General features: G+C 34.5%; 6 protein-coding genes and 1 long non-coding RNA gene across 12 annotated transcripts; 3 read left to right on the top strand and 4 right to left on the bottom strand.

Annotated features, from left to right (window-relative positions):
* Window positions 1-1,771: 1,771 nt before the first annotated feature.
* Window positions 1,772-6,744, bottom strand: LOC105803751 (uncharacterized). The gene is made up of 13 exons (XM_012636142.2): window positions 6,557-6,744; window positions 6,292-6,450; window positions 5,938-6,189; window positions 5,724-5,843; window positions 5,382-5,462; window positions 5,160-5,255; window positions 4,866-4,961; window positions 4,413-4,466; window positions 4,110-4,313; window positions 3,491-3,616; window positions 3,131-3,196; window positions 2,668-2,967; window positions 1,772-2,525 (listed from the first exon to the last, which is right to left on the bottom strand). The coding sequence occupies exons 1-13, from the start codon at window positions 6,617-6,619 to the stop codon at window positions 2,058-2,060; spliced, it is 2,085 nt and encodes a 694-aa protein (XP_012491596.1). The 5' UTR covers window positions 6,620-6,744; the 3' UTR covers window positions 1,772-2,057.
* A 621-nt stretch (window positions 6,745-7,365) lies between these two features.
* On the bottom strand, window positions 7,366-13,411 carry LOC105803752 (protein MICRORCHIDIA 2). The gene is made up of 17 exons (XM_012636144.2): window positions 13,141-13,411; window positions 12,959-13,033; window positions 12,826-12,860; window positions 12,645-12,729; window positions 12,463-12,552; window positions 12,190-12,265; window positions 11,607-11,685; window positions 11,352-11,480; window positions 10,936-11,034; window positions 10,552-10,659; window positions 10,316-10,465; window positions 9,980-10,069; window positions 9,500-9,551; window positions 9,308-9,419; window positions 8,065-8,295; window positions 7,830-7,872; window positions 7,366-7,733 (listed from the first exon to the last, which is right to left on the bottom strand). Exons 1-17 carry the CDS (start codon window positions 13,409-13,411, stop codon window positions 7,638-7,640), a joined length of 1,821 nt encoding a protein of 606 aa, XP_012491598.1. The 3' UTR covers window positions 7,366-7,637.
* On the top strand, window positions 13,303-16,577 carry LOC105801525 (serine/threonine-protein phosphatase 7 long form homolog). 2 transcript variants are annotated; one of them, XM_012632792.2, is made up of 5 exons: window positions 13,303-13,446; window positions 14,338-14,399; window positions 14,492-15,178; window positions 15,256-15,340; window positions 15,478-16,577. In XM_012632792.2, exons 3-5 carry the CDS (start codon window positions 15,045-15,047, stop codon window positions 16,072-16,074), a joined length of 816 nt encoding a protein of 271 aa, XP_012488246.1. In that variant the 5' UTR covers window positions 13,303-13,446; window positions 14,338-14,399; window positions 14,492-15,044; the 3' UTR covers window positions 16,075-16,577. The 2 variants fall into 2 exon arrangements, with proteins under 2 accessions (XP_012488246.1, XP_052479474.1); XM_052623514.1 differs by lacking the exon at window positions 15,256-15,340.
* A 14,787-nt stretch (window positions 16,578-31,364) lies between these two features.
* Window positions 31,365-34,646, bottom strand: LOC105803755 (uncharacterized). 4 transcript variants are annotated; one of them, XR_008190762.1, is made up of 5 exons: window positions 34,393-34,646; window positions 33,348-34,296; window positions 32,004-33,264; window positions 31,841-31,878; window positions 31,365-31,757 (listed from the first exon to the last, which is right to left on the bottom strand). It is a non-coding gene; the product is annotated as an uncharacterized LOC105803755 (long non-coding RNA). The 4 variants fall into 4 exon arrangements; XR_008190763.1 differs by having other exon boundaries at window positions 31,841-33,264; window positions 33,348-33,773; window positions 34,164-34,296; XR_001136597.2 differs by having other exon boundaries at window positions 31,841-33,264; window positions 33,348-34,299.
* Window positions 34,647-57,222: 22,576 nt separating this feature from the next.
* On the top strand, window positions 57,223-58,899 carry LOC105803756 (protein RTE1-HOMOLOG). 2 transcript variants are annotated; one of them, XM_012636151.2, is made up of 3 exons: window positions 57,223-57,385; window positions 57,550-57,863; window positions 58,385-58,899. In XM_012636151.2, the coding sequence occupies exons 2-3, from the start codon at window positions 57,603-57,605 to the stop codon at window positions 58,805-58,807; spliced, it is 684 nt and encodes a 227-aa protein (XP_012491605.1). In that variant the 5' UTR covers window positions 57,223-57,385; window positions 57,550-57,602; the 3' UTR covers window positions 58,808-58,899. The 2 variants fall into 2 exon arrangements, with proteins under 2 accessions (XP_012491605.1, XP_012491606.1); XM_012636152.2 differs by having other exon boundaries at window positions 57,227-57,385; window positions 57,580-57,863.
* Window positions 58,421-61,106, top strand: LOC105803762 (thioredoxin H-type). The gene is made up of 4 exons (XM_012636157.2): window positions 58,421-58,566; window positions 59,811-59,931; window positions 60,557-60,679; window positions 60,766-61,106. Exons 2-4 carry the CDS (start codon window positions 59,842-59,844, stop codon window positions 60,919-60,921), a joined length of 369 nt encoding a protein of 122 aa, XP_012491611.1. The 5' UTR covers window positions 58,421-58,566; window positions 59,811-59,841; the 3' UTR covers window positions 60,922-61,106.
* A 451-nt stretch (window positions 61,107-61,557) lies between these two features.
* On the bottom strand, window positions 61,558-66,782 carry LOC105803758 (beta-galactosidase 3). Its single transcript, XM_012636153.2, has 19 exons — window positions 66,310-66,782; window positions 66,125-66,220; window positions 65,898-66,010; window positions 65,745-65,811; window positions 65,558-65,650; window positions 65,313-65,456; window positions 65,053-65,141; window positions 64,858-64,963; window positions 64,687-64,774; window positions 64,451-64,569; window positions 64,194-64,358; window positions 63,936-64,114; window positions 63,642-63,751; window positions 63,450-63,559; window positions 63,253-63,363; window positions 63,054-63,167; window positions 62,764-62,966; window positions 62,318-62,654; window positions 61,558-62,232 (listed from the first exon to the last, which is right to left on the bottom strand). Exons 1-19 carry the CDS (start codon window positions 66,478-66,480, stop codon window positions 62,083-62,085), a joined length of 2,565 nt encoding a protein of 854 aa, XP_012491607.1. The 5' UTR covers window positions 66,481-66,782; the 3' UTR covers window positions 61,558-62,082.
* Between the last annotated feature and the right edge of the window lie 3,497 nt (window positions 66,783-70,279).

Genomic DNA, 70,279 nt, shown 5'->3' with positions numbered 1-70,279 from the left:
AAAACCGAGCATAAACACCTCGAGAACAATACCGCCACTATTCAAGAGTCCAATCAATTGCTTAAAGGATGACACTTCAAAGACTTCTCCCAATAAGAGAGTTGGCCCCCTCAACCATATATTAATTAAATTTATATACTGAATATAACTAGATTGTTTAATAAATATAAATTTTATTTTTTAAACTTTTAACTTATTCTAAGCAAAATCAAATTTTAAACGTGTAAAATGTTTATAAGATAATATAAGGTTAAAATAAATAAAATAGAATAAAATTAAGGGTAAACTACCAAAATAGTCATTTATTTTTGCTCAAGTTATATTTTAGTCACTTATGTTTGAAATGTTACGTTTTAGTCACTTATGTTATCATGTTGTAACATTTTAGTCATTGAGTAGTTAGTTTACATTAGCATAACGAGAATGTGATGTGTACGTTAAATCATCATTTCAAACAAAAATTCTAGGTTAATTTATACAATCGGTCCCCATATTTTTTCTCTTGGAGTAATTTAATTTTTTTTCTTTTATGTTTTTTTAACTTTCTTTCTTTTCCATTCTCTTATGTTTCTCCTTTTGTTTTCCTCCCTTCTCCATTTCTTTCAATGTAGTTTTTCTATGTTTTAATTTTTTGAACAATTTAATTTTTTCGAGTGAGGCGAGCTTGTGGACTAGTTACAAATGGAAAGCATAGAAAAATTATGTTAAAAGAAATGAAGAAGGGAGGAAAATAGAGGAGAAGCATAAGAGAAAGGAAAAAAAAAGTTAGAAGAACATAAAAGAAAATTTTTAAATTGTTGAAAATGAAAAAATATAGGGACCAATTATAGAATTTAACCTAAAATTTTCGTTTGAAATGATGATTTAACGTGCCACATCAACTTACCGTTACACCATTGTCAACAATTAACGACTCAGTGATTAAAATGTTACAACACGATAACAGAAATGACTAAAGCGTAATATTTCAAACATAAGTGACTAAAATGTAACCTAAGGCAAACAAAAGTGACTATTTTGATAATTTACCCTAAAATTAATTGAAAATATTCTTCATAAATAGCTCTTATTTACTTTATCATTTTCCAAACTTTTTCATAGAAAATTTCTATCAAACTGTTTTTATTTTTTATTTTTAATTGAATTAATGTTTTCAATGATTTATCGAGAAGACTTAAGTGTAATTGAGTAATATTATAATTATTCGATAAATAGGAGAAATTGGGCTTAAATCATTGTTTTAATCGTAAAATATTCTTTTAAAACGTGTACGATGAAATTTAGCAGGAGATTTCTTAAATCTGACCTGCTATTAGTAAAATTACGTGTGCGGTTTAAAATTTTCATTCTTCCTGTGGTTGAGTGTTAATATACCATTCGGTTTACCCACATGAATTTAGACTTCTCTTTTTCCCTAACAGTTGATGCTGATTTCTATGGTTTTGCGAATTTCATGGTCTAAACCATGATTGGTTCTGTGGTGGGTTTGTTTGGTTTTGTAAAACTAATGTTGCTATTTTGATCAGTCTAAAGGCAGTAGGATCAGAACATTATAGTAAAATCAATTTCTTTAAAGTGGAAGTTATGATGTTCGATTTGATTCCTAGATTTGACTAAAGAATATGGAAATGTTTGGCCTTGAATGAAAAAAAAGAAAAAGAAAAAACCCACTACCTTTAGCTGAACGAAGATTATGAATCATATAACCGTACGATGAAGAGGCTTTGTCAGATTTCTGTGTATACTGGTAGCCAGAGGGGGAGGATGAAAATGAAATGACAACTATAACTTGAGCTTTTATATTACATATTTTCAACATGAAAACATTCATTTATTGAAATGTAATTTCAACACAAATTTTATCAATTAAGCTTTCGAATTTGAAGATTCCAAATTTTCTGTAAAGATATTTACACTTCATCGAAAATTAAGTGATAGAAGCATTAATTAATTTCTTTCTTTCTTTTTCCTTTTTATTTGGTCGGGTGTGAGTGTCAATGTTATGCTTTCCGACGCAGAACAACTGGTTTTATTTCACAGTTTCATGGCAGAGGAGCTTAAGAGGAAGTACGAGGTTTACCTTTGATTGAATTCAAGTGCTGACTGATGAAGATTACTCCCATCACAACTAAAAGGCAACCGACCAGAGTGCTGAAGAACAGGGCACCCGGGTGTCTCGTCTGGACAAAACCATATACTCCGGTAGTTGTCATGAGAATGAGGTCGGTTAGCCCGTCGTTGGAAAAGTCCTCTGTGATCAGGGCATGAGTAGGTTTAGTAGGAAGATCTACTGATGCTAAAATATTTCCCGCAGGAGAAATAATTACGGCTGTTTGTTCTCCTCCCGCAAGGATCATTTGTTGATGGTCATGCACTCGCAATGAGATCGGTTTCAGTGTTGGAACGATCATACCGCCTTCCATCATACCAGAAAGTGAAGGTAGGTTCGACCATTTAGCATCCGTTACGAGCTGCCATTGCCAAACGGCACCATGCCCGTCCAAGCCTGGAGAGTATGCGGTTACCTAAAAAGGGGATCATTACCACATTCTAAGCATAGATTAAATAGGAGTAGAAACTTTACATGCTTGACCAAAAGTGATTAATGCCATCGCTCTTTCCTTATTCACATGGTGCAAAGTGATTATTAGCACAATCGAAGCGTACCTCTCCTCGACTAGTCAAGAAAATAATGTAGCCATGACTCTTCTTGCGATGCATATGCCCGTCACTTCTAGGGATGAGAATGGGCGTTGCCACTTCTAAAGCACCACCATTTGTGCTTCGACCATAACTTCTATAGTACTCTCCATGTTGAAATAAATTGAAAGGGGAATGACGACATATTGAAGCATTAAACAGTTGTTCTCTAACAGGCACTCCGGAGGTCGCCACAGCCCAACAAGGTCGCAGCACCTCCATTGATCCGCTAACAGCAGTTCGCTCACCACTATTGGCTCCAACAGCCTGAGGAGAACAGATAAATGGCCAAATCTTAAATAGGTGGCACTTTGGAATAAACACAGGTTTTGTTCTTACTTAAATAGGTGGCACTTTGGAATGAACACAGGTTTTGTTCTTACATATGCATTACACACAAAAAAAAAAAAAATTCGGTACAAGGCCACACCTGAACATGATCCAGGACTCCATCTCCATTAATATCAGCATGGAGACCGCCTTCTTGAAGATGAAGCTGATGAAAACAATAAACATAACACATCAAATTTTGTAAAGCAATATAGAGTGACATATACCACGAATTGATTGTATTTAAAAGCTAAGCATGGCAATTACGTTGCATGTGTTTTGAGGGAAGAAAACAACTGAAACAAAAGCTGAAGGTAAGATCAAGAGAAAGCCCATCTTTTTTTCAGGTTGAAAGGTAGCACTCATATTAACACATAGTAAAATGTATTTAGATAAACAAATGGTATACTAGTTACCTCCCAGGTTTCCTATCTAAAAGCGGAGTGTGGTTTAAGCTCACCTTGCATATAGTTCGACCAGTTGCCAAATGAACAGCTTCTATCCCTTCCTTTTGATGGGCTACAACAACATTAGGAACCCACCAGAGTCGAGTGTTATTTGTTATGGTTGGAATATAAGGCAAATGCTGCATAAAAAACATAATTTAGAAAAATCAGAAGGCTCCTATAAGATAAATTTCCATGAACGGACATGTTCTTATTTTTAGACATGCAGCAGAAGATAGTAGATCAAGGTGAAAGAGATAAAAATGTACTTGAAAAAAGTATCTTACATTAAACCGTTTTCAGTATAATGTGAGCAAAACCACAGTAAAATTTATCATTAGTTGGGTATACCAGTGCACAAGACTACCCAAGTGTAGCTACAAAAGATTGCATTTTTTATGCACTGCAGCAATTAAAAAAAAGGGTCTAAGCAACAAAGAAAAACAGATATAAAAGATACGAGGTGCATAAGACAAATATAGGTGCCGTTCCCCGCGAACTTGTTGCACAGCATCATAGCTAAAATAAACCTACCAAATTTCCTAAAAATATATATCTACAATTCTACACTCTTTTCTGAACTTCAAAGGGAAGGTTTTCACAGAAGAATGCTTATTCTATAGTCAAACATACCTTCTTTGATTTTGATGAACCAGCATATTTTGCAGCTTTTCCAATCAATTTAGAAATTTTTTTGGTTTCATCCTTCCCTGGAAGATGGTGTTCATCCGGCTTGTGAAAAGGATAGGTTCTTGCCTTTCCAGGTACTCTTTTCAATGATTTCCTTTTATGCTGCTTGAAATGTGACAACTTTAACAATGTATCTTCTCTCCTATCCTAGTTCAAAAGATAGATGTAACATGAATCCCCAACATTCTTGAGAATACAAAGAAGAGAGCAAATATTCATGATTAGTATGTCCTAATGCACGCTTACCCAATGATGCGGAGAAACTCGAAGGATTGATTCTCTGAATTGCCTGCACTCGAACTACAGTTTGACATGTCTAAGAGATTTTATATGTCGGAAAGACTCAACTAGACTGGAAAAGAACAATTTTCAAAAGAATGCCATGAACCATATAGAGAAGCAGAAGTGCTCTAAAAGAAACAAATGTACCAACACAATTATACAAATAGCCACAACCAAGATCAGTATGAATTAAACAAAACGTAGAAATCTGTGAGCAAAACTATGGTTTTTGTGGCAGGTGAAGCGAGATTTGCGTTTGACTGAAAATTTGAATCTCAGAAAAATGGATGAATGTAACCAGGAAAACAGACACCAAGTTGGAAAAGTTCAACTACTAGTACATTTTTCCTCAAAAGTAGTTAAAGGTTATCACCACCTTCAGAGAAATATAATTATCCAAATGGCTTTAACGCATACCTCACCAGGATGACGACTGTTTAGAGCTTGAGCATCAAGCTTGTAGTTATGTTGTGGAATTAACTGTGAAGGATCTGAAGAATGTTCTTCAACATTCTGAGCCAACAAAATGATCATATTATCATGTAATGAAAGAGATTATAGCTGATAAAAGCACCAGACATGCAAATCAGGTGACAACAATTAAAAATGCACATATACATTTCCTCAAAACCTTAAAATATAGTGAAAGATATTGCCAAATTGCAAGAAATTGTGGAAACTAAAAACAACTTTTCCAAAAAAGAAAGGTACCTCATTCTTTCTAGACCATCGAACTACACCTTTACGTCCATCAAATGCATAAAAAGCAAAATGACGTAAATTCACAGTTCCAGAGTTTTCAGAAGCCTATATAACGGATACAATGTATCAGTACGAAATCCTGAAACTAGAAGTGACACCAACTCATTCTTAATGCAGCAGTCTTTGTGCATCAAGAAGTGCAGACGTGTAACAACATCAAGGGACAACTACCTCCTTCTCATTTGCACTCCTTCTATGCTGCTCAGCATTTCGTTCAGCCATCCCCATTTGTTCAAAAGGATCTAGGTATATCTAAAAATGTTTGTTAAACTAGTTAATTAGTCAAAAAAGAGTGACACAAACAAACACACTTTACTCATCACATATCCAGGTTCTGATAATATCAAACACTGGATGTTAAAAATTTGAAAAAAAAAAATTCGGTTCCCATGTAAATGAATATAGTTTTTGGGGACTCAAACTCAATGAACTGAAATGTACTACTAGATTTCAGTAGGGTATACACGAAGAGGGAACAAAAGCTACTATACTATAAGAACTTAGCAAACTTACATGGGGCTGCATTTCCATCCTCCCACCAACAATAACTAAACCAGAATCACCATGCCTCAAGGTGTAATTGCTTATAGAAACCGCTATCTCTCTATGGTGAGCGTTATGCGGAAAATCATCCTGTCCAACACCACCAGAACACAAGGCTATTGCAAACAACACTGTTTGAAGACAAGTTACATAGAGATTTTATACAAACACAAAGTGTACAGACCTGCAAATTGTTCTCCCATAACTTTTTGAGGTTATGGTCGAAACACATAACAGACCAACCCGAAGTAACAACAACCAGAACCCGCTTCTGAGGTCCCGAACTTTTAAAAGTTCGATCGATAACACCGGTGGCCATTGCCACCGGACGTCTACCAGAAGCAACCCTGACCTTATCAGGCAACAGAGACACCTCTGCCAGTAAACGCGCTTCACTGAATCCTTCATCGACCCGTCGTGCGTGTGGTTCCAATAGCTAGTAAGTTTCAAATGCAATCGAATATAAACTTTCCAGTATACTTCCTTTATTTATTTTTTTTTTTTAAAAAGAACTTTATTTTATAGAAAAATGAATAACCTGAATTTTAGCATCGTGAGTGGCAACGAGGATTTCTATCTTTCCGTCGCCATTAAGATCGGCGACGAGAGGTGGAGGGAGACGCTCAGCTTCGTATTTGATTGGATATTCATCGGACAAATGAAACCATGCTTCTTTAAACGAGAAATCTCCCTCGTGCTTTACAAACAACAGGAGAAAATAAAATTAGCACGGAATTGAAGAACAGAGGTGAACTGTGGTTCATTGTTCGTGCAGTGAAATAAATGAAGAGACATAAAAGGACCTGAAGAGAGAAGAATATGGCAAAAGCGGAGAGCATAAGAATACATAAATCTCTTTTCCTCATGATAGCTTGGAGTTTAAGGATCAATGGCGGAACGGGGACATCACAGTAGAGTTAAACTGAAAAAACGATTTTGAGGCAATCAACTGAAGAGAGCTTAGGAAAACAAAAGCATTGACTGAATTTTCGGAGACCATCAAAACAAATGGCCCAAATCATACACCTCGACAACAATTTCCGGTCCAAGTGAATTTTTTCTGTTTGCTTTAAGCCTGCATTTTCATTTTTTTCTCTCGGCCATTCTTGTTTGTTCTTAATCTCTTTTTATCGTCCATTCGAAATTTTCGCTCATTTGAATCGCCCGCTATATCAACTCCAAAAGAGATCAATTCAACCGATTTAAAATATTAAAAATAATAAAATCCAGTTTAATTCAATGGATCCATAGAGAATAGAGAATCAACTGATTTTTCCTCTCTCTAGAATAATAACTCAACCAATTCTTGATCCGATTCGAACAACATTTGATGAAATCATCTCACCGGCTACCAACCACATAACCATTTTCATCCGACCACAGCCGACTCTCTCCAAGTTCATCTTCTGTATAATACCTTCTCTATTCTCATCCCTTGAAACAGTTAATTCTCTTCCCCATTTAGATAACTAACGACCTCTCTTTTAGTTTACCCCGTTTACAACTCGGCACTACACTGTCAACTACCTTTAACCACCAACTGCCAAACCCAATTTCAACATACAACTTTTTTCAACTGTTGAATAAATACAATCTTTTTCAAGAAATATAGTGGCAACAAAATTCAATATTGAACGATGATATTGCTAAATTTAACCTTGATACAAAAAGTATACACAACTAAAATTCAAAGTAATAAATAGGTCGTTTCATCCACCATACAATGCTCTGCTCCTCAGGATATAAACTTTAACAGGATTAAAGGAACAAAAATGAGATTTACATCAAGTGTAACTTGTAGTTACGTGTCCCAAACGGTTCCTCTGTAGAAACGACGAGCTTTAGGTTAATTAAATGAACTGTACAGTAAACAGTATTTTTTTTTTATGTAACCTTCTGTTTACGTTTGGACTCTAGGAGTGAAGAAAGGTGGGCACACTTCTTTCTCATATCTTCCAACCCCTTCTCTAGTTCCTCAATCTATGCAATTCCAAATAGAAACAACTTCTTAATACTGAACAAAATATCAATTTATAACCACAACCGGAAATTGATTCTTGGCAAAGTAATACGCACCGTTTGTTTCAAGTCAGCTTCCTTCTGTGCTTTTTCTTCACACCTGCACCAAAGGATAGACTTAAATTCCATGGAACCCTACATTATAAACCCTAAACATAGTCTAAGAATGGTTCAGCCTGTGAAACTCAAGCTGAACTTAAGATATGAACCAAGTCTCACTGGAATGAGACATGCAAAATATGACACATCCAACCAGCCAGATGTGTTTAAAAGATTAAAATGGAATTTTTACCTCATGAAAAGTTGTATGTTCTCTTCACATAACTGATCAACTGATATGGATGCCAGGTCACCTTCAGGCATGACTACATCAGGGACATCAAGACCTGGTTGTTCATCTCTTGAATCCTGCTTGCCACCGGCTGGCAAATTAGAACTATTGTTATGCTGATTAGCTAACAATTTCTTCTGCTTTGCAGCAAAACCTGGAGGCTGATAGCCCATCAAGTAACAATGGCCTTTCCTGTCTTGCAAGAAGAAACCTCATCTAATCAAAAGAGTAATGAACACTAGTAATAAACTAATAATAAGCCTCAGTCCATTGAACCAAGAAGCGTCATTCTTAAATAAATAAAGTCATCAACAAAACTTGATCCACCTTTATTATTAAATTTCAACAACAATTTTATGGGTATGAGCTTGCACAGGCAAGGAAGCGGGGGACAAACATATTAGAAGACCGTCTACAGGCATTATAACTATAAGCTTGTAAATCTCTCTTCAACGACCATGCTCCCAGCCTCCTCTTATGTTCGAGTTCAATGTTTGTAGTCAAGTCTAAGACAGTTGATTTGGTATCTAAGACAACACCATTCCTCAATCACTAGCATCAGTTTAAACTAAAATGAAATCTGTATGTTTAGCCAAGAAAGAAAATCCAAAATTGCAGAGAACTATAAGAGACTCAGTTCTAGATATTTAAGTACTTGAAGGCTGCTCATAAATCAACTAAGGCCGTTCAAACAACAACTATCCTACTTATGCAAGCTCTTGTCTCATCAATTGGATTAATCACAACAACTAAGACCCTACTCTTGCAACAACAAAAAAAAAAAAAACATTTTCCTCAGTTCTGCCAACTGTTCTAGAAAAAAGGATTTAAAAGGTCAATCTCTGCAGAAATATTCTCCTCAGTTCAGCAAATCAAGAACATAAACAATAAAAATAAGTGCCTGTGAAGATAATGCCATATAGCTTCATCAAACTGAGACACCCAGTTTGTAAAAGGAATTAACATTAAAGAAAAGGTGAGAGAAAGTGCATGTTCATTCTTTAAAATAGCATATAAACAAAAATTAGCTATCAGTGGACTTCAAGACTCAAAAAGAGCTCCTCATTTTGTAAGAAAGTTTATCAGGGAGATTTCAAGACTGACCTCTCACCCCCTTTTCCCCCTTATAGAAAACCCAGAACTACAATTTTGCACTGTGAAAATTGAATGGCAATCTAAAAGCAAGTTATGATAAGGAACCGACCAGTACTCATGAACCATCTGCTTTAGCCTATTTTCCAGCCGGACAAACAGCGAAGACCTCTCAAAATCCTGCTTGTCATGTGCTGGTTCTATAAAGTCAGCTTCAAGAACACCTGCAATATAAGCAATGCAACCATAAATAACATAAATTGAGAGAATACCTAACAAGAAATTTAGAGAAAAAGTATATTACCAACAACACCATTCCCTATCACAGAGCCATCACTTTTCACTTTCCAGAAGGGCTGCATCAATGTGAACAAACTTGTCAGATCAGTACCATAATCAAGTATGTCAAAAGTTTTCAAAACATGCAGAACACCATGTCATACAATTGGCGGTAAGTCCTTGAAATAGCTTTAAATTCCAAGTTATCAGACTTTCAAGCAAACTTGAACTCACTGAAATTAGATGCACTAGTGTCAGCACTCACCACTATCTTCCATGCTTACGCAAAGTTTAGAACCTTAAGTTTCATAAACATTCAAATTTAAAACCTTTTATTCATAGAGGATTAAATATACTGATCCAGTCTGATGTAAGATCATCATAAATCACAAATGAAAAGATCAAATGATGAAAAGATAAAAAGTCTATCAAATAAAAAAAGATAAGATAAAAAGAAATATAATTAACCAAAAAAAGAGATCAAATGAGCAGTATAAAAACATACCCTGATAAGGCGATTTTTATGGTATACATTAAATCCCGAAACATTTGTAGGGGTCTCCTTTATAAATCCAATGGTAGTTTCCACTGAACACTACATTAGAAGAAGAATTCCATAAGTTTCCCAAGTAAAAATCACCTCTAAAGGACCACTAATGGAATTAAATTTGAAGGTCAAAACCTTGAATATAATGATAGCAGAGAATAGAAGCAATACAAAGTAATAGGGAGACTACAACACAAATCTCAGCACAATTATAACATGTAATGCAGAACAAAGAAGTGGGAAAAGGAATTTATTTCACACAGAACAGAAGATATCTTAGCAACTTATACTTACCTCTTTTGATCCAGCAGCTACTTGGGGTTTGTATGTTACAACCTTTGGATATTGTAACTCGTCAGCGATATTGAACTGTTGGACAGGTTTCCCCCTTAATATGATCTGGAAGTTATTGAATTTTCTGAGGTATAGCATTGAAGCATATGCCTAGGCAGAGAAAAGAGTTATAAGTTCAAGCATGTGGTAGCTAGCAGTTGAAACTAAACAAAAAATGTCCAAAGTTAACAGGTTACCCTCAGTGAATACCGGAGGCGGTAAGAAATATGGGATTGAAGTTCAACTGTCTTTTTGAGTACTTTAGTTGTAGCTTCACGAAGAGCTTCATCTCTCAGTCGAATGTCCTTTTTAAAAATAACATAGAAAAATAGTAAAAGCCTTGAGGTTAAACTTCTTATGTCTATAAAATATAAACAAATGTACATCAACCTATTAGAAACAGTGAGGACAGGATGATCAAAAGATTTCTTTCATAAGTAAAGGCATTGAAGATCCAATAACTAGGTCTGAGCAGAAACACACAAATGCTGGAAAATTTTGCTTCTCACAGTATATTACTAAAATTATACTACAAGAAAAATCTCAGACAGATCTCATAGCTTACAGCACCATGCACATACCTCATCATCATCATCAAAAGCCAGTTCATATATGCCTTCATCATTCAGCCATAAGTTGTATATTATTATTTTTGTTCCATGTGGTCCAATATCATCAAACTGGAATACAGGGAGAAAAAATTCTAGTTAGAAAAAAAAATTGCTCACACAGTGCTAGACTACTGCAACTTAGCTGCTCTTCTAGTACTTTACGCAACTTTATTTGCAGTTTGAAAGGCAATCAAAAAAATTTCCAAGGAAGTAATTGCATCAGTACCAGAATGACCTTTGTATTTCTAATTCCTTTCCATGTAAGAATACAACCATAGTGCCAAACAATATTGAAATTTGAACATGTTATGCATGTAGTTTAGAATTCAACTGGGCAAATCATCATGAAGCTCCTGAACAGGCCTAACAAAACTTAGTTGCCAAACCTGTAGCAGCAGATCCTCCTTTAATGAAAAGGGAGACCATTCCAAGATAGTTTTCAAGTTAGAAGACCAATCATCGTGTGTGCTGTAAATTATTGGCTCTGCCCAATGACCAGAAATATCAAAATCAATCTGCAAACAGAAGTGAAACAAAAAGCAATTGAGTTGTGGACATTAGGAGTTAATCCAAATCCTCAAACCTAACTCCTTCAAGGGACAAGGAAAAGAATCCAAAATACTAAGGATACAATGAATTACCATAGGAACAATGACATCATCCTGTCCAGTTCGGCGTAGAAAAGTATAAGATAGAAGTCCCACGCTCTGTGTTGCTTTGCTAAGGACATATTTGGAGAAAAAGAAAAGAAAAGAAAGGTCAAACAACATCTACTAGTATTAAGTTAGAACCAGAAGTAGAAGAAGCATACGAAATGGAGCAGGCAGAGAAGCTTAAACAAAATACATTCAGAAGAGAAACAGCACATTTTGCCCCACCCAACCCCGCTCCCCCTTTTTTCCTGTTTCTAACCTTCTAAGGTTTGTTCAAAAATCAGCAACCTGTCTGCCTAAGTACCATTCTGAACAGTAAAACAGAAATAAGGAGAAATGAAAAGGGCAACATGACATATTTGTCACCAACCAAAAGCCTAAAGTCTCTAGGAAAAAAATAAATGGAAACGAATAACGCTTTCAAATTCCATGCATTCAGAAGTACCAAGGAGATCTAGACAACTTATCCTATATAACAAATAAAATGAAAGACAATATCATTTAGAGAATGTCTAAACATCTTCATGGAATTTTGTAAAATCAATGCGTATTACTGCAGTGAGCATTATACCCTGCCCTAGTTGACCGACTAAAAACAATAACATCAGCACCTAGTCGCATGGTACTTGTCTTGAATCCATTTCCATCTGCAAAAACAGGCGCACACCAACATCAACATAAAGTCATAAAAGAATATTTGGAGTCGTGTTGAACATAAATGCAGGTCTTTCTAACAATAGTTTCAGGACTGCAACCACAGTAAGTAATAAGCATAGAGATAAGGGCAACAAAATTGTTGAGTCAAGGAGTAAACGGATAAAACAAGATAAGTAGTAAGACTTACACTGTCCAATTGTTGTATTTGATTTCTTAGAAGAATAACCCAAGCTCATACATTTCCGTAGCAATACAGGATCCATTCCTCCACCATCATCTGCAAAAGTAAGCAAGAAGTTAAAGATTTTATATCATAAACCACCATCATTCTAGAAGTGAAATAAGCAGACCAAAGTCATATTATTATACCTAGAAAAAGTAAAGCTGGACCTGGAGAATTATCCATCTTTATATCAATTTTATCAACCTTTATAAAAGTTGCACCATGTTGAATCTGTAGAAACAGTCAGGTAGACAATGGCAGTTAAAAACAGATTCAACAGAGTGATTATTAAGGATCCATTGACAAATAAATTAGATTTTTGCTTACTTCATCCACAGCATTGTCCATTAGCTCTGCAATTGCTGCAATTTTAAAGGAAGGGGGGGGGGGGGAAGATATAAATCCCACTAATACAAACAAAAGGCAAATCCAGAACTCAGCTAGCGGGAACTCCAGTTACCTCCAAACGCCCACTTATGCGACGTCGCATTTGAGTGAAGAAACTTGGGGTGTACACGCGCATGCTCCAATGCACCTTAGAATAAAAAAAATGAGAGAAAAAGCTCAATTGGATTAAAAAAACAAAAACAAGAAACCTTAGGCATAAAAATTTAGTGAAAAGAAAAAAATGAAAAGGCGAACCTTCAAGCAGAGCTGGTTTGGAAGTGGGGCCAATGACATAATTCCCCGCCTTCCAGAAACTTCGAGAGTCTAGGGTTTCATCGGAGGGTAGTGCCGGCGGCGTGATGGGTCCTGAGCTCTGTGGTATTTCAGGACTGGATATATTCCGTCGAAGTTGTCGTTCTCCGAGAGAGGAAGCTTTCTTTCTGGCGACAGTTTGAGCGTCGCCGTCATCGTCGCTGCTGGCTATGTCTACAACATTGAGATGCTCTTTTTCAACCTTCGGAGGCATTCTTTTAATTTATGTTCGCTGAGTCTAGAAATCAGGTTTTCTCAGAGCTTTTTCTTTATTTATTTATTGAAATTTAAAGCATTTTGTTTCTAAGCCAAGAGCTCCGATACGATCTCTGGATGTCTTAAGCTTAGGTTGGAAATCAGTTATTGGCCTGAACCTAACTCTTATATATATATTTATATATATAAATAATAATAATAAATTAATTAAAAACCTACCCTTTACAATCTTATCTCCCATTCCCCATTAATTTTTTCATTATCAAGTCTATCTCTAGTTATGGTCCTTACTGAGTTGACATTGCCAAACTTCCACGAAACTTTTTGTTCCTTCCCTGCCAAATCAGATCTGAAGACACACTTCCCTTTTCCTACTTGCATGTCTAAGCAGTAACTTTTTGCCAAGAATGTACTTTCTACAAACTAAAAGGGGCAAAATACCAATAAAAATCTTTTTTTTTTAAATTACTGAAATTGGCTTGATAAAAAATTAATTATCGAAATGGTCTAATTCCCCGAAAGTGCGTTCACGTCAGCTCGATGTCAGGGGACGTGGCAGGAAAACGCTTCCTCAAGGAAGCGCTTTGCCTACATGGCAATAAAGCGCGCCCTCAAGGACGCGTTTTCCTACCACGTAAGCACTCCCCTGGGGACGCGTTTTGGCCGCGCGTGAATAGTAGCAATGGCTAATTTTTGGACTATTGGTGACCCCCCAACGGTCAAAAAAAACTATAAAACCTCCCACCCTTTCTTTTTTTTCACAAATAAATCCTTTCTCTAATTTCCTCTCAATTTCCACTCAATTTGCTCTCAATTTCCTCTCAAATCCCTATTTAAAATAGCTTTAATTTTTTAATTATTTGAAAAAAAATTTAAATTTTTATTTTATTTTTTTTTAAATCGTAAAAATTTGTACGAATTTAGCAATGGCTGGAGAATTGATTCGTCTTGATGACAAGCACATATCCGTCGAACAAATGAAAATGGTAAGTGTTAAATTTAATTTTTAAATATTATTTAAGATTTTTTTTATTTATGTAATTTTAAATAATTATTAATTTATTATTTGTTATAAAAGTCTGTAGATCGGATATTGCAATGCTATATCCGTAATATGCATGGTCCTCCATCACCGTTGGTAGAGAATTACCTGCAGGAAGCGGGTTTTTGGCACGTGGTGACGGTAGGCCGGGGATGCAAGTTAGACCCAAAACTTATCAGTGCGTTGATTGAGAGGTGAAGACCCGAGACGCAGACATTCCATCTTCCATGTGGAGAGTGCACTATCACTTTGGAAGATGTGAATCTGCAATTGGGATTGCCGGTGGACGGGTACCCAGTCATCGGGTCTGTTTAATCTGGCGATTAGGGAGCCGTATGCTACGAGCTTTTGGGCGCTATTCCGGAGAATATTAACGGAGGTCGGATCGAGATGGGCTGGTTACGAGACACATTCTTGGATCCGGATAATGATTCAACCAAACTAGGGCATACATTCTTCAGATAATTGGAGGTTATCTGATACTGGACTTGTCACGGAAAATCTAAGATGACTGCTGAAACTCATTGATTTTACAGTAGCCGGTGAATTGAGTTGGGGGTCGGCCGTGTTGGCAACACTATACCAGGAGATGTGTTGGGCAACGCGACCCAATAAAGCGAAAATTAGAGGTTGTCTGTCACTACTGCAGTCATGGGCACGGTTTCGCTTTCCATTTTTACGTCCTCGAGTGGACCACCCATATACATTTCCATTCATAACGAGGTAAATTTTATCTACCGATTTTACAATTATTACGTAGATTTAAAATATAATAGTATGCTAAAAATTTATTTAATTAGGTGGAACCATCCGACAAGTTATGCTGGATTACCTAGCTGTCTTAAAGATATACGGCTTCTATTAGACCAAAAGTTAGAAGCAGAAGTAAGTATTAAATAAAATTGATATTTCAATCATGAGCTAGTCGATTGGTATTTAGTATTTAGGATTATGTATTATGTATTATGTATTATGTATTATGTATTATGTATATAACTAATATTTCCATCATGTTCATATAGTTTAAATGGACACAATACGAGGATCCGGCAATTCGGATAGTAATTCCGGATGAGTACTTGCAAAATCCAAATACTTGGCACGTGAAAGTCGTATTGGTCAACTATGCGTCCGTGGAGATACTCCAGACGGACAGAGTATTACGGCAATTTGGATTCCGACAACTGATCCCCATGGCACCTGAGGTGTTGGATGACCATCACAAAATCGACCTACGGCAATTGCATACGGATTGGCCGAGATTCTGGTCACACTACATCCAAAAGTGGAAAGATCAGTATGATTATATACCTACTCAGGAACCGATCATCGTTCCTGAGTTAGTGTGCGTACCGGAATACATGCCATGGTTTAGGATCCATGCCAAGTCGTATTTACTGTCGACAGAGGAGAGGCAACGGCAATTACGTATCCAAAGGGAACGACGTGGCCCTTTAAATCCAAGACGAAGAGATGACGACACAAGCCCATCAACGAGGCCCAGACAATCACCCAACCCATCATCAGCGGCCATTCAATCACCAGGCCCAGCGAGAGTACCGACACAGTCACCTGACCCAGCAGTTCAACCGACGATACTCACGGCACAACCTTTTTAGATGATGCCAGGTGCGTATCCTAGTCCTTTTATGTATCCTAATTCTTATATGTTTCCTTTTTCTAGTCCTATGGCAGGTTGGAGTCAATGGCACGGTTTATCTCCATTTTTCGTTACGCCAAGTAGATCGCCGATGTATATGCCAGCGTCGCACGAGGGATCGCAAGAGGGGCCATCGAGGAGCTCTTCTTTTTACCAATCGCCATCACCGTATGGGTTTCAAACAGCTTCGCCGTTGGTCATGCAAACACCTTCACAATCACTATTCTATCAAGGTGGCTCATCGTCCCAACACCGACAACAAGATACCCTACCGAAGGAAGGAGGAATCCAGCGCATAACCGTCGACGACCACCATGTGGCACTGAATCCAGCGGGCACGAAGATTGATTTTTATTTTAATATATTTGTACAAACATTTTGAATAATTTGATACTATTTGATGTAATAAAATAGAAATTCTTCTGTAATGACCCAAAATTCACGGGCATCTAAAAAGTATAATATCGGGCCTCCGTCTTAGTAAACTGAGTTTGAAAATAATTATTAGAAATATTTACGAGACTAGTTGTGTGTTTAATTAGGTTTTAGATAGGTGAATTTAGCTTAATTGAGAGTAAATAGGAAAAAGGATTAAATGAATAAAGGGTAAAAGTCTAATTATAGATTAAAAGAAAATAAAAGGAACTAAATAGGTAAATAAGCCAATGGCTTAAGATTAGGCGACAATACATGGAAAAATGTTAGATTTTTCTTGATTTATATTATAAAATATTATTTAATTAAAATATTATAAATTATATTAATTAAAGTTAAGATATTATATTATTAAATAAATCAAAATATGCCAATTGTATGGATATGATAAAATACATGTGTAATATATGTATTTGTACATTTGTAATATAATTATATATTTTCTTAAATTTTAAGTAAAAGATATTTATTAATTAAATTATTATATTAAAAGATTTTTTTGATGAAGTAGTTAAATTAAGACAAATATAAAGCTATATATGGTACAAATGTATTAATTACATTTTTATTAAAATAGATATTTTATAATTATTAATTAACTTAAATATAAAATAAAACAAAAGAAAAAGAAAGAGAAAGAAACAGAATAGGCAAGGGACGAAACAGAGGAGAAACAGGGGAGAAAGAAAGAAAGAAAAAGAAAAAGAAAAAGAAAAAAGAGAAAGAAAGGGAAAATTAGGGTTTTAAAGCTTGAAATTTATTTGGTAAGCTTAATCAAGTCCTTTTCTTATAAATTTGATGATTTTGGAATCCTAGGGTGAAATACTCTTGGATTTAAGTTAAAATTTTGAAAGTTAATAGATTTTTTAGTAGGCTTTATGTTGAATAAATGATGGAAATGAGGGTTTATTTGATAGAAATTTTGATTGGAATTGAATAAAGGATTGAATTGTAAACTAAGCTATAAATTTTGAATTTTAGGGATTAAATTGAAATAAATTCGAAATTATGAAAATATGATAAAAATTAGATAGTTAAATGTGAGTTTGGCAAGAAATTGAGTAGTAAAAGGTATGAATTGAGAAAGAAAAATATATAGGTTTAGTTAGGATTAAATTGGAATTAAAGTAAAAGTTAGATAAAAATTTCAGCAATTAAATTGTGTTGTGCTCATGATTGCGAAATTATTTTAATAGTTCGTAGCTAATATCGAGCCTAAAGCATCGGCCCAAAAAGGAAAAGAAAAGATCGTCGAGGATTAAATCCGAAGAGAATTTCGGTTTGTATTACTATAATTTCAAGTTATTTATTATTAAATGTTAAATTTTAATTTATGTGTTTGGTAAATGAAATATTAGGTAAGTATTATTATTATTATTATTATTATTATTATTATTATTATTATTATTATTATTAAGATGAGTGTGAATTAAATTGAATAGTTGATATGAATTAATATTTGAATTGTTTGTTGATTGAAAGCGGGAAGTGAATTTGAATCGAATTGTGACTGATATTAAATTGAATGGAAATGTATTGAGTTGTGAAAATATGTGAATTTGTGGATTAATTATTGATCGAAAAGTGGAAAAAATGATTGAATTGAAAATGTGAGAAATTGTGAGTGAATTGGGGTTATATGTGATTTAAATACCCTATTAATTAGTAAGGCTGAGTCGAATATAGTTGGCATGCCATAAGATTGGAAGAGTTTAGGGATACTTCGACCTCGAGTCGATGAGACACTGGGTGTCACTATATTTCTTCGGATAGATTCGATGAGGTACTGGGTACTAACTTTCTTCGGCTTTCCCGATGAGACACTGGGTGTCAACTATTGCTTCAAACTATCCGATGAGGCACTGGGTGCCAATCTGGGGTGTTTGGTTGGATCCGTGTATCCGCCAAAGTCCGAGTTTTGTTAATAGGGGTAAATAATGAAATGATAAACCGAATGAGTTTGATCAATCGAGCTACTGAAATAAGATGAAAAAGTTGGATTGTGAATTGAAATGTTATATGAGATTGAGGAATAAACCTAAAATTTATGATATGTTCAAGTTTAAATTGTGGATATGTGATATTAATCGATGAATTGCTATTGTTGAAATATGAAAATTGAGCTTAAACTTGTATGTTTGATGCTTATGCTCTATTGTTATTATTATAATTTGAATTATGGTAATACCACTAAGTTGAACGGTTGTTTCCTTGTGCAGGTCGATAAAAGTCAAAGGTTTTAGTTCAGCATCCAGATCAATCCCGACTTCAGCATAACTTCGGTGATGTATATTTTCTTTTGGCAATGTGGCATGTACATAGGATGTATATAAATATTATTATGTTTTAATATAAATGGTTAAAAAATTTTAGTATTATAAGGGTCCGTTTGATTGCCAGTAAAATGCTTTCGGTAAAATGATTTCTGGAAAATGTTTTACATTTCTGTAAAATGATTTACTGGAAAATATTTTCTGGTGTTTGATTGAATCTGTGTAAAATATTTTCTCATTGCTTTGGCGATTTCACGAAAATATTTTCCAAAAAGTTATTTTACATATATTAATATATATTAATAAATTTTATATTTTAAATTGTTTTTACATATATTACAATGATTTATTTATAAATAAATAAATCTAATTAAATTTATAATAATACTCAATTATTAAGCTACAATATTAACGGTCATAAATTAAAAACAACCAAAGTCAAATAAATTATTTGTAATTGTGTTAAAAAATCAAGAACAAGGGTTGAATAATTATAAATTTAGCTTCCAAACCACAAATAAAAAATACTAATCTATGCATTTATTTAAAACATATAAGATGTATTTACTTACCAATATGAAACTTTGGATCTTTTAAACAGATTCAGCAAGACCAAAATGTTAAACAAAAGACGAGACATATACCAAATCCTTAGTAAATTGTTATAGATTGTGTTTGGTGTAACTGCTTAAGTGCATCTGCTATCAAATTGCTAGCCACTTACAACTAAAAAAATGGCAATGTATACTGCCAAGAAGCTTGCTGGGTTCTAATCAAAACACACAAAAACCAAAACTTAGCCTAAATAATCTAATAATAAAACACTACTCCGACTGTTAGCGTTGCATTAACTGATTCACCATCTGCTATCAAATTGCTAGCCACTTGCACCTTTCTTTAATAAGACTTTGATTACTTCTAGATGGGACCCTTGAACAACATAGTGAAGTGGAGTGAATCTCTTGCGATTAGTGGCTCTCACTGAAACTCCTGATGAAAGCAGAGTTCAGACAACCTTGATGAACTGCAGAACCTCTCCTTCTAGATATTGACTCAATTCTGGATCAATAATGTCTAGAAGCTTGTCTTCTTCTTTCAGTTTCCATGTCTGCAATAGGTACACTTTGCATGAATTATGATATCACATATGTGAGATGTCATGTGAAGACCATCTAATTTTATCAAATTTGGAGTCCAGTTGATGTATAAAAAGATAAGTAACATGATGTAACAAGTGGAAAAAGGTTGAAAGTACCCATTCAAGCAGAAGCATGAATTCCACTCCAAATGCTACCTTACTACTACTTTTACCACTTATTATTTCAAGCAGAAGCACCCCAAAGCTGTACACATCTGCCTTCTTGGTTAGTTGTCCTAAAAGCGCATACTCTGGTGCCAAATATCCACTGGACAAAATACAATATCATAACTGAGATGCAAACAGAAACACAAGGATTAAGCAAAGGCAAAGAACAAAACACAATCGCCATTGGATGATTCCTTCAAAAGTCCTTAAAAAACATCAATGAAATATTGAAATAGTTAAACAGCCTAGGCAGCTGACTAAGGATGAGATGCAATGAAAATGATGCTTACAATGTTCCTGCTACTCAAGTACTGACATGGGTGACATTGTCCAGGAAAAGCTTAGCTAGCCCGAAATCCTTAATTTTAGGATGAAAATTTCCATCCAGGAGTATATTACTAGCTTTAATATCCCTGTGGACGATATGCGGTACAACTTCATAGTGAAGAAACGCAATGCAATGGTTGTACCTAAGCAAATAGCGACTCTTGTTGGCTAATCCAAAGCAATATGTTTACTTCTTGAACCTGAAATTAGGATTTCTGGACATCAGTATTCCTCAATTAGAATTAGGAGTTCAATGAGCTTGGACTGATGTATTTACCAAGTAAAACACTGGCAAGGTTGTTATTCTCCAGATATTCGTAGACCAAGGCCCGATGGCTGTCTTCAACACACCAAATATGGAATCGAATGAGATCACAAAATTATAAGAGAAATAGTTGACAATACCATGTGTCCGAAACAGAAACAAAAACAAGGAACCGTTTAAGATAAATACTTAGGAATGGTTACATTACTGAAAAGTGAAAAAAAAAGAACCTATTGTAGGCTACGCTCAAAACACAGCCAGCCATGTAGAGCAATGGTCATAGTTTATGCATAACTATAAGAAGACAAGGCAGGGTATTTTATGAAACAAAGCGACCAAAGAAGAGAGCTTTAAATGCAGCCTACGACTTTACAAGGAACAACAAAATAAATGCAATCTGAACCTTGAGCTTGTGTGCAGTCGGGCTATACCTTCCTTTGAACCAATCAAAAATCCAAAGCACTTACAACTCATTACAAACACGACACCATTAAAGATCTTGTAGTGCACGACTTATCCTATATAATTAAATCGGATCTCTTATCCAATTCAAAATCACCAAAAGTCAAACTCTTTTTAATTGCTCATAAACCAAAAACAAGCAATATGGAAGTTACCTACGAAGTAGTTACAAAAGCGAACAAGAGAATACTATCAAATTACATGCATTGGTAATTCACCAACTTACCAAAGCCCGAAAGTCAAATTTAGTATATCTTCGGGATTTTACAATCCTAATCGAGTTGCAAGCAAAAGTATGCCAAAAAAAAGGGTGTGGGTTGGAGAAGATTCAGAAAGAAGCAGAACCACGGTTTAAATGTAGCTTTTGAGAAAGCCTAGAAAGGAAATCAAGGGAGACGGAAGGAGGGTTATTGGTGGGATTTGCGAGGATAAGATCTTGTATTGCAATGACTTTGAGAAGGTTTTTGTATTTGTCCATCAGTTTCTCAAACGTAGGGTCCCTAAATCTTGAAGCTACATACTGGACAGAAGATGTTTTGAATCGACTACCAATGACCCGACACGAATTTTGGTGTTTTAATATGGTTTTGAGGGTGAGAATTGGCATTTTGAAGTAGCTTTTTATAGTGTCCTAGTTGAGAACTTATGACAAACACATAACAGGAAAGAATAGCGAAAGCCGAAATCAAAGGAATTTGATTTCAGAGACTGGTACTCCTTGCCAAGACTAGCAAAAAATCAAGTAATTCGTAAGAATCAAACAAAAAGAATATTTTCATCCTTAATTGAGATTGAGATATAAAGATTGCTGGAGGAGTATGTAGCGATACAAATATAGTGCTAACATCCGAAATGATGAAACAGAAGAGTAAGAAAATTAGGTAAGGTTTACCGATTTCACTTACAAACTGCAGGAAATTATGAAACAAAAAGGATTGAAGAAAGGTAAGAAAATAGAGAGGAAGTGCTGGAAATCAGTGGAATGGGAGGAATTAGAAAGATTTTTCATTGTTAAAATACAGAGAAAATTCAAAATCTTTCCAACTCCTCCATTCCAAAAATTTCCAGAAACAATCTCTCTTTTTCCTCCTTCACAACAGTCTAAAAAATTACAAGCCACAGAAAATGATTAGAAATGAAAGTGGAAATAGAAAACATACCTTTCTAAAGAAATTCTGCAAAGGAATTTTTGAAGCTGAGACGATGAGAGTGTAGAGAAGGGAATGGAAAATGTCTTACGGAAGGAAAATTGGTAAGACGCTTTCCAAAACTAAGGAAGTGATTTTACCCGTGTTTGTAAAAGGTTTTACTTGTGGAATTCATTTTCCAGCAAACAAACGCCGGAAAATTCGGAAAACAATTTCCGAAAAACCAAATCCCACAATCAAACAGACCCTAAGTTTAAGAATTATAATGAAGGAAGTTTATCTATTTTGATTGGATTAGTACATTGTTAAATTTAATTGATATTATGTTGATTGAGTTTGAATAGAAGATATTTAGAATAGAAAATGAGAATGTGAAATGAATTGGTTGATTTGATTATAATTGAAAATTTTATGGTTTTTAATTGCAGGGGGTTTTATGTAAAAATAAGCGTAATGTCAAAATTTTTTTAAAGAAAAAAATGAATGAAGTCAATGAGTAAAATATTATATGAATTTAGGATTTTATTTTAATATGTTTGTTATTTATTTAAGAATTATTTGTAAATTATCTGATATGTCCGGTAATGCCTCGTAACCTTGTTCAGGCGACGATTTAGGGTTAGAGGGTGTTACATCTTCTATATTATTTCATGTACTAAAATAGAAATTTACTTTTGCATTTTTAATATAATATAAATTCTTTTAAATAAGGCAATATGTTGAATAAAGTAATTGTAATTTACTTTAATATTTTTAATATAATCGAAATTCTTTACAATAACGTTCAACTATTGTGATTTGGGCATGATCGACTTGTATGGCCTGGGTTCCTACACCATCCACACAACTTATGTTGACTGGCTGTTTCTCGGATATCCTTATTGTTACGTATTCTAGTCGAGTAAGGTCGACCCTTTGGCTTGCGATGTAAATCTCTATCCGGTAACAGCTTAAAGGGAGCAAGCGATACAGACAGCCACTTACGTTCATCTAGGACTGGTGGGAATACGTGTCTCCAGACGTTGTACATGTTTTCTAATTTGTAGACTTCGTCGACATAGCTCATCGGATCCAGACGGAGATTCTGACAAGCTGCAATTACATAAGCGCATGGATAACGAAGTGCGTCAAACATCCCACAGTCGCAAGTCCTATTTCGCAAGTGTACCCGATATTGCCGGCCAATAACACCTTGGTGCGGTTTGTCAAACTCTGTCACGTGAAACCATAAGTTGTCTCGGTCGTGACAGACTGTGTGCATGGTGTTCGCCCGCGCCTTGGCCTTGTTAATATCTTGCACTACCTTACTGCACCACACATGGCCTCCCTGCATCTGGCCTGTATAACTCCCTGCTCGCTTTGGAAATAGCGCCGCTAAACGAAAATATGTCTCTCGCACAACCGATGTTATCGATAGATGGCGCGTTCCTTTTAGAACAAAATTTATGCATTTAGCCAGGTTTGAGGTCATATGACCATATCGTAGGCCGACGTCGTATACTTTTGCCCACTGTTCGAAAGGTATGTTGCAAAGGTAGTCCACGCCTTCGCCATTAATTGAACGCAAAACTGCAAACATCTCATGAAAACAATCTTTATTTATTTCATACCCTGCTAATATAAGTTCATAGCGAATATTACATACCACTCTTTCAATTAGAATAAATTAAAAATGACAAACGAAATTATATTAATTGAGACTAAATACCCATGTTGGTCACTTGTCGTCGTTCACTCTTAGATGGATATTGCCTATAGTAGTTGGAAGCAACGTGCCTTAGGTAATACCGATGGTGTGTGCGCTGCCATAAGCTTCCCTGTCGATCAATTGCAGCTAGTATGCTGGTGCCCCGATCTGAAATAACAGAGATGTCAGGTTGGGGGTACACATGCCTCCTTAACCTAGATAGAAAGAAATTCCAGTCATCAGCTGACTCCCCTGGTGTTATTGCAAACACAAGTGGAAGAATTCTCCTACTGCCATCCTGTGCCACTGCTACCAATAGTCGATGGGTATATCTACCGAACATAAAGGTACCGTCAATTTGTACCAATGGTTTGCAGTATGGAAATGCGTCTCGGTATTGCTTAAAGGTCCAAAACAGGCGTTTGAACACTTGGCATCCACGTAGCAATTAGTCGTTGTAGTATGCATGTTCGGTTTGAAGGTCCGTTATGCAACCTGGGACGTATCTCTTTAGCACTTGACACCACTGCCATATTTCATTATATGAAGCATCCCACCCACTATGCATATTCTCCAACACCTTTTGCTTAGCTATCCAAGCCTTGCGGTAAGAGGGCGTATACCCTATTTGGCTTCGAATATTGGCAATTAACACCGCAGATCAAGTCCAGGATCTCGCCTTTACGAAGGCGATATCAAGCTAGCTAACATAGCTGAATCCATCTTGGGATGATCTTGTGAAATACCTATAAACGGAGTACATTAAATAATGCAACATTACATAATAGCAGTATTATTCAGAAACCTTAAATACTGTACCTGCAGTACATGTATGTGGACCTTTGTACTTTTTAGTCTTCCACAACCCTGTCCTTTTCCTTAATGAGGCGTAGATTTTCCATAAACATGTACCATCTTGCACTGCACACTTCGCCTTAAACTTATCAATTTTAGACTTAACGACGTGGTAGTTAACGCCGTTATTGATGCTATGTTGTTTCAAAGCACCAATAAAACTATCTTTGTTGGAAAACTGATTACCAACTTCAAATTCACCCAGATCCAGTACCGAACTTGTACGATCACGCAACCGGTGTGGTAGGTCTGGAAACTCCAACTCATTATCTGCAGACAGATCGGCATTATGCATATGGGCTAGAGGTGAGTATGCCCTGAATTGTGGATCTTCTTTTTCATCTGAACTCCCTTTAACATCTTCAGGTTCGGTTGGAATAGGCTCCGGTTCAGAAAATAATCCAACTTCTGCAACATCGGGCCCGGGCTCTCGAGGTGGATCCACATCAGAGTCATCTTCTAACCCACCATCATCTATAACGTACGAGGTCCCCTCACCGGTGAACGTCGTAGGGAGTACATCATCCTTTCTTCTGGGCGTTTCATAACGTCCCCAATTGGATGTAGATTGCCAACTAGTAGAAGCTGATGTTGTTCCCCAGTACATATTTCCAGCATCAAACATCGACCTACCGAGGTGCATGTCTCATCCACCGACAGAGTGTCGTGCAAGGGTTGTGTATTCCACACTGCTACCAAACATGGTTTGCTCCGTGTTTTGTAACCAACTAACCGAGTGTCGGGTAGGGGTCGCGTATACTTCTCGAACACCACTTGCAAGTGCATCATTTGGCTATGTAAATTGTACATATAACTTAATATACGGTGCTCCACTAGCGAGATGAGTCTGCACCATTGCTTCTAAGCTACAAGCACCTTTTATGTCGAACGAGTCATATGTCACCGGATCAACAGAAGAACAAAACCGATACGTAATAGATGAAACTTTCATTGGCGTCGTTTCGAATATGTTACGCCTAATTCTTTTACAAAGTTCTATAAAATCTATGTTCTGGTTAAAAACCAGTCGCACTGTATTCTCCGAAAAAAAAAAACACCGTTCTCGGTGTGGCAAACCTCACCATCATAGTAAATAACAGCACTAATACGTTCACTCATCTTCAATTTCTATCCTTCTTAGCCTCTCTAAATTTTTTTGCTGTAAGTAACTTATGCAATCTGAGGGAAAATTTTGCCTTATTTATAGCCTCAGGCCATGCGCCATTGTAGCAAAAGCGCGTCCACGTGGGAGCTTCTTTCAGTACTTCTGCTGACAAAGCATTCTGCTTAAAGCGTTTTTGACATCGTTTGCTCAGAAACGTCTACTCGAAATTATTTTTCAGGAGCTACTGTAGCAAAAGCGCATCCACGTGGAAGCTTTTTTCAGTACTTCTGCTAACAAAGCATCCTACTTAAAGCGTCTTAAAGCGTTTTTGACACTGTTTGCTCAGAAACGTCTACTCGAAATTATTTTCTCAGAAGCCATTGTAGCAAAAGCGCGTCCACGTGGGAGCTTCTTTAAATTAACAAATAATTTAATTATGTAACCGTAAACCTCAAACCCTAATTTATTTGAGTTTTTACTTAAAAACCCTAAACACTAAACCCTAAACTAATTTATTATAAATTTATAATTAATTTACTCAAGTAACCGGGCAAAACACTAAAAAAAGCCCAATTCTTTAAAAATTTACCGAAATGGGCCCGGTAATAAAAAAACCCTAAACCCTAATTTATTTAATTTTTATTTAAAACCCTTAACTCTAAATCCTAATCTGATTTTTAAAAGTTTTAATTATATTACTCAAGTAACCCTAAACCTTAATTTAATTAATTTTTTCTTAAAAAATAATAAACACGAAAACTAATCCAAATTTGAAAAATTTTTAATTAATTTAATTGACAGACCCTAAACCCTAATCCCTTATTTATTTAATTTTTTCTCTAAAATCCTAAACTTAAAAATACCAAAACCTTAACCCTAACCCTAACCCTAAACCAATAACCCAAAACCCTACCAGGAGACATAGGCAAAATGCGTCCCTGAGGAAGCGTTTTGCCTACTTGGACATAAAGCGCGTCCTTGAGGGAGCGATTTTTGTCCATGTAGGAAAAATGCTTCCTCAGGGATGCGTTTTCCTGCCATGTCCCCTGACATCGCGCTGATGTGGACGCGCTTTCGGGGAAATAGGGCCATTCCGGTAAATAATTATTTACCGGGCCCATTTCGATAAATATTTTAAAAATTGGGCTTTTATATGTAATTTGCCCAACTAAAAGCCTATTGTGCATATCTCCATGCTCCCTTTATGTATGAACAACACACAATAGTATGCTCCATTGTCAACGGTTCCTAATTACACAATATACATTCAGGATTAACTTGAAGTCCCCCATAAAAGCATCTTATCTTGCAAAGATCCCCTGCCTTTAGATTAGATATCCTTGATGCAATTTTACAAGAAGCAACTTCAATTCACATTGCTTTGACAATAGGAACCCATTTCAGAGTGGCATCCAAATAATTCTCCATCCGTGAGTTCAACCATAGTACTAGCAGTAGCATCCCACTCAACACAATCCAATCGCTGCCTCAAAGTTGTAGCTCATTCAGTATAGAGGGTTTTCCCAAGGCACTAATACTACACCCAAGTCTCTTTTGAAAATATAACTCAACTGCTAATTGTTCTAATCAAAACGAAATAGTTGCCTTACTCAAATATAGATTCAACATGTTTTTTTTACCCATCTTAAAATTTTGATACAATATTTATGCAGAGATTGATTATATATTAATTAAAATATATTAAAATAGTAAAAGAATTTTATTTTATTTTTTAATAATTACATTTTATTAAATTAGTTCATATATAGTTTTTATTTTGTTTTAGATTTCAGAAATAATATGCTTATGATATTAAAATATAATAATTAATAAAATAAAATTTAAAAAATATTAATTGATATTACAACCATTTTAAAAAATAATATTTGATAAATAAAATATCCTTAAACTAATTAGTAATATTAATCTCACAAATTAAAGTTTATTGTTCAAAGAATGAACGTCTGTATATGTGATATCTTTACGTTTTGCATGTAAGTTCTTTTAAATATTAATATTAGTAACTTGACTTTCAAAGTTAGGAGATAGCTGAAAAGAGTCTGCTGCGATACCACGTTTACCTAGTCTGTTGCGATGGCACGTCTTGTTTTTCTTTTGTTTTTCCTTTTGATCTTGACCATTGTCGGCTACAATTTCAATTGGTGATTTTGTGATTTTAAGGTGAATCCATATGGAAGAAAATTTTGCCAACCTCAACATTGATGACGACGAGGAGGTTCCAGTACGTTTTGCAGAAGAAGATGAAGATGTAATTGAAGATTATAGTTGGTGTTTGGTGGGACGAGTTTTAACATAAGGCACGGTGCACTTTCCATCATTAAGGAATACGATGGCAAATTTGTGGCACATTAGGAGGGATTTCAATTACAGACATTGGAGAAAAAAAGGATTTTATTTAGGTTCTACACTCAGATTGATTTTAAAAGGGTGGTGGAAGGAATGCCTTGGTTTTTCAATAGGCACCTAATTATTTTTCATAAGATGAAGAGGGGGGAGGATCCATTACAAATTCCATTGAACCATGCTATATTTTGGGTGCAAATTCATAACCTACCACTAGGGTTCTTGACTAAAGGAATGGCAAATCAATTCGGGAACTTCATCGGTGAATTTTTAGAATATGATACAATTTTGGTTACAAGAGGGGTGAGAAAATTCATGCATATTAGAGTGAAACTTAATGTTTGTGTTCCCTTAAAATGAAAGGAAAAAGTTATCCTTGATAAGAATAATTCAATGTATGCACAATTTTAATATGAGAAAATTACAATGTATTGTTTCCTCTGCGGAAGATTAGGGCATGGGGAGGGTTTCTGCCCAGTTCGATTAACAATGGAAGAACAGGATCTGGAGTTCGGGTGGGATAGTTTGTTAAGGGTGCAATCAAGGAAAGTGATACAGATGATGAGTCCATGGTTACTAGAGGAACCGAGAGAGAGGGCCAAAGTAGAAGGAAGAACAAATAGCGAACAACATGGGGGAAATCAATCAACTGAATCTCCAGGGGAAAATAGGGGTAGCAAGATGGGAAATCATGGAACGACTGGAAAGAGGAATGTTCAATCTAGGGCAAAATTCTTTAATTCATTAGTAAATGAAAAAGTATCTATCAAAGGCAAAGAAGTAGTGCAGGAATAAGAGGACAGATCACTTGCGTTAAAGGAATGCAAATAGAGGCAAGGATTACATAGTGAAGGTCAAGAAAAAGTCAACTCATATGAAGTAATGAGATCCAACAAAGATAATGAATTAGTGTGGACATGTACGAGAGAAAATATGGAGCACCTGTGGAACAATTAAGAAAGGATTCATGGAATTTATTAAGGCATCTTAAAAAGGAATGTGATTTGCCATAGGTCATGATGGGAGATTTCAACAAGATAATGTTTTCTTTTGAAAAGAAAGGGGGACATGTACGAGAGAAAAGACAAATGAGCACTTTTTGGGAGGTTTTACGAGAATGTTATTTAAGTGATTTAGGTTTTTCAGGACAATGGTTTACATGGGAGATAGGAAGCCTGCCAAGTAATAACATTAGAGAAAGACTCGATAGGGGTGTGGCAAATACCGAATGGTGGGACCTTTTTCTAGGATACTCGATCGAACATATGTCGCATAGTTTTTCTGACCATTGTCCGATTATGCTTATTACAACATGAAAAGTTGAAGGATGAAATCTTGCTAGACCGTTTTATTTCAGATTCAATGCTGATTGAGTATTGGAAGAAAATTTTGAAGAACAAGTGATTGAGGGTTAGAGGGCCTGGGTGGGAGACATTCCTGAGAAATTATCTATACTTGGGACTAAGTTAAGTAGATGGGCTAGCAAGAACAAGGCATTGAGAGAAGGGAGAAAGCAAGGGTTATTTTCTAAACTAAAGGAGTTGTATGAAGATGATCCCATTGATGAAGTCTTAGCACAAAACACAGATTTAAAGCTTGAGCTAAATTTAGAAACCGATAAAGAAGATATTTTTTTGGGGCCAAAGGGCAAGAGCCAATTAGCTTAAATTGAAAGATCGGAATACTTCTTTTTTTCCATAAGGTTGCAAACGAGCGAAAGAAGAAAAACACAATTAGAGGCCTCAATGACGTTAATGGGAGATAGATGGATAATGAATTTGAACTTATTAACATTACTTCTCATTTTTTTCAAGATCTCTTCACGACTAAGGCAGTAGGCGAATGTGGTAGGATCTTCGAAAGTAGTCAACCTTGCATATCTGATTTTTTGAATGAGGAATTAATGGCGGATTTTCAAAAAGAAGAAGTTGTTGAAGCTATGAATTAGATGTCGCCACTAAAAACATCAGGTAAAGATGGTTTTCCTCCTCTTTTTTATCAAAAGTTTTGGCATATTGTAGGGGACGATATTTGTAACTATTGTTTGGATATGCTAAAAGAAATGAAAGATCTACAAGAAATTAATAGAACAAATATTGTTTTAATCCCCAAAACAAGCTCACCAAGCAACATGAATCAATTCAAACCGATCAATTTGTGTAATGTACTTTACAAAATAATATCAAAGATACTGGTCAACAGATTCAGAAAAGTACTGGATATATGTATTGATGAGTATCAAGGCGCTTTCATTTCAAGAAGGCAGATCACGAACAATATTCTAGTGGCTTATGAAATTCTACATTCGTTCAAAAAGAATAAGGAATGATCGACTGAATCGTTTGCCTTAAAACTCGATATGAGTAAAACGTACAATAGGGTTGAATGGAATTTCATTGAAAAAATGATGCAAAAGATAGGCTTTTGAAGAGGTGTTCATGGGCCGGTTCGGGCCGGGCCCAGAAAAAATTTTGGCCTGCGTCCTAGGCCTGGCCCGAAATATGGGCCTGAAATTTTATCCAAGCTCGGCTCAGGAAAAAATTTCTAAGCCTGAGCCTGGCCCAGCCCATTTTTTTAAAATTTATTTTAAAAATAAAAAAAATATTTTAAAAATATTTTAAAATAAAAAATATATTTATTATATTCGGGCCGGGCCGGGCCGAGCCCGAGCCAAAAAAATGGTGCCCGAGGCCCGGCCCATTTTCTAAACGGGCATTATTTTTTGCCCAAACCCATATTTTGGCCTATATTTTTACCCGAACTTTTCCATATTTCGGGCGGGCCGTCGGGCCGGGCCGCATGAACACCTCTAGGCTTTTGCAATGGTTGGATTATTTTAATTATGAAATCTGTAACTACAGTAACATCCTCGGTGGTTTTGAATGGGGTACAAGGAGAAGATTTTAAACCTAGACTTCTTTTTGGCCCGTTTTGAACTGGATGTCTCAGTGACCTCACCAATCGAATTAAGGAGCAAAAGCAACCTTCCTGACGTTTCAGGACTTGGAAGAGCCATAACAGCTGCAATAACCCTGCATCAATCATTTCGAGTGTATTTAAGCTTGATAGGCATTAGTAACACATCCACAACAAGCATTCAAGAACACTACAGGACTTGAAAAGAAACCAAACAAAAATGAAAATGACACCTTATCCATAAGACAAAAATGGAGCTGCTATTGAAGCAATTAAACAATGGAGGATATTAACTCCAAACACCAATTACAACGTTGTAAAGATTACTGCAGCCAATTTACATATACAAATAAGCGAAAAATAAGCAAAAAAGGATTGGTCACTAAAATCAACCTCACCTCTGCCCATTCACAAATTGTTTATGGGGAAGCTTTTGTGTATTGTAATCTACTATTGATGCATACCCTATGGCATGGTTATACTCAGGAATTGCAATAACCTAATAAAACATTAAAAAGAGTTCAGAATTTATGAGACAATTGCAGTAAGCTGACAACAAATTGAACAGCATTGCCTACATACCAAGTAATGTTCTTTCACAATCTCCACAACAACATTTACTGTTTGGTGCAGCTCCAAGGCCAAAGAACCAGCAAAGGGCAGAGGGCAGGGAAATTGAAAATCAATCCCAGACAAACAAAAATATACAGAAGAAGAGAAGAAGAGAAGAAAAAAATAAACTCACCCGCAGAGGGCAGAGAAACAAAGAACCAGCAAAGGGCAGAACAAAGAACCAGCAGAGGGCAGAGATGAGGGCAAAGAAGCAGCAGAGAGCAGAGAGCAGATAAGGGCGTCCGTGTGTGGCTAAAAAAGTAAATGAACCAGCCAAAAGCACCTCTTGGCTGAAAAGCTAAAAATTTTTACTTCTCCGTCCGCCCAAAAGCACTTCTCAGCTTTTGAGAATTTGTTACCAAACGAAGGTCGTTCTTCATTGTTTTTCAAAGAAAAGCACTTTTTCAAGGAAAAGTACGTTTGTTAAGCAATGAAGAACGCAGCCTAAGACGGGAATCCCCTAAGCCCCTATTCATTTATTAATCCCCTAAGCCCCTGTTTATTTATTATATGTGTGCAAGTTTTTCCAATTTGATCACAACGGCGAAAAGTGCTTGTTTTATTAAAGGAGCCAAGATAGGAAGTAGTTTGGCAATCACATATTTATTCTTTGCAGATGATAACATACTATTTGGAGAGGCGACAGAGGAAGGGGCAAAAGCGATAAAGTCGTGGTAAAAGATTATGAAAATGTATCAAGCCAAGTTGTTAATTTTGATAAATTGTTAATTTACTTCAGCAAAAATACAAGTTTTAACAACAGGGAGAGAGTCAAGAGAGTCTTTGGCGTTCGAATTGCAAATAATCCCGAGAAATATTTTGGATTACCAACAATGGTGGGGAGCCGCAAAAGATATGCTTTTGACGAAATCAAAGAAAGAATTATTAGGAAATTAAAAAATTGGAGCGTGAGGTTTTTATCTATTGGCGATAAAGAAGTGTTGATAAAATCGGTGTTGCAGGCAGTCCCAGTTTACGCAATGCAATATTTTATGTTGCCAATTCTTTTTGCAGGGAGTTAGAAAATGTGTTTAACAGATTCTAGTGGCGTAATACAGTTACAAATAAAAGCATTCATTGGTGCAGCTGGTCAGCCATGTGTAACACGAAATCGTAAGGGGAGATGGGGTTTTGGGGCTTATCAAAGTTTAATGTTGCCTTGTTAGCCAAACAAGGATGGAATCTAATTACGAACCCAACTAGTTTGCTTGCACATGTTATGAAAGCTAAATATTATCCTATAGGTGATTTTTTGAGTGCAAGACTGGGATCTTACCCATCGTTTACCTGGCGTAGTATCTGGAATGCCCGCTCCTTATTGGAACAAGGATTGGGATGGAAGGTGGGGAATGGTGCCTTTATTAACATATGGAATGATAATTGGCTGTCATGACCTGGGAAGGGACGAGTACATTGTCAGACTATCAACATAAACTTTACAAAAGTTAAATGACTTAATTGAGATGGAAGAATTTACCTGGAATATAGAATCCCTTAGAATTCTGTTCAATGAAGAGACAATAAAACGGATCCTTGTGATTCCACTGGTGTGTCAAAACCAACCAGATATCTTGGTATGGCGGGGTGATAAATCAAGAAATTACACAGTCAAAAGCGGCTACAGATGGCTTATTTTAGAGAATTTACACAATACAAAAGACAACGCCGCTTTACAAAATTCTAGAATGCATACATTCTTTACAAAGATGTGGAAGATTAAAGTAGTAACTAAAATCCGGATACACATGTGGAAACTTTCGAAGGGGCTTTTGCCTACGCTTTACAACTTCAAAAATAAAGGCTTGGTGAGAAAAGCTCGTTGCCCAGTTTGCAAGGAAGATGAGGAAACCGTGACACATCTGTTCCAAGATTGCGAATTCACAAAAAAAAGATCCTGCAAGATCTGAGAGTCGAAGATTCAACCTCAGATAGAAATCAAGAATGACAAAATTGGTTAGTGGATTTCTTCTACGAAAATGAAAGCAAAAAATGTAAAACTCTTATGATATCTTTCTGGGCACTATGGTTCAACAGAAACAGAATATATCACAAGAGACAAACCCCAAATGAACAATAGGTGATTTCCTTTATTGAAGCATACTTACCGGAGAACAAGTTAATCGAAGGTGTTGTAATGTCAAGAACAGTGCCTAAAAATGTTAAATGGGAACCACCTAATGGGGATATGATCAAAATTAATTTTGATGCCTCTTTTCAACAGGATCTTAACATTTCTAAGGTAGTTATAATTGCCAGAAATAAAAATGGACTGATTATAATTGCATGCATTTACCCGTTCTCAAACATCTCAACACCGAAATTGGCAGAATCCTGGGCATGCTTGCATGCGGTCACTTTTGGGGAGGAGTTAGGCTTAAGAGAAATCTGCGTGGAAGGTGACGCGTTGGCGGTAATTAAAGGGGTAACTGCTACAGGAGAAGACAAATCTTGTATCAACAATGTGATTAAAGCAATCCAGAATAAAGGTGCAAATTTCACAAAAATAACATTCAGATTTGTACCTAGATCGGCCAATACTGCAACACACGTGTTAGCAAAAAGAAGGAAGAAGTCATGTATGGCCGAGATACTGGATAGAGGAGGCTCACACTTCAGTAGAAGATATTGTGAATAAAGAAAGGATCGGATTTAAAAATGAATGATTTCGAAGGACACGGGCTGAGATCGAAAAATCTTTGTCTTGATTCTGAAGAACTCAATTTTGTTAGGCAGAGGGCTAAAATTTCTAATGTTTCATTATCCCTAATTAGGGTAAGAAGCCTTTACTCTGCTACTGATGTGAAAATAGAGATTAAGAGATTTAGGCTTAGTTTGGATGGATAGTTTGTTTAGCTCCGGTGAGGTTAAAAATAAGGTGGCGGTGAGATTAGGTACTGTAGCGGTGAGATTGGATCTCAGAGCGGTGAGATTAGAAACAATGATTGGAGTGTGTGTTTGGATTCAAACGAATCAGAAGCAGTGAGGTGAAAATAGAAAATGACTTTTAAGGACATTAGATTAAAATGATATATAATAGAATTTTTTAAATTATTTAACAATTACAAAATTAATAAATGATTAAAAATTATTACAATTATATTTATTTTAATAATAAATAATTAAAATGAATTAAAACTAGAGAAAATTCAAAATTTATTTTATTTAATATTTCAAAATTAATCATATATTTAATTATATGGGCTCAATTCATTATTGAAAGATTATTGAAATTATTGAGCCTTTAGAAAAATAAAACATTATTGAAAGATAAAATAACAAAGCAACTCTAGAATAAGGGTCTTAATGCATGTTATTTCAAATGTTTTTCATCAGTAACTCAATGCAAGACATTGCTAGCACCAAATAACTTTAAAATTAAAATCAACCGTTGGCTAGTAACTGAAATAGCCTATGGCCACCATGTAGAACGTGCAATGTCGAGCCTTGAGCTGGTCATCAATGCTAAAGGGAAGAGTTAAAAATCACATCTGTTGGGGTTTTGACAGCAGAGGAAGAAAACAGAAGCAAGTAACCCGGATGATGTAAAGATTAACTTCATTACTTGAATAAGCAATATGCCATATACATAAGTAGTCCGGATTACATGTGTTGGTTTTTTTAGCAGAAAACTAAGGAGAAAAAGAAAAACGAATACAAAGAAGTTTGAACAATAAGACAACTGAATTTGATTTCCAATGAAATATGGCAGTTATGTTGACTTGAAAAGCATTTATGTTGCAATGAAATATGGCAGTTAACTAATGTATAACTGCTCCCACTAATACATGACTAAAGCCTAGATAGAATTACAAACAAAATGTAGCTGGCATACCAGCTATAACATCAAACATAAATCAACAACTACTCCTACTAACTTTAAGTATAAATTACATAGCAACTAAATCAAGTTACAAATGAACAAAATAAACAAAATGTTGCTACTTATCTGGTTCAGCTTGGATACTGGTCTGCATGCTGGTTTGCTGTTGGTTTCTTGTTGCATTGCAGGCCAAAGTTCAACAACATCCTGTACTTTGCTTACTAACAAACTAATGCATATTCCTTTTAGTGCATTAAGGGGAATTATGATTATGGTATGTTAGACATTAGAAGAACCTATATATTCTTAAAAAGTAAAGATATGAAAAAGTAGAGTGTTGAAATGACTATTCAATGACATTGAAAATAATATATGGGTGTCCAAAATTCAGATTCAAGGGCATAAGCAAAGCAAATAACAGAGACAATGTCACCACAAAAACTGTAAACTAAATGAAATATCGTGCAAGGCTGATCCAGAGATAAGAAATAAAAATTTTATTTGAAGTTCAAGGTCTTTGAAATGAACATACCCAAGCAAGCAACAAGGTATCTTCCAAAGCAATACATTGCAAATGATTCATAGCAATCATGTAGTATCGAACAATCAACACTAACTGATGGATGCACCAATGATACAAACTGTTAAAATAATCCAGGTTAATAAGATTGAAAATAACATATAATTACACCAGATGCATTGTGCAAAATTAACATGTTGCATGCTATGCCAAAACTATACTCAAAACTTGTTGAATATAGGTCAATTTTTTTGTAACATAAATATGCTACTGCTGGTTTTTACTAATTTCAGCCTGTGAGTTCTCCAATTGCCTCTCGAATTTTAGCTCATTTGACCTTAATTGAAGTGCCTACAAAAAGGATATTAAACACATTTTAATCTAGAAGAAGACAAAAGTAATTTCACTCCAGTGTCAACAGCTTTATACAGAAATATATTCAATGGAATAAAGTAAGAAACTCCAAATGCTAATAATATCATATAAAACAAGCAAATAACAGGATCAAATCAAATATAAAAAAGGACTAGAGAGCCACTTAAGTTAAACGGCACCTAAAAATGTTGCACTCTACTATACGTCCAAGAAACACCCTTCACGTGGTATATATTACAACCATGCATATCTGAACATGGCGACTTACTAATCTTTCAAAGATTATTATCAAGAGTGATATATGTTTTGTAATGAATAGAATGAAATTAGAGAAGGAAGAAAACCTTTACCCATTAAAACTTTGTTACCTTCTTTTCCAAACCAATGACTTGAGAGCCAATATATTAGCACGTTCATCACCGTATTACATTCCGATCGTGCATTTGCATATTCCATTTTAAAGACTCGAGCTCTGCTGCAATACCAAACACCGACATAGCAAGAATAAAAAAAAAGGTATCGTTGAAATAGAATGTTGTTGACATTTTAAAAAGTATTTGTAACAAGCTCCCTAACAATTTGAATATCACCGGACAAAGAACACAAGAGAATAAAATGCGATCAAGATACATACAACATAACATTTTAAAATACAACATAAAACTGAATTCATCCTGCACCATCCTTTGCAACAAAAGAAAACCATTCAAAACAAAGACTTATTAATTGAATCCAGAAAAAATAGACAAGCTCCACCTTAAGGATCATTTTATAGATAAAAAGCTATTAAGCATCTAACCTAAAACCAATAGGCAATAGGTTGAGAGGCCCAACTGAATATAAAACCGAAACAAACCCAATATTTAATAACTTTGGGATAGCACTACTTAAGGCCCCTTCAAGTTTAGATCAAAGGGCATAGACATGGACAACCTCAAGAGGGTTCCTTGTACTGCATTTTTGGTTAATGGGTACCACCAGAGATGCAATAGACAGCAGAGGTATCTCAATTTTAGATAGAACTTTATCTAAGCACAAACAAGTCTAAATCAATGTGCATATGTGCACACATGACACATGCCATACAAACACCATTGCATTAACCATATGACATAAAGTGGTATGTAGTTATATGAGATTCAAATATTTCTAACAATTTGAAGTGACTACCAAGACCTAAATATAGTAAATACTAACCAGTTGGGCCTTGATTTCTTCTTGTAAGCTCTCCATGTTAGATTTTAGCGGTTGACAATGCTTCTCTGGGAGAAAAGTAAATGTAAGATAATTAAGAGATTTTTAAGAAGGATTGAGAATACAAATTAGGATAATGAAATGACGAAAAGTGCTTTGCAATGGAGAAGCACGATGAACTGATAAAAAACATATCATGACCATGATAGCCGGTAATCTTGCTAATCTAATATTTGAAACAAACACATTGGTTATAACTATCATCAAAGATGAATTTTCAGCACCAAAGATTCTCGCTAATGTACGTGAGGCCTCAAGAGCTCGTTAAGGTGAAAAATTTTCCGAGTCAAGTCTTCAATATGCTACGAATAAGGATGAATAGATTAGAAAAGCCAAGACAATTAACAGAGAAAACATTGATAAGTAAAACCGTTAACAAATAAAATGTTATTGACATTTTAAAAAGTATTTGTAACAAGCTCCTAACAATTTGAACATCACCGGACAAAGAACATAAGAGAATAAAATGCGATCAAGATACATACAAAGATAGCATTTTAAAATACAAGATAAAACTAAATTCATCCTGCACCATCCTTTGCAACAAAAGAAAACCATTCAAAACAAAGACTTTATTGATTAGACTATTGAAGAGTCATAAAAGAAGTCACAGGAGTCTAACAACAAAAATTCCCACTGCAAGCATCTTTAGAAGCAAAAATTTGCAACATTGATCATAAGAACAACTCCGATTCTACAGAATAGCAAATAAACTCACTATTCTACAGAATAGCAAGGAACCATAAGAACAACTCCGATTAAGAAATTTTGCTCCTGTCAATCCAAGAACACAGAATTTTAAAAAAAAATTGCAAAACCAAATAAGGAAAAAAATGAAATTTTCAATTAGAAAAAAAGAGAAACACAAAAACTTACCTCAGGATTCTTGTATGGAGAAAGGTGCTCGAAAATAAGAAACAATGAAAGGAAAATTGTTATGACTGAAAATTGTTAGAAATCAAATAACGATCATCGCCTTAAGCCAAGACCCAGCGAAGAATTCATGGTAGATTTGCCTGAGAAAGTGAGAAAAAGAGGAAACAAAACAGAATATGCTGAGAAGAGAAGATGAAGAACGGAAGAAGAAAATGAATGAAGAACGGAAGAAGGAGAAGGAGCGTTACCTGGATGAAGCAGGAACCGGAAGAAGTCCTTGACCAAACTGATTTGCAACCCAAGGGGAAGGGGAAAGGGAAGGGAAGGGAAAGGGAGAAGAAGGGTAACCAAACATCGAAAAGCCGAAGAATGCAAATCAAGAATATATGGGTAAAAGAGGAAAACAAAAAGCGATTGAAGTTGCTAAATTTTCTTGGAACAAAAGGCTCCATCGAATTAAGCCTCCAGTGAGGTGAAATGCATTTTCAACGCACTAAAGAATGCTTTCCAAACAGTCTTGCGTTTACTAACATTTCAGTTGTACTTTTTTTTAGCCTAAAAAAGCCAACGTACTGAGATGCAGTTGCATCCAAAGGAAGCCTTAGAGATTTAGGACTAGTTTGGCAATGCTTTTTAAAAGTGCTTTTAAAAAGTTTGGTTTAAAATTTGAGTGTTTAGCATTGCTATCAAAAAGTACTTTTGAGAAATAAAATGTTCACTTTAGACATGTTATTATCAAGTAACAAATATGCCTTTAAATAATATTTAAATTAGTTAATATTATTATATTTTAGTAAGAATATAAAAATTTATTATAACTTGTTGTTAATATTTTAATATATGAAATATAAATTTTAAATATTTTACATAATAAATATTAATTATTCATAAAATTTAATTAAAATATATAAACTATATTTTAAATATTTAAATATAACCATTAAATATTTGTAATCAGTAATTTAAAATTTTTTTATTTTTAATTAATGATTTTAACACATTTGTAATTAAGCACCAAGAAAAAAAAAGAAAAGTACTATGTTATTGAAGGGATGAAAAAGTAATTAAGCACCAAAAGTGCTTTTGGAAGAGGAAAAACTAAAATTTTTAGCTTCTCCTTTTCAGAAGTGCTTTTGAAAAGCACTTCTGAAAAGCTAAAATTTCAGCCAAAAGTAATTTGTTCTGCACAGTTTTTCTTCTAAAAATATTTTTGGAGTCAGAAGTATTTTTTTTAAGTAATGAAGAACTGACCCTTAGGAGGAGACGAATGGAGGCTAATGTGCTTTTCTTTAGGTCTTTTTTTTCTCTTTAGGGTTTTCTTATTTTTTGGGTTGCACCATTTGGTAACCCTCTGTTTAGCCAACAAATGACTCTTCTGTTTTTTTCTTTTATTACATGACCTATTCACCCTCTCCACTATAATAAAATATCAGTTTCCTTTTAAAAAAACAATATTAATATCAGTTTATGCACTAAAAATAGAGATAATAATGGGCCGGGTCGGGTTCGAGTCAGACGCATATAAGGTATTTAAACAATTTTTTAAGCTCAGGGCCGACTCAATTCAAAAAATGGGCTTACTTTTTTGCCAAAGCCCAATTCAATTTAAAAAAGGTAAACTTAAGTCTGTCCTAACCCGCCCATATTTGATTTTCTTTATTTGTTTTTATTTGAAAAATATTGTTTAAAAAAATATAATACACAGAATGGGGCAATTTACCAATAAAAGCCCTATTTTTTCAAAAATTACTGAAATGGGCCCATTATTTTATTATTTACCGGAATGGTCCTTTTCCGGGAAATTGCGTCCACGTCAGCGCGATGTTAGTGCACGCGCCAGAACATCGCATCCACGTCAGCGCGAGTTGCTGACGTGGACGCGATGTCACCCGCGCGTGAACAGTGCCCAATGGTCAAAAATTTGACCATTGCCCCCCCAACGGTAAAAAAAAACTATAAATACCCCACCCCTTTTTACTTTTTTACAAACAAATCCTTTCTCATATTTCCTCTCAATTCCTCTCAAATTCCTTCCAAAATTCTCTCAAATCTATATTTAATTTCAATTTCCTCTCAATTTCCTTCAAAAATTCTCTCAAATCCATATTTAATTTAAATTTCTTATCAATTTCTTGTTTTAAAATAATTTTAAGTTTTTTTTATATTTTTATAAATCGTAAAAATTTGTCCAATTTCATCAATGGCCGTATCATTGACTCGTCTTGATAGGCATCACGTATCGGTGGAACAAATGACAATGGTAAGTATTAAATTTAATTTTTAAATATTATTTAAGAATTTTTTATTTATGCATTTTTAGATAATTATTAATTTATTATTTGTTATAAAAGGCTGTAGATCGGGTATTGGAATGCAATATTCGAAATATGCATTCTCCTCCATCACCGTTGGTAGAGAACTACCTACGGGAAGTGGGTTTCTGGCACGTGGCGACGGTGGGCCGGGGATGCAAGTTGGACCCGAAATTGATCACTGCGTTGATCGAGAGGTGGAGACCCGAGACGCACACATTTCATCTTCTATGTGGAGAGTGCACTATCGCTTTAGAAGATGTTAGTCTACAGTTGGGATTGCCGGTGGACGGGCACCCAGTCACCGGGTCTGCCCAATCTAGCAATTGGGAGGCAGTGTGCTACGACCTTTTGGGCGCTATTCCGGAGAAAATGGAGGGAGGTAAGGTCGAGATGGGCTGGTTACGTGACACATTCCCTGATCCGGATGAAGATTCAACAGAAATTGAAAGAATCCGATATGCTCGGGCATACATTCTTCAATTAATTGGAGGTTATCTGACGCCCGACAAGTCACGGAGCCGCGTACATCTAAAACTCGTTGATTTTAGAGCAGCCAGTGAATTTAGTTGGGGGTCTGCCGTCTTGGCAATTTTATATCGGGAGATGTGCGGGGCGACGCGACTGAGGAGAGCAAACATCAGAGGTTGCCTGTCACTACTGCAGTCATGGGCACGGTTTCGGTTTCCATTTCTACGTCCTCGAGTGAACCACCCATATACATTCTCACTCGTAACGAGGTAAATTTTATTATATTACATTTTTACAATTATTAGGTAGATTTTTAAAAATAAAAGTATGCTAAAAATTTGTTTAATTAGGTGGAACCATTCGACAAGTTATGCTTGATTACCGTCCTGTCTTGAAGATATACGGCTTCTATTGGACCAACGGTCGGAAGCAGAAGTAAGTATTATTGCAAATAGATATTTCCATACATTCGCTATTCGATTGATATTTAGTATTTAGTATTTAGTATTATCTATGTATATAACTAATATTTCTATCATATTCATATAGTTTCAATGGACACCATACGAGGATCCGACAATTCGGGAAGTAATCCCGGAAGAGTTTTTACAAAATCCACAAGCTTGGCACGTGAAAGTTGTGTTGGTCAACTACGCAACTGTGGAGTCGCACCAGACAGACAGAGTACTACGACAGTTTGGATGTAGACAACCGATTCCGGTGGATCCTGAAGTGTTTGACGATCAACACAAAATCGACCTTCGGTAATTGAATACGGATTGGCCGAGATACTGGTCTGAGTACACGAAAATGTGGGAATATTAGTATGAATATCTACCTACTCGGGAACCAATCATCGTTTCGGAGTTATCATGCGTTCCAGAATACATGCCATGGTTTAGGATCCATGGCAAGCCGTATTTACTGACGCCAGAGGAGAGGCAGCGGCAAATACGTGTCGAAAGGGTAAGGCGCGTGCCTCTAAATCCAAGACGACAAGACGAAGGTAGCCCCTTAACAAGGCCTAGACATTCACCCGGCTCATCATCAGCGGCCATGCAATCACCAGGCCCAACGAGAGAACCGACGCCCCCACCCGACGCAGCAGTTCAACCGATGATACCCACGCAACCGCCTTTTCAGATGATGCCAGGTACGTTTCCTAGCCCTTATATGTACCCTAACCCTTATATGTATCCTTTTCCGAGTCCTATGGCAGGTTGGAGCCAAATGCCCGCTTCAGCTCCATTTTCTGTTATGCCGATAGGACCGCCGATGTATAGGCCAGCCGCGCAGGAGGGATTGCAAGGGGGGCCGTTGGGGAGCTCTTTTTTTTACCAATCCCCACCAACGTATGGGTTTCAGACACCGCCGTCGTTCCTTATGCAAACACCTCCACATACACTATTCTTTGAAGGTGGATCATCGTCCCAAGTCCGACAATCAGCTGGCAAACCGGAAGAACCAGAATCCCCACCGGAGGAAGAACAACCGTCGCCGGAAGCTAGAGAAAGGAGGAATCCAGCGCGTAACCATCGACGGCCGCCATGTGGCACTGAATCCCCCGGGCATAGATATTGATGGCCTAGCCTAATTTTTTTGTACAAATATTTTGAATATTTTGATATTATTATATGTGAAAAAATATAAATTTGTTGAGTTATTTTGATATTATTTGATGTAATAAAATAGAAGTTTATGACATTTAATAAAAACCCTAGCCTAACCTAATTCATTTAAAAACTCTAAACCCTTAATTAAAAACCCTAACCCTAGCCTAATTTAATTAAAAGCCCTAAACCATTAAATAAAAACCCTAACCCTAGCCTAATTTAATTAAAAGCCCTAAACCTTTAAATAAAAACCCTAACCCTAACCTAATTCAGTTAAAAACCTTAAACCTTTAATTAAAAACTCTAACCTAATTTAATTCATTTAAAAACCCTAAACCCTTAATTAAAAACCATAACCCTAACCTAATTTAATTAAAAACCCTAAACCCTAACCCTAGCCTAATTTAATTAAAAGCCCTAAACCCTTAAATAAAAACCCTAAACCTAACCTAATTTAATTAAAAACCCTAAACCCTTAAATAAAAACCCTAACCCTAACCTAATTCAATTAAAAACCTTAAACCCTTAAATAAAAACCCTAACCCTAGCCTAATTTAATTAAAAGCTCTGAACCCTTAAATAAAAACCCTAACCTAATTTAATTCATTTAAAAACCCTAACCTTAACGTAATGTTAGATTTGGAAAAATGTTTTGACTGGTACTAACAAATAATAATTTTACATAATTTGATAATTTTACTAACCATTAATACAATTTTTTGACTTAATAATTTTACATTCACATAATGTTAGATTTGGAAAAATGTTTTGACTGGTACTAACAAATAATAATTGTATATAATTTGATAATTTTACTAACCATTAATACAATTTTTTGACTTAATACAATTTATCAATTAATAATTTCACAAACTTAATTTTTTTACAATTACATTCAACTATTGCGATTAGGGCATGATCGGCTTGTATGGCCTGGATTCCTACACCATCTGCACAACTTCGTTTGACTGGTTGTTTCTCGGATATCCATATTGTTACGTATTCTAGTCGAGAAAGGTCGACCCTTTGGTTTGCAACGTAATTCTCTATCCGGTAACAGCTTAAAAGGAGCAAGAGATACGAGCGGCCACTTACGTTCAACTGGGACTGGTGGGAAAACGTGTCTCCTTACGTTGTACATGTTTTCTAATTTGTACACTTCGTCCACATAACTCATCGGATCCAGACGGAGTTTCTGACAAGCTGCAATAACATGAGCGCATGGATACTGAAGTGTATCAAACATCCCACAGTCACAAGTCCTATTTCGCAAGTGTACACGATATTGCCCGCCAACAACACCTTGGTGCGGTCTGTCAAACTCTGTCACGCGAAACCATAAATTGTCTCGATCGTGACACACTGTGTGCATGGTGTTTGTCTCGATACGTGATAGGCAGAACTTTCATTGCCGTCATTCTAAAAATTTTACGCCTAATCCTTTTACGAAGTTTTGTTAAATCTATGTTCTGGTTAAAAACCAGTCGCACCGTATTCTCCGACAAAAAAACAACAACATTCTCGGTGTGGCAAACCTCACCATCGTAGTAAATAACAGCACTAATACGTTCACTCATATTTGAAACTCTAACCTTCTTAGCCTTTCTAAATTGTTTCTGCTATGATTTATGCATTCTGAGAACATTTTCTGCCTAATTTATAGCCTCAGCCCAAACATGCTACTATAGCAAAATCGCGTCCACGATGGAGCGATTTCACAAATTCTTCCCAAATAGCATCCTGGTATAAGCGATTTTATATTATTTGCTCAGAAATGTCAAAAAAAATATTTCTTACATGACCTACTGTAGCAAAAGCGCGCTGACGATGCCGCAATTTCACAAATTCTTCTCAAATAGCATCCTACTAGAAGCGATTTTATACTATTTGCTCAGAAACATCAAAAAAATAATTATTTCTTTCGTGACCTACTGTAGCAAAAGCACGTCCACGAGTGAGCAATTTCACAAATTCTTCTCAAATACCATCCTGCTAGAAGTGATTTTATATTATTTTATCAGAAACGTCAACTCGAAATTATTTCTTCCAGGACCCTAAAACCCTGAAAAGCCTGAACCCTAAACCCTAACAGCCAAAAAAACCTAACGTGGGAAAAACAGCGAAATCGCGCTGACGTGAGCGCGATTTCGCAGTATTTGGACCATTCTGGTAAATAATAAAATAATGGGTCCATTTCGATAATTTTTGAAAACATAGGGCTTTTATTGGTAAATTCCCCCACAGAATGAACTAAAAATGCTAAAAGAAAAGTTTTCTAACATATTAGCAAATATTTATATTAAAAAACATTATCATAAATATAATAAATATTTTATTATATTAAAATACAAATAAATATAATAAATATTTTATTGTATTAAATATAATTTTTAACTTTTTATATTTTGGGTTAGATTATTTAATTGGGTAGGTTTTTTTAGGTTTTGGATAATGGGTTTAATTATTATTGGGTTAGTGATTTAATATAAATATAAATGTATAATGGGTTTAATTATTATTGAGTTAGTGATTTAATATAAATATAAATATATAATTATTATTTAACATATATAATTAATATAAATATTTTTATAACATAATATATTCCGGTCAGGCCAAAAAATCTTATCCAAGGACCAATCTGTATAAAAATATGCCTTAAATTTTATCTAAACCCATTTTTCGAGTCTCGTATTTTTATCCAAACATTTTTATTTTTCAGACGGACTTTCAGACTTAGAGAAATAACCTGACTCATGAACAAATTTAATTAAAATTATTACAAATTAGTTAGTAGTGTGTGTAATAACTCAAATCTAAATGCAATGGCATTTGGCCAGAGTAAAATTTGTCGGTGTCGAAATATATATTTCAACATGGTTTGCATTTGGGAATCATTTTTGGGTTGAAACATAAAAGGAAAAATGCACTACTGCAAAAAGAAAAATGTTAAGTTTACAGCATCTAAATTAGATTAAAATTTATTGAATGTATATATTTAGATATTGGAACGATTTTTTTAATTTTATCTAAGTAAAAATTGAGTTTCATATTTATAACATAAATCGTAAATTTTGCTTGAATTCTTTATTTTTATAATTAAAATTTTATAATGATAAGCATGTTGATTGGTATTCTTAGTTCCTTTGACAGCTTTCCAAAGCAAATCTTTTAATTTCTTTGGTTTGAAATCAACTTTTTTTAAAAAAAATTAGTATGTAAATGTCTAACACAGTGTCTTGTTTCTTAATTAGGAAACAACATGAATATTGGTTCTATAAGTCCCTACAAACAGAACAAAAACAATTTAATTCTTTGGCATATCATCCTAAACAAAAACAACATAAAACAAAGCAAACAAATGGAGTTTTACCTTTTGTTTGTAAAACATTAAAGATATCTTATATGAGTTCACAATTTCCAAGTCCAATGCAAGCAACTCCAAGAATCAGAGCTATAATGTTTAGTTTTCACTTTCAACAGCAGCATATGCAATAGGATAGATGTCATTATTTGCATCTATCCCAACAGTTGTTAGTAGGTAGCCACCCAAGTAGACATTCAAGAAACATTCATCTAAACTTATTATCCTCTTACAATCAGTCCTATACTCATCTTTGCATGCCTGCAGATAGACATACATCCTTTGAAAGAACAAGTTATTCAATAATAGATTGTTGTTGTTCTAACATTTTAGATCCAAACCTTCGATAGATATTCATAAATCTTCTCATATTGAGCCTTATGAGCTCCTTCAAGTAATTCCACTACTCTAAGTTTAACCTTCTTACATTTGATTAGTGAGACAAGACAAAGAAAATCTCTTTTGACATCTTGTTGTAATGATGTCAAAGAATAATTAGAATTAACAATGAACTTGCCTTTAAGTCTAAATTCTGATTTTTAGACACAAAAAACTTAAGTGCGGTTGAAATCTATGCTTTTCTTTTGATGTTTTCTTTTTAAGTTTTAGGGATTGTATTTTATTTAGTTGCTTTCTTCTTTTTTACAGCATGTTTGGTTGGGGGAATAGGAATGCATTCACCCCAATTCGGTGGGCCTACCACCAAACGTTAGTTTGGTTGGCTGTAATGGTACTACAGCCTGAATCCATTCACCCCCTATTACAGGAAAAAGTTGAATAGCTATTCATTTCCTTCACCTCTGAATAGCCATTCAATCACGTGTTCCAATTTTTTTTCCTATTTTCAATTTTTTCCCTCAGCTTCATCTTCTCCTTCTGGTAACTTTCTTTCCTTTCCATCTTTACGTTTCCCTTTTTTTCCTTCTTATTTCCCTTCTTCGCTCCGCGGCGGCTGCTGCTACTATTTTTGTTCACCTTCAGCATTCGTATTGGTTTCTCAAGTAAGCATTTTCACTTTCACCAGATTTCTTCCTCGACATTACCCTCACCAGAGTTCTTCTTAATTGACGACAAATCAAGCATCCATTCGCCATTTCATCTTCATCTTCCTTCTAGTTGAACCTCCTTATTTACAGTAAAAGGAAGAAATACGGGAAAAAGCTTGGGCTAAGCATAGTGTGTACGTCATCGCTCTGTTCCAGTTATCTCTAAATCCACCTCCAACAACCCCTTTCGCTCTCTCCTCATTTTCCATTACTAGGGTTTTGATTTCTTTGGGAGATTTTGATTTCATCTTTTTCTTTTTCCTTCTCAATAGAAAGGTGGGGATCCTTTCTTTCTTCTTTTCTTTTTTTTCACCTATATGTAAGTTTTCTCCCTTCAAATATTCTCTCACTTTCCCTTATACCCTAATATATATATGTTTATTAATTTATTATTTTCTGAATTCTTATCAATTTGGTTACTTTACGGTGTATTCTTATTTACAATTTTGGTTGTTTTATCCATTTCTTTGAAACCCTTTTCTGTTTGTTTCTTGAGAATATTTGTTAAAGTTTTTCTTTTTTTGAAGGATTATGGATCCAAGGGGCGCATGGATACGAATGATAGCTTAAGAGTGGCTAGTCTATGGCATTCGATGCACGCTATCTCACAGCAACTATCGCCTACCGCTGGTTGTTCTGGAATTGAGTACTTGAGGCTGATACATTTTATCTCCATTGTTTTCAATCTCTTACCAGTAATTTTTTGTTTAAAAATATCAATTGTACTATTTTGAATACTGGGGAAATTTGAAGTGTGAAAGTAGAATTGGAGAAAACTGATTTGTAGATCTGATTTTCCCACTCGGTTGACTAAAAGTTGTAGACTAGGATTGGTCAGCCATCGTTTGAATGTTCGTTGATTCGATTAAGGAAATTAATCTTGCCCTTTTTCCTGCTTAAAATACAAATATTGGGAGTTCATATCATGTAAGATGATGAATAGAAAATGAAACTTTCTGGAAATTTATTTTTATATAAATATAGGAAGCTTGAATAATTTGTTATGGACGCAGTTGGCAATGCTTACTTTTACACTTTCTCAAAGCCTGAAACTACGAGACGAGAACTGTTGGCAGTGAAATACTTTGTATTTAATGCTTGTCGAACTATTTTTTATGCTTCAACTTGAAGATAGGATGATAGTATCAAAATATCTGTTAGTCTAATTGTGCCATTAATGATAAGTATAACACTTGAGACCATATTATCAAAAAATTGACAAATTTGAAGGGTGGTTTACTTATTTCTCCTTGTTAGTCCTGACAATTTGTGCTGAATAAATATCTTGTTCTTGCATTTGATATGGAATGGCATTTTCCAGACATGGGTTGTGTGGGAGGTAGTCTCATGTGCATGTTTTCTGAAACCATGATTTTGTAGAGAACTAGGCATTATGTTCTCTACACTGTTGATTTTGCAAATATACATGTTATGATTTTCAGGGACAAAGTTCTTTGTAGTTTGTGAGCCTAGGACACAGCACATGGAGGCTCTCTTGAAAGTTGTTTATGAGCTCTACACAGATTATGTTTTGAAGAACCCCTTCTATGAGATGGAGATGCCCATACGATTCGAACTCTTTGACATCAACCTGACACAGGCAGTACAGAAGGATCGTGTTGCACTTTTGGGGCGATAAGCTGTCATGGAACCTTTATCTTACCAAAATGTCACCATCTCTTATCTTCATCCGTACACTTTTGATGGAAGATTGCTATCAAGTTTGTATAAACCTGTGTATTGGGATATCATCAAGCTCCTATGTTTAGCTCATAAGTGCTGAATTATTTACAACATATGATGATTTCTGGAGTTGCTTCTCCCAATTAACATTTATAAAATTAATGAAAAAATCCTTTTAGAGGCATGCTCCCCAATTATTTGTTTGCTATTGTTTTTCAATCTTTATCTAGGAAGAAGTTACAGTAGGGGAGATCTTATGAATAAAACATTCATAGTGAATCATTTGCATTCATTCAACAAGAAAGATACTGTATGTGAAATCTCTCCTGCATAGATTTTACCAAGAAATAAGTCTCTATCCTTGCCAAGTCGAAGCTTCAGCTTTTTTAGTCTCTTCTTTCATTAATGTGCATGGTTGGAAAAGAAAGCTGAAGAGTAGGGAACTTTGAAAGGTTAGTCTAATCTCTTCAACTTATTGAATAGTCTCTCCCTGTTTTTCATTCGAATCTCATCCTAAAAGATGATTTCTCAAGTCTTGCGCTGGTCTTACGGTTCAACCTGATCTTTCAATCGAAGTATTGTTGTTTGACAATCAATCACCATTCACTTTACTAACCCATATCTCACTTATCGTTTTGCATTTGGACTTCTCTTTTCTGACTCTTTAATCCTTTCTTTAACGCACTGTTTCATGCTAAATTTGTATTCAAAAATTAAACAAAAGTTGCATTTAATTTGCTTGGATGTTTATGACAATAGTTGGTTTTCGATGTTTTGGAAATTAGATGGACAAACAATTGACGGGCAAATTCCGATAAGAGTTTAGAAAGAAGAATATGGTTTTAGTAAATAGCTTTGAAAAGACAATAAGACATGCATCTCAAAATACCATATGGATTGTAACAAAACGAGGATTCTTACACGGTTTCAAATAAGCTTAGTTACGTTGGCATGCAAAGACCATATGCTAAGCTCAATATCATTTTCATAAAAACATAAACATATATTTAAGAATTTTTTATTAAATTATATATATTTATTAAATTATATATTATTTTTATAGTATTATATATTATAATTTTTTAATTAATATAATAATTATATTAAGAATTTTATTAAACTATATATTATTTTATTAAATTATATTTAATAATAATTATGTTAAAATATGGTTAAATTATTTATTATTTTTATTAAATTATTTTAATAATAATTTTATTAAAATTTAATAACAATAACAATAATCATCTACCTAAAAAATTACGCTAAGGGTATTCTAGTCATTTTAGTTTTTTCCTTATGCTATTACAACATCATTCCATTCAACTAAACACAAGAATACTATTACAGTTCTATTCCATTCCATTCAACCAAACAATTGAATTACTGATTACAGCTCTATTCAATTACAACCCTATTCAATTACAGCCTTATTCCATTACAGTGAACCAAACGTACCCTTATTCTCATTTTTAAAACGTTGTTGCCATACTTCAATAAAGATGTCCAACCTTTGTTTTAAAGAAAACAATTTAAATTACATAACGACAAAATGTATGGTGATATAATTACAAATTTCTGACGAGTAATTGACATAATTGCTTAAACTTTTACGTTTTCAAATAAATGCTATGGAAGCAACAACAAACAACGATCTAAGATTACGGGCTTTTGAGCACTAATACTATAGCATGACATGTGTTAACTCCATGTAAAGCCAAGTGCCGGTCAAAGAATTTTGCTAAGTAATTCAATTTTTTTAGTCAAAAACCTCCTGCATGGATCTTTGGTTACTTATCAACTCAATATAGTAACCTTATGTTAGATGTGCCAAGGACTTGCTTCAAGAAACCAGCCACAAGTTTTTTGGGCGAAAATTATAGGGAAAACTACACAGATGCACTTAATTGTTTTTTTAAGCACTTAGAATAAAATGGCAAAATACACCAACAGTAACTCAATTTTGATGCAGCTGACAAAAAGTCACTTTCATTTTAATTAAGTCACTCAACTTTCGAAAAATAATAAATCAATCACTAACATTATCGAAAAGTGAAAAATCAGTCACCCATTAACATTTTCCATCACAGGCTTAATGAGACCACCGACGTGGCTAATTAACTAGTTGATGCGGCCAGTTAACTTGCCACGTTGGACGAGGCAAAGTTGAGTGACTATTTTTTTCATCCTTCATTTTCCATTTTTTTAATAAATGACCCAATATTTTTACTTTTTGATTAAATGGCCCAATATGTTTACGCTTTTTCTTCTCTATCCCAACAATATCTGTTTTCAAATATAGTGATATGTTTCTTCTTTTTCTTCACTAACACGAATATTCTCAACTTTTAAAAAAAAAAGATACAGTTTCCATTTTCCACGAAAGAGATATGATGGTCAACTTTAAACATCATCATCATCATATAACTATTGTAGGTCTAAACCTCACATGGGTATAACCAACAAGATACATTAATTGACAGCGTTTCATTTCAATACAAACCATATGTACCCAACAAAACACTCACGATCAGATATCTACCAAACATCACCATGGTAGTAAACTGATAAAAAACTTTTAAGACAAAAGGTAATAAAGAAAACAAAAACTCCGTACATAAAAAGAAAATAGAAACAACAACAATCGCACTATTTTATCCCTAAATCATGGCAAATTCTAAGTCCAAAGTATCTAGTATGAAGAAGAAGAAGAAGAAGAAGAAGAAGAAGAAGAAGAAGAAGAAGAAGAAGAAGAAGAAGAAGAAGAAGAAGAAACCTGAGAACATATGAGATAGTGTATTTGGCCAGATACGACGAAGAAAAGCTCTCGATTGTTCTCGTCACCGGAACTATTCTTTGTGAAGCTTGCCTCACCGTTGGCGTTGCGATCCGCAACCTTTTTCTTTTCTTTTCTCGATTCCTGACTCAATCACGGCTCTCAATCGCTTGAAACCTTAGACCTTTCGCATAATTCTCTGTCCGAGAAATTGCCAAAATCGCTTAACTTGCTTACGAGTTTAAAGAGATTCGACTTGAGTTACAACAAACTCGCTGGGTTTCTACCAAAACTACCAGTTAACTTATTGGAACTTACTTTAAAAGCAAATTCTTTATCTGGGTATGTCTCAAAATCAACTTTCGACGGGTTAACTCAATTAGAAGTCATTGAACTCAGTGAGAACTCGTTTTCTGGTACCCTGAGAGCATGGTTTTTCCACAACCTGATCCTACTATTGAACCATTCTAGAATTTTTCTCTTCTCTTCCTCTTCCTCTTCTTTTTTTCCTCTTTCTTCTTCTTCTCTGCTTCTTATTTTTCTTTTATTGCCCAGCCCAACTAGGGTTTTAAATTGGGTCCGTTTACACCGTAGGATCCCATGTCACTTTTTTGATACGCCTGTAACGAAAAATGGTTAAAATGACTGTTTTGTTATTTTTCAAAAATTGAGTGACTGAATTGAAATTAGAGTGACTGTTTTGTCAGTTGCATCAAAGTTGGGTGACTATTGGTGTAATTTACCCAAATAAAAAATTTTGTAATTTAAGCATCCATGTATAGTTTGATCGTTTTGATCACTCTTGCTAAAATCACAAATTACAAGTTGACATGGCAATTAAAAAAATCGATATAATAACAAATTTAACCCTTGACTTTTACATATTATATTGATTTAGTCATAAATTTAAAAATTAACTTTCAAAATTTACAAATGTCTCAATTTGATCCTAATTCTAAAAATTCAAAAAATATAAAATACATATAATAATAAATTTAAAAATATAAAAAAATATTTTTAACAAAAATAATAATATATAAAATTTTAAAAATATAAAAATAAATAATATTTAGTACATTGCCAATGGAGCTTTTAGACTCGGAAGCAAGGGTCGGGAGTTAATAAGTGTCCTATAAAGATATAGTAATGTAAAAAATAGAGACACATGGTAATTTTTTAAGGCTACTTGTAGAATAAAAATAGTAATATTGTCAGTGTACTAAATGCTAACCCATATAAAAATACATAAATATTTTAAAAATATATAATAATAAATTTAAAATTTATATTAATATTAATATTAAATAAAATAATTATATTAATATTAAAAAAACTCTCCCCTTTCCCTCATTCATCGGACCTCCGCCCATCTTCGTCCCTCTCCCCCTCCCCCGTCTTACCTCCCCTCACCCATCCCCCTCCCTCACACATTATATACTCATTATATTAATATTAATATAAAATTTAAATTTATTATTATACTTTTTGAAAATATTTATTTATTTTTATATATTTTTAAATTTCATATATTATTATTTGTTGTGAACAATATTTTTATTTTTATATAATTTTTAAATTTATTATTATATTTTTAGAAAATATTTATCTATTTTTATATGTATTTTTGAATTTTTAGAATTGGGATCAAATTGAGATCATTTGTAAATTTTGAAAGTTAAATTTTTGAAAATTATGACTAAATTGATATAATAAGTAAAAGTAGAGAACTAAATTTATTATTATACTGGTTTTTAATCATCACGTACTCACGTTAGCTTGCCGTTTTAATTTTAAAAAGAGTGAGCAAAATGATTGAACTATATAACATGAGTTGTTAAATTGTAAACTTTTATTTTGACAACCTAAAATAAAAATTTTGATAGTTGGATGACTATCTACATAATTTACCCAAAATTTTATTAAGTATAAACTAAACTTAATGAAACCTGCCTTTTTTTATAAAAATGACCCTAAAAGTTTGACTAATTATGAAAATGACCTACTTTTCTAATTATACACGTAAATGACCTGAAATCTACAGTAAAAAATGGTGGAGCCAAAGAGTTTGGCGCCACCACTTTTCAAAGTGTCAGTGTAATTTTTTTTAAAAATTTTAAAACTATAAAAATGTTTTCTTATTGGCTCTGTACCCTTTTTTTAAATTCTTTTAAATATTTTTTAATTTAAATATAAAAAATAATACTTTATTTGGTGGAGTCATTCTCTTTAGCGTGACCAAATTAGTATACATAACCCCCAATGACAGATTAATCTAAGTTGAAGGAAAAAAAATTGTTTACTTATATTTTGTTAGAGGATGAATGGGAGGGAGATGATGAGTGTTTTTTTTTTTTTTATGTATTTGAGTTTTTGTTTATTTAGTAATTTTTTTAATTTGAAGGTATGTTTTGTTTAACAATAATCTGGTGGAGCTTCAACACTGGTAAATTTAATGGTTATTTTCGGTTGCCAGTAATTATTCAGTAACGGGTTCAAATTGGTTATGTAAGTCTTTTCGTTGACTGTGGTAGGACGATAACGAGTTCAAATTGGTTATGCAGGCAACAAGTGGATTATTTGGAATTCCCTGGGTCAACGAGATGTTTGAAGGTTTCAATGAATCCCAAATCGAACCGCATGGGTGATATCATCAATATGGGCAACATCTGAGCTACAAGAGAATAGCATTGAGAAAGTCACTCCTATTGCGGTTAAACGATTTATTTTTCAATTTGTAAGACACAATGTTGTCGGTATTGAACAAAATTGTTTAATTATTTTTGTTTGTAATATACAATATTTTCGGTTTTGAACAAAATTGTTTAACTTTTTTTTAGTATTGAGAAAGTTGCTCGTGTTGTAAAATTATATATTGTAAGTTAAGTTAAACTATTTTAGAATGTTTTAAATGTAAAATATAATTTTGAATTATGTAAATTGATAGCTATTTTGTAAAATATAATTTTCATTTAAATCATTTATGTATTGTGAAATCAAGAAAATCAACAGGACATTTTAAAGAAAGATTGATAAGGAACTTTTTAACAGAAATCAAGAAACAGAGGACCAAAAAAAGAAAATTTGGGAAAAATGAGAAAGAAAAAGAAAGTGAGGAATGAATTGACTGGAAAAAAACGAGAAAGAGGTTATTTGTAAAAAAAAATATTATTTTTAAAAAAATTTAAATTAAAAACACACATTAAAAAAAAACTCTGGTAACTCCTTCTAACAACCTATGTATTTTGTTATCATTTCCGATTGGATGATTCATTAATCCAGTTGGCGGAAGATTATAAATGGATAATTTTTTTATTTTTACTGGAGATTGGGAATAGATGGACTTTCTATAGGGCTCATTTTACTAACAGAATTTATCATCACTTTAGCGACTTTGGCGGCTTGGCCAGTTACTTGAGATTCGCGACTATTTCATTTCCTGATGCTAGCAATGTACAGTGGTCAAATAAGATTATTTACTTTTTTTCTTCTCCACCAATAATTTTTTTATAGTTTTAAAATAAAAAAAATTACATTGACACATTGAAAAGTGGTGGGCCAAACTCTTTGGCTCCATCAAAATTTTTTTTAAAGTCCTCGTTTTTTTAGAATTAGTAGTATTTTTTATATTTATACAGGTGGTGTCATTTTACATGGCTCCACCAAAACAATAATTTTTTATTAGGTTTGTTGACGTGACATGTTGGTAGCGCCAAACTCTTTGACTCCACCAATTTTTACTGTAGATTTCAGATCATTTATATGTATAATCAAAAAAATGGATCACTTTCGTAATTAATCAAAATTTAGGATATTTTTATAAAAAAAAAATCCAAGAAACCAATATCAATAGCTCCAACCTTGTTTTATGGTAGGTTAGTCATTGTCGGAAATAAGCTAAAGTTGGGTGACTTCCCTAGAAATTGGCCAACTAAAGCATTAACCCATTGAGATCAACCCTCTTCAATCACATCAATAATGGATTCCACATTTATCTTCTCATCTTTCTCCACGTCAGAGAAAAGAATCGATGGCGTAAATTTTGGGTAAAATCGAATTAATTCGGTTAATCGATTGAATTTGATTAATTGATCGGTTAATCGAATTAATTTGATCGATGGTCAGTTAATAGTTTTTTGGAAGTTTGGTTAACGGTTAATTCGATTCGAAATCAGTCAATTAATCGAATTAATCGAACTTAATAAATAATATTATAATATATAAGTATTTGGTCAGGGTCGGCCAGTTCGGTTAATTTTTTGGAAGTATAAATTAATTGGTCTGTTAATTTAGTTAATTTTTTATATGTTTTATAATTGTTTTAACTAAAAATATAAAATAAACATATAAATTTCAATTAATTTGGTTAACCAACCGAATTAATCGAAAAAGTTAAATTCGGTTAATTATTTTTAAAAAATTTTAGTTCAATTAACAATTAAAATTTTAAAATAATCGATTAATTCGATTAATGATAATTCGAGTCAATTAACTGATGGATGTGAAGCTTCCCGATTCACATCAACTCCATCATCAATATCTTTAGGGCCAAATTTAATGGCAGGCAGGCGACTTCGAGCCCAAAATTAAATATTGTTTGTTTAATCTTCTTTAAAATAATAAATTAATATAATAAAATTTATATTTTAATTTCTAAAAAGTTATAATTAAATTTCGCAACAAGCATCAGCACTCAGCAGCTGACATTGGGCCTTCCCTCATTCCATGTACAGCACCATTTGATTTGAAAGTAGGAAAAGCAAATTCATTCATGATTTAACCCTCCCGCATGCTCAAATTCACCATCTTCAAAATCTAGGCACAACCCCCGTCTATAAAATAACTCACAAATTAATCAGAAAACAAAATAACCTTGGATGAAAGATTTCAGATAAAAAATTGATGAGAAAAATGGTGTCTGCAATGCGTACGTTAAACTATCATGCGCATTGAGGAAATAATATTATTTTAGAGTGAAATAAAATATTAGTCCTAAAACCTAACTTTATTTAAAAGTTTAATATATTATTTCACCTTTTTATGCTATATATATTATGATCTATAGCATATTATACGATTAAAGTATAATTTAAGGTCAATATTAAACCCTCAACCATATTCATATAACAAATAAAAAATGTATTTACAATTTAATCACTTCACGGATATAATATTAATAATTTTAAATTTTAATTAAAATATTTTAAGATTTAGTTCAACATTTTAAAATATAGTAACCGATTTATATATATATTTTAGGTATGTTTTGGCGGAATTAATCATTACTTGATAACATATGAAATTGTATTGCAGGAATTTCCGAGAAACCAAATCCCTCTTTGACCCATCGCTGGGGCAGCCGATTCCTCGACTCTCCGGTGTATCTGCGTTTCTCTCTGCCGACTAAGGTACGCTTTAATCTCTCTTTTACATCTGTTTCCGCTTATTTAATTCTCAATTTTCGAATCAATCATGATTTACCAGTTCCTCATTTTTCGCGCGTTTCCTTTCTTTCGTTCGATTCAGTAGATGATTTATGGAGATTTTTATCACAAAATTTAAATCCTTGTAGGAATAATTGATGTGGATTTTCTGAAAAAAGACTGCAGTTAGGAAAATTTGGCAATGGAAGAACAAGTAGATTATGATCACCGGTCGATTATGGTGGAAAGTGGTATGCAAATTGATCCAAGAAGGGAGCGTTTCCCATACTGCATTGTTTGGACGCCTCTTCCTATTACTTCATGGCTGATTCCTTTCATTGGCCACATTGGCATTTGCAGAGAAGATGGAGTTATTCTAGACTTTGCGGGTCCGAGTTGTGTCTCTATTGACGATTTCGCTTTCGGGGCAGTAGCTCGCTATATCCAAATTAACAAAGATAAGGTATTTATATACGTTCATCTTCCACCTCTATTTTTTTTGGCTTCATCAATTTCCGCTTGTTCTCAAATTTCACTTCCAAGTAAGTTGTAACTGGGGAAAGGATGGGATGACATTTTTCAACTTGATTAAGAATTCAAAGGGAGGATTTATTAGTTCAATTGTTGCTAATTTGGATTTGATTGGGTTATTGGGCTTTACTTTTCACGGGTCTTTTATAGGAAAGAATTGTAAAGCCTGCAAAATGCAATATCCTGTGCTTTTTAGTAACTTGTGAATGCACTGTGGTAGATATTGTGGCAAAACATTTTGAGTATTGGTAGCTAAGCCTTGTGTAAATGACGGGAAATAGTTTGTGTCACCGAATCTAATTCATGGATGCACATTGGTTTGGTAGATTTTAGAGTACAAATTTTGAGTAGTGATAAGTAAGAATAGCGCCCACGACGGGAATTAGTGCATATCTACTAAAGAAAAATAATTCTTCCTCATTTATGTGTGCAAACTTTGGAGCTTTTTGCTAGGAATGCAGCATTTCTTATCATTCATCAGCACTGAAAGGAGATCAAGAATACCAACATGACGATCTGAGAGAGGCATTAACATGGGATGATGCGCTAGAAAAGGGCATTCAAGAGTTCCAACATCGGCCGTACAACCTTTTCACTTGCAACTGCCATTCATTTGTAGCAAACAACCTGAACAGGTTAGGCTTTCATTCGGGTGGGTGGAATGTAGTTAACCTTGCTGTTCTCATCTTCCTCAATGGTCGGTGGGTGAACAAAACAGCAGTTTTGCGATCTCACTTGCCATTTGTTGTTGTATCCGGTATTGGACTAGTGTTTGGTGGCACAACATACCTGTCTCTGTTGGCCCTCCTTGTATTCCTTCTTGTTGGTTGGTTCCTTCTCGGTACTTACTGTTTCAAGAACTTGATCTATTTGTAGCTTTTACCAGAAACCAATGCAAAGAATGAAGGGATATGTCAATTTTTGTATGTGACATTGATGGAGTCGATAAAGATGGAATATTTCATTTACAGAGTATAGTTTTAATTTTCAATACTGACAATCTCTTTTAGTGAACGGTGAACCATTTGCAAATCCCAAGTCAAATTGGCTTGTAACATTGAGATATTGTTGTAATATTTTTTATGTATTCAAAATATCTTAAAATTTCTAAAATTTAAGATTTTGATCCATTGATATATGGATTTAATATTATTTGTGATGATGTTTTTGGTTTTAATTATTATCAAACTTTTACCTCATCTTATGTTCATGCTTCTTTTCCATATATTTTAGTGTCATGGATTCATGTTATTTCTCGTGTTATGTTCATGTTTGTGTTGTTTTCGTGCTTTAAGGGTATTGCAAACTTGTATATAATTTTTCACACCTTAAAAATTCGTTTTGTGTATATTTTAATAACGGGGATGTGTTTATGTTACTCTTTGTGTTGTATTATATTTTTATGTAGTTTTTCATAGTGATTTAATCTAGAAATTCTATCATAGGCATATACGTATGTATCTAGAAATTATATACCTAAATAGAAAAGGTATGGTTTGAAACTAATAATAATAATAAAGCTTTGGTTGTTGTGTTTAAAATTTAAATAATAGTATAAATATAGATTTTTAATGGGCTTGCAAACTTTATATCAATATAATTGACTGGTTCAACAATTCTGTCTAATCTAATGGTTGAACTTGAAACACTAAAGCGTATAAAGACGTAACCGTAAAAATCTGGAAGCTAAAACCAAACGTGTTGAATGGGAATACATATCCGTAAGGGTACAACCCTCTTCGTACAATAATGGCAAGATCGTAATTACAACCAAATCTAGGTCTATGGCCCGGCCATGGCCAAAACCAAAACCTTTATTTACTTATTTATTTGTAAATAGAGCGGCAGAGAAGACTTATATATTTTTTTAAGCAAACAGAAAAAGCAGAGCTTTGAATATCTAAGCAAAAATGGCAGCGGAGGAAGGTCAAGTAATCAGTTGCCACACCCCTGATTCATGGAAGGAGCAATTTCAAAAGGGAAACCAATCCAAAAAGCTGGTAATTTTATTTTAATGAATCCCTTTTCCCCCCATATATTTAGTGTTAGATTCATGATTATTTTTAATGTTTCAGATAATGTGTCTGATCTGTTTTCGTTTGCTTCATATCATATTATATTTATGATTTGGTTGTTTTATATGTATAAATCTAGATTTTTCTATTTAAAAAATTCCACGATCCGTAAAGTTGAAGCCTCTTAAACACTAAAGCCATTTTCTGTTGATGCTGAAGCTTGCTTCTTCTATTTTTATTTTATTTTAAAAAATTCTCGGTTAATACAATATTAGTTAGTCAATTTCACATGTTAAAACTAGGAAATTTTGATGTGTTTGTTTCTAGGGAAAATTTGTTATAGATTTTGTAACACGTTTCCAATTAAAAGTTCTGAAGGACAGTATGCTGTAGTAACAGACCAATATGATACATATGAGTGACATTAATGAAATTTAAGGTTACTAGCTGGTGATGGTGATGGTGATGACAAATCAATGTCGTATTTTAATGGTGACGTTGATGTTTGTTCTTTGTTTTTTACTCTTCTCCATTAACTTTTTCATCCTTTTTTATAACTTTAGCTTCTTCACAAACGTTATGTGAATTTGTACTTACATGGTAAATGCAGGTGGTGGTTGATTTCACTGCTTCATGGTGTGGACCCTGCCGTTTTATTTCACCCTTTCTGGCTGAACTGGCCAAGAAGTTTCCTAATGTTATGTTTCTTAAGGTGGATGTGGATGAACTGAAGGTAATGCAGATGCACAGTTAGAATCCGCAACTAAGAAGCGAAAATGTCTATCGAATTGATTGTTTTTTTTCTTCATTTTGTTTCAGGAGGTTGCTGCTGAATGGGATGTGGATGCTATGCCAACTTTCTTGTTCCTGAAGGAAGGAAAGGCTGTTGAAAAAGTGGTTGGTGCAAAGAAAGAAGAGCTTCAGCAGGCTGTGACAAAACATATGGCTACTGGTAGTACTTCTGCTTCATGGTGATAATTATTAGTGCTATCTTATCATATTTTTGAGGAACTTATTATCATGTACCTCATCTTTGATTTGCTGGTACTTAGCTAAACATCTCTATGTTAAACCCTAAGTTTATTCCTTTATATTTTGAGGTACTTTTATTTCCTTAACTACTATATGATACATAATCATATAAAGTTTGCTTGTTTTCATGGTTGATGTGATTTTGAGCATTTTCATTGCCCTTGAATTGTATGTTACTTCAAGGGTACCTATTCAGAAACTCATTTGATCTGTTTTTGTTGCTGATAACTATTTTCAATCTTCATGGGGCTGACCATGGTTTATTTGATACTTGGGGGGATTTATCAGTAGATAATTTGTCTATATATTGTCAATCTCCTCAAGTCATCTGATAAAAAAATAAATGATCACACAGTTAGCTTTGATGAATTAGAAGCTTAGGTTTAGATGAAAGTTTGATCATATGTGAAACTTCATTTGGACTTTACTGGGTTGTACAGCTTTGCCAATTTATTTACCTCCTTGGTGACAAGAAGATTGAGATCGGGATACTGGGTTCTACAGCGGTCAAATGTCACCATTGCTGCCTGTTTGGTGGTGTGGGAACTGGGAAACATGGTTTAAGGATAACATTAGAAATTACAACTGAAAAAGAAGACTTTTGGATTCAGGAACTGCACATAAAACAATGGCCATACTAGGAACCGCTCCCAACATGAACCTGATAGGGTTTCGATTTCCCCCCACTGATACAAACTGAAATCACACCAAATACAAATCTCTGTTTCTCTGGTGCCCGTGTATCCGGTTAAAAGTCCGGGGACACATGCAAGACATTTCACCCTTCGGGCCTAAATTGAAGGACCCTAAGAATTTAGAAACTCACCTATCTTTCGATCACTAATTTACAGTAGTCTATTAACCTCACTTAACCTTTTTTCTTTTTTATAAAATTAAAATAACTCATTGCCTATAGCATTGAACAGCGAACACCTTTTGCCAAAGCACTCCATTTTTGAAATGCTATGGCACTCAACCTAACCCTAACTAAACGCCTATTCTTTGCACTCTTCTTTTTTATTTTCTTCTTTGGTGCTTGCTTCTGTATGGTTAAATTACTAGATGCAAGCGCTATGGAGTTCCTTTGTGAGTGTTTCAATCTTATTAGCCTCCCCAGTTTGGCTGTGCTGTTGTTGAAGATATCGGAGCACAAACAGCTTCCACAGACAACCGCTTCAACACGTTCGGGCATGGATCTTGCCCGAAGTTACTGTTGGCTATGGTGACCACACATCTTTGCTTCCCTACACATTTCTGTGAAACATAGAACAGCGGAAGATGGTGAGAAATGCATTCATGCAAGTTTTAGTTTATGTGTCAGACATGAAAGTTAGAATACCTTCTCCACGATGGCATATGAAGCAGGAGCATGGCAAGGGCCTTGCTGGTAACTTCCACAAGTTCCCAAAGGAGTTCCAAAACTGGCGAATTTAATGAAAGAGATGGATTGTCCAGGACTACAGCGCAAGTGAACTTTTGGTCTGCGGAGCTGTTGTGCCTTTCCATAGCTTTCAATCTGCCAGTTCTTAATATTCGGGTGATACTCAGTGACATCGGCACAAACGCTGGAGACAGATCTTTTTACAAGTGAGATTCTTGTGGGGTCTCCTCCCAGCTCCTCAAAAAGAACCAACAGATTCTGTGTAGGTTTCAGCCAAGACCGAGGAACATGGTACCTGAGAAAGAAAAACAAATCATCTATTACATGATGAAAATATGAGTTCTTTTTAATAACACAGACTGGAAAGGTTTTTTTTGTATATCTTCGGTCCTAAGAGTGGTTACCATCTTTGGGTTGGTTGGCCGCAACCAAGCTGACACTTCGGTGGTCGAAACGTCCCAGCATAATTACAACCATTGCAGTCACCATGAGCATATGCTGTCCAATATCTACCTATGCTCTGCCCATTAATCCAGATTTGACCTTTTCCCATGCTCTCCATGTCCAAAGCTAACGGCTCATCACCCTCAGGTGCATTAAAATAAGCCTGCAGCATCGATAGAGAACAACTTTTAACTTTTAGGAATCCACATTTCATCCTGTAACTACTTGGTGCTTTTCTTTTTTTGCTCACCTTATGCCATCTTAATGGCTCTGGTTTTTGTGCAACCAATGATGCCGCCATCCACTCAACTGAGGAAAATCCATTTGGTGAGACCAGATCCATGGCCTCTCCTTTAAGACCAACCTGTTCATAGAGGAGGCATTCATGAGGGACACTTATTTGGATCAACAATAAAGACATAAAAGATGAAAAAGGTTAATTTTACTACCTGGTAAGTCCATTTTTGCCTGGACAGGTCCCATTTGCCTTGGTCAAGTCCATGCAGTGCTACTGGACCTAGGATCCCTGTATTCCATGTCTCATAGTGTCCACCTACATTCTTCAATCACCAAAAAAAAGCCATTCCCCATCAGAAAACACAACCATGCCATGGTTTTTAAACTTTCCATGCTTTGAAGAACTAACCGGTAATCCAACAGCAACACTCAGCAGTGCAATTTTGTTTGTTCCAGCACGCAGATTGACCTTCCCTGTGTACGTGAATCTCCGATTTTGCCTCGTTCCAAATGCAGAACCTGTTATCACCATATCTTATTTCTGAAAATAAATAGGGAGCTAAAAAGTACTATCCAGTGAAAAGGCAATATAACCATGTACCCGACAGTTGTCCATTGATAAAGACGTGTACAGCATGGCCTGTTGATTGGACAATGAGAGTGGGGAGTTCCCCTCCATGAAGGAAGGATTCAGATGAACCAATGTCAACACTGTATTATCAAACGTATATTTGTGAGACATTCCCAAATTTTAAGAATCAGTAAGCCATAAAGTCTTAATTTGGATTCAGCAATGCTGAGCAGAAAAATCTGAAACGATGAATCTGACATGTAAGTTGAGTAAGGAAAAAGCAGAAATATTCTTCAAATCTAACGATGGGCGCATCAGTTTCACCTGGTAATGTACCACAAGTAATCACTTGCATCCCTTGTGACATTTATTTGCTCTAATAGCCCGTCAGCAGTAATTGCTGAGCTGTAATCTAATGAAGAAGGATCTTCGTCATAACTTTCCCATGAGAATGTCTCAGAATTTGTCGGTAGCATCTGCATTTGTGATGTCTGAACTCCAACCTGAAGAGGACGAGCAATGCTTCAGTTCCAGTAGTCCTAAAACTGATCATTCAAATTTAGTTATTTGACAACATCATACCTTAGCAGTATTGAATACTGCATTCCTGCAATCAGGAAGGATGCTGATAGACCAAGGAGGCAAGTTATAATGCATGTTGTTAAATAGCACTCTTGCAGCGGATTTGGTATCATAGTTTGATAGGAAAGCTGCACAATCTCCAGATTCCGATGTATACATATAAGCCTGGCAAATGCCAAACAATGACTAGAATTAGTGACGAATTAATGATCACATATCTACTGGGAGTAAAGGACTTTGAGAATTGAAGCAGAAACCTGTTGGAGGTCTCCAAGTGAAGTAACAATGGGATAATCTGAAACTAAAGCTCGCTCGCACATCTTAATAGCCCTGTGGAGCTCCTTTAGATGACCATACTTTGGTTGTCTAATCAAACCTGTCATTTTTAGCTTGAATCAGAGGTAAGGCAATGGAGAGGACTGTGCAAATGTTTTTCAAATATTTTAGCAGAAAAAAGAAATGGAAATAAGCAAATAGCTTTTTTTTTTCTCACCATATTCATCTATTGGAGCATCATAATCATAACTGGTAGTGATGAAAGGACCTCCAGCTGTACGTCCGAAATTGGTCCCTCCATGATACTGTTTGAATCATGTTATCATTGTAAAAATTGCATACCCTTTGAAAAAGTTTAAGATAATGAAAAAGAAAGGGGGGAGCTAACCATGTAATAGTTAACAAAGGACCCTCCTTTTTGAATGAATCGAGCAACAGCAAATGCCAAATCTTCGGCTGGCCGATGGTGAAGTGGACCGCCAAACTCTGAGAACCTTTTCCATAAATGAAAGCATAAAATAGTTGGGAGTCCCATTCCATATAAGATCCTTCAAATTAAGGTCACCAAAAAAAAAAACTTTACCATCCACTCCAAGCTTCAGTCCACATTGTTGGTTTGTAGGGTTTGTTGGGTTGGAATGAATCACAGTAGAAACCATTGCATGTATTTATCTATCACAAGTAGCCATAAAAACTCCCTTAGCCATCCACATATATTTACAAGTCCAAAGCATGAAACTGGGTTTTGCATACATATGTTCACATTAACTAAGTCCTCCACAAAGTTCACTAACATCATAGAGCAAGAGACATGACATGCTAAATGTCGATCGAATTACTTACCACCGGGTCTGGGGCATCTTGTTCCTTGCACATCACCCAGGGCACCCCAGTTTCCGTCTCTATCGCCATTTTTGCAGCCCAAGAAACGTAATTGTAGCCGACAGCCCCTAGTAATTTACTCTGTGCCCCGTACTCATTCTCAATCTGAGCTCATGCAAATAAGAAAAAGAGTAAAAAAGAAAGGTTCATATTACCATTGTAAGTTGACCTAAGATAAAAAATTATACAACCGCCAAAACATTTACCTGAGAGAGAATAATGGGACCACCTTGGGACTCATACAGGTTATGACTCTTCATCAGTCCCACAATTTTCTCAGTGAACCCTTGCATAGCTCTCTGCAATAAAGCATCAACAATCCTTAAATATTTTACTTTTAGGAAACAATGGTTTATCTTCCAGTAAAAAAAAAACAAAAGGAAGGAGGGATACCTTGAAAGGTTCATTGTCTGTTCTGAAGCTGATGCCTCGCACATATTTTAACCATACAGGAAACCCTCTGGACATTGTAAAAAAGTTTTAGACTATCGAGAAAATATAAGTTACAACAAAGAAAACATAGTTAAACAGAGATTTAGATCTAACCCAAAATTCCACTCTGCACAAACATAAGGCCCAATGCGAAGATGAGCATAGAGACCTGCTCTCTGTATTGTTTTTACGAATCTCACAAGGTCATATCTTCCTTCAAAATTATACTGTAAAAATGGTGAAAAGAATAAGTATTTAACAAGTTCAGTTCCAAGTTTGAAAAAGGAAAGTTAAACAGGCTCAAAAAAATAATAAAAACAAATGGAGGGAAAATAGATTACATTTCCAGGAGATGGCTCATGAACGTTCCAAAAAACATAAGTTTCAATCACATCAACTCCTCCATCTTTAGCCTTCTGTATAAGATCTTCCCACATCTATAACAACAAAAAAGGACTTCAAAAAAGAATCCATATACCTCAAAAGCTCTGAAATTTACAATAAAAAAGAGAAACTTTTAAAGTACCTCAGGAGTGCTTCTGGGATAATGAATTGAACCAGAAAAGAGGATCCTCCTCTGTCCATTAATCACAATGGCTTTCCTATCATAGGTAACACTGCACTGAACCAATTGACACTCCAAACACAGAGCAAAGCAGAATACAATTAAAAGCCTTGAACATGAGCTTCTTTCCATGTTTTAACAGCACAAGATTCTGCCTTTTTCAACTTCAAAACTCAGAAGAAGAAAAAAACCCAAAGCTTGCAACTAGAAAAGGGCGAGGATGAGAAATGAAAAAAAAAAGTTGGTTTGAGCTGGCTGGCCTTGGAGCTATGGTTTAATGAGAGTGAAATGGAGAAGGAAGAGAATCCATTCACACAGGGTCTCTGAGAGAGAACTGAAGCCCTGAGCAGACCTTAAATTTATAAGTGAAAGTGGAAAAAATGGGGTGTACAGATTTCAACTCACAGCTCACAAGTGTCCATTGCCATTATAACAATACAATAAAGGAAAAGGGCGAAAAAGAGGTAGAAGAAACAAAATAACTGACATAAAATAGGAAAAAGGGTATCCCAACAGTAAATGATAGACGGTTTATACTGTTCTTAGGTGAAGATTAAAAGCTTAATGTTAATAAGTGTTCCCCACGCGTTATCAGAATGTGCCATTTTTCCATTTAATCAACCATTTGCCTAAAATCTCAAAGATTTGCATGAATAATAAAAGGCATAAAGTCTAATTTAATCCTTAATGTTTATATCTCTTATCAATTTAGTCCTTATTCATTTTTAGTTTAATTTAGCTCCCGACTTTTGAAAAATATCAACATTTCAAAACAAGTATAATTGTTGTTTTTTTTCTACGACTTATTTAGCTCTCTAACTTTACAAAAAAAAGGGGTCATTAGCCCTCCATTTAATTTTTCGCTTTTTATAGTCCTTAAGTTTATGTTTTTTTGTCAAATTATCCAAAAATGGATGAAAATTTTAACTTTGCTGATGTGGCATATATGTGAATTTCCACGTGGATGAAACATCAACATTTAATTAATTTTTTTAAATTTAAAAAATTATTTTAAAAATTGAAAATAATTTAAATTATTAAAAAGTATAAAATATAAAAAAATATGTTTTTAATATTTTTAAAATTTTAAAATATTAATTAAATTTTTACATATCATTTACGCGACAATCCACATGTATGCCACGTTAGCAAAGTTTCCATCCATTTTGAGGTGATATGACAAAAAATGCAAGTTCAAGAACTAAAAGAGGCAAAAAAGTAAATGAAAGGCTAAAATAACTTTCTCATAAAATTGGAAGGTCAAATAAGTCATTATACATTGTTTTTTTTAATGAAAACACGGGCTAAAATGTTAAGTTTATAAACATGATAGCGTGTATTGTAATCTAAATGTCATATAAGATAAATAGTATTATGTCAACATGAAATATATGTGGATTGCCACGTGGGTTATCATCATCATTAGAAACTAATGTTTTAATCAATATTTTCATTAAAAAAAGTAATTTGAGTACTTTTAAAATATTAATCATCAAATTTTGGTAAAAATAAGAAGTAAATTAATAAAAACATAGACATTAAAAGTTAAAATAAAATAAAAAGTTATATGCTTAAATGATGTTCATAAAATACAAACTTAAAATATTTCTAGAAAGCGTGGTTAACTCAAAACTCTACAAATTATATACACTTAAACAAATAGGAAACCAATTTTGGTTTTGTTGTGTAGAGTGGATGGGATTAGATGAGCTCTATGTTCTACTTCTCCATAATACTCCCAAAGGGACTTGCATCAACAACCTTGTCTCATACATCAATTTCCAAATTTAACCTAGAAAACTTACACACCCAACCGACACCACTCTTTTTATACCACTCCTGTTTCTGGTTGACTTGTTAATATATCCTTTGACCTAGGACATTATGGTCATAACAAAATGAATCAATGAAGGTTTTGCATTTGGGATCCTTTCACAAAATCTGTCCTTTCCATGTGAACCCAGCAGTTTCATGTACCTCTCACTCTCTCTGTAATATATATATGATTTATTATGACAATTATTTGGCTTGTAATTGACACTATACCTCATATCTCACCTTTCTGGTCGTCCCAAAACAACCCTTTTAACTTTGCCCTTTTCCTGTCTCTCTTCCTTATTAATGTGTTATTTCTACATTATATATTTTAATTTTGACCAATACCATCTTTTAGTATCGGTTTTTTTCCATTAGAAAAAATATGTTCATGTGGTCTGCCACCATCACAAAGAAGGTTCCTTATGAAGGAAAAAATAAATAAATATATTGTAGTCAATAAATGCAGCTAAATCAACAGAGATTTAGTTTTATAAAAAAAAATGTTATTGCCAGCAATCTTTTATAATAATTTGAAAAACAACCAAATCCCCAAAAATACTAGTCTTATACAACTCTGTGGGGCAAAAAAATGTGACAATAAATGTGGGTTAATAAAAACAGTGATTCCCCCTTTGTTGTGTAAAATTATTTTAAATGCATCGTATCCAACATCCAAATTCCATACTACAAGGTCTATTCAATGCTTAGTTTCTGTCAAATTGGTCCCTCCTCTTCCTCCTTCTTCTTCCCTGGATTTAATATGAACTTTTAGCTGATTTAATGGATAAAAATCAAATTGAAAATGGATGTGAATGAAATCATGAAGTCAAACTTATTGAATGAATGAAGTTGACAGGAGGGAACATGATTGTTAAAAGAGTGTCCATAAACCAAAAAAAAACTTAACGTAATTACATATTTAGAATTGCTTAATTAAATCTTAAAACAGATAGATAAAAGTCAAAACCAAGGGTTTATTAGATGGATAAGTCCCCACATGGCATGCACGTCATTTAGTAAGTAAACTAAGAAATAATTTTAATTAGCCACCAAAGCCCTCAATGCCTCTTCTGGTATTTTTTCTTCTTCTTCAAACTTACTTTACCTTTTCAACGCCGAGATGAGCGGAAAATGAAAGTGCAATTAGTCCCCATTTCTCACTTCCAATCCCAAGCGCAGATTAAGGACCATTTGGTCACCAACTGCCACACTGTTGCTCATTTTATGTTACTCATCAATGCATGCCTTTTGAAAAAATGATTTATAATTTAATTGGTCCCTTATTTAGGGCAGCAATGAAATGGGTTTTCTTTTTTCCAACTCATTATGGCAAGTTTTCATGCTCCTTGTCCTGGTGAATGCTGTCTCACAGATTGTTAGCAAAATTATAATGGGATTTTTTTTATACTATGTTGTTAATTGATCACACCATTGATTGTTTAAGTGTTGCATCATGGTTTATGCTTAGCCTGCTTAAATGCTGGTGATGCATTGGTCCAAGCATTAAAATTGACTAAATTATAAGTGGATTAAACTGACTTGGATTTGCCTGATTTGCTGCCATGAACTTGATTAACCTTTTTTTTTTCTTTCTTAAAACGTCATTTTCAATTTTAGTGACTGAAAAGTACTATCCCCAAACTCTAAAGCTGGACAGCATAAAAGAGTCGCTAACCCCCTTCTAATGCAGTACCAGATTATGTAAGGAAAAAAAAACCCTTCTAAGATTGAGGCCTTGAGTCTTCATCCATTCTATTTTGTATTAATATATAGTATACTTTTGTGATTGTGAAATTTTTCCTTATTTGCAAGGATATCAATATCCTGACAGGTGCATGTTTCATAACATATGAAACTCCCATATATATATTTCATATGATTTGGCTCTTGAAAAAACAAGTTACATCAAATGTTACTTCATCAATCAAAATGCCTTCCCTGCCACGTCCTATACAACCTATATCAATTATTGGAGAATCCACTGGGCATAACCTTATGGGTTGTGGCCTAATCTACTCTGTATATAGACACCTCATTGATGGGCATAACTATCTCTGGTAACAAGGTTGTGAATTTTAATCCAGTATAATAGGTGACACATATAACTAACTAC

Source organism: Gossypium raimondii, chromosome 11, assembly GCF_025698545.1.
Source record: "Gossypium raimondii isolate GPD5lz chromosome 11, ASM2569854v1, whole genome shotgun sequence".
In the NCBI taxonomy this organism is placed as follows: Eukaryota; Viridiplantae; Streptophyta; class Magnoliopsida; order Malvales; family Malvaceae; genus Gossypium; species Gossypium raimondii.
Note: the sequence above shows the minus strand (reverse complement) of the source record. Positions and strands in the feature narration are given on the sequence as shown.

What these genes read in the sequence shown, in the direction of transcription:
- LOC105803756 (XM_012636151.2), top strand. Translation starts at nt 57,603, where the DNA reads ATGGAAGAACAAGTAGATTATGATCACCGGTCGATTATGGTGGAAAGT. An exon ending in TCCAAATTAACAAAGATAAG is followed by an intron (nt 57,864 to 58,384) that starts GTATTTATATAC and finishes GCTTTTTGCTAG; the next exon opens with GAATGCAGCATTTCTTATCA.
- LOC105803762 (XM_012636157.2), top strand. Translation starts at nt 59,842, where the DNA reads ATGGCAGCGGAGGAAGGTCAAGTAATCAGTTGCCACACCCCTGATTCA. An exon ending in GAAACCAATCCAAAAAGCTG is followed by an intron (nt 59,932 to 60,556) that starts GTAATTTTATTT and finishes TGGTAAATGCAG; the next exon opens with GTGGTGGTTGATTTCACTGC. An exon ending in TGGATGTGGATGAACTGAAG is followed by an intron (nt 60,680 to 60,765) that starts GTAATGCAGATG and finishes ATTTTGTTTCAG; the next exon opens with GAGGTTGCTGCTGAATGGGA.
- LOC105803751 (XM_012636142.2), bottom strand. Translation starts at nt 6,619, where the DNA reads ATGAGGAAAAGAGATTTATGTATTCTTATGCTCTCCGCTTTTGCCATA. An exon ending in GGATGGAAATGCAGCCCCAT is followed by an intron (nt 5,463 to 5,723) that starts GTAAGTTTGCTA and finishes AAACATTTTTAG; the next exon opens with ATATACCTAGATCCTTTTGA. An exon ending in GATGGTCTAGAAAGAATGAG is followed by an intron (nt 4,962 to 5,159) that starts GTACCTTTCTTT and finishes TTGTTGGCTCAG; the next exon opens with AATGTTGAAGAACATTCTTC.
- LOC105801525 (XM_012632792.2), top strand. Translation starts at nt 15,045, where the DNA reads ATGTGTTGGGCAACGCGACCCAATAAAGCGAAAATTAGAGGTTGTCTG. An exon ending in ACATTTCCATTCATAACGAG is followed by an intron (nt 15,179 to 15,255) that starts GTAAATTTTATC and finishes TTATTTAATTAG; the next exon opens with GTGGAACCATCCGACAAGTT. An exon ending in ACCAAAAGTTAGAAGCAGAA is followed by an intron (nt 15,341 to 15,477) that starts GTAAGTATTAAA and finishes ATGTTCATATAG; the next exon opens with TTTAAATGGACACAATACGA.
- LOC105803758 (XM_012636153.2), bottom strand. Translation starts at nt 66,480, where the DNA reads ATGGAAAGAAGCTCATGTTCAAGGCTTTTAATTGTATTCTGCTTTGCT. An exon ending in ATGAGCCATCTCCTGGAAAT is followed by an intron (nt 66,011 to 66,124) that starts GTAATCTATTTT and finishes CCATTTTTACAG; the next exon opens with TATAATTTTGAAGGAAGATA. An exon ending in GGCAAAAATGGACTTACCAG is followed by an intron (nt 63,168 to 63,252) that starts GTAGTAAAATTA and finishes CTCTATGAACAG; the next exon opens with GTTGGTCTTAAAGGAGAGGC.
- LOC105803752 (XM_012636144.2), bottom strand. Translation starts at nt 13,411, where the DNA reads ATGCCTCCGAAGGTTGAAAAAGAGCATCTCAATGTTGTAGACATAGCC. An exon ending in AAATACAACAATTGGACAGT is followed by an intron (nt 12,266 to 12,462) that starts GTAAGTCTTACT and finishes CTGTTTTTGCAG; the next exon opens with ATGGAAATGGATTCAAGACA. An exon ending in ATGATGTCATTGTTCCTATG is followed by an intron (nt 11,481 to 11,606) that starts GTAATTCATTGT and finishes TTCTGTTTGCAG; the next exon opens with ATTGATTTTGATATTTCTGG.